The sequence below is a fragment of the Nycticebus coucang genome, chromosome 3, assembly GCF_027406575.1.
Source record: "Nycticebus coucang isolate mNycCou1 chromosome 3, mNycCou1.pri, whole genome shotgun sequence".
NCBI lineage: Eukaryota > Metazoa > Chordata > Mammalia > Primates > Lorisidae > Nycticebus > Nycticebus coucang.
Window position 1 is genome coordinate 87,812,893 of NC_069782.1, and position 61,483 is coordinate 87,874,375.

General features: G+C 40.4%; 3 protein-coding genes and 2 pseudogenes across 3 annotated transcripts in view; 2 read left to right on the forward strand and 3 right to left on the reverse strand.

Moving 5' to 3' along the window:
* The window catches only part of LOC128582227 (putative heat shock protein HSP 90-beta 2), a 1,965-nt gene extending 438 nt beyond the window's left edge, over positions 1–1,527 (forward strand). The window contains 2 exon segments of the mRNA XM_053585919.1: positions 112–522; positions 712–1,527. Of these exon segments, the coding sequence (XP_053441894.1) occupies positions 112–522; positions 712–1,475 (1,175 nt within the window). The 3' untranslated portion in view covers positions 1,476–1,527.
* A 12,657-nt stretch (positions 1,528–14,184) lies between these two features.
* LOC128581060 (small nuclear ribonucleoprotein E-like) lies at positions 14,185–14,446 on the forward strand. Its single transcript, XM_053583491.1, is given in 2 exon segments — positions 14,185–14,240; positions 14,242–14,446. Coding segments are annotated over 2 exon segments (261 nt in total).
* A 9,697-nt stretch (positions 14,447–24,143) lies between these two features.
* Positions 24,144–25,825, reverse strand: LOC128581061 (RNA-binding motif protein, X-linked 2-like; annotated as a pseudogene).
* Positions 25,826–34,825: 9,000 nt separating this feature from the next.
* On the reverse strand, positions 34,826–35,186 carry LOC128582228 (transcription initiation factor TFIID subunit 13-like; annotated as a pseudogene).
* A 172-nt stretch (positions 35,187–35,358) lies between these two features.
* Positions 35,359–60,605, reverse strand: LOC128581062 (ubiquitin-like protein 5). Its single transcript, XM_053583492.1, has 2 exons — positions 60,593–60,605; positions 35,359–35,645 (listed from the first exon to the last, which is right to left on the reverse strand). Exons 1-2 carry the CDS (start codon positions 60,603–60,605, stop codon positions 35,359–35,361), a joined length of 300 nt encoding a protein of 99 aa, XP_053439467.1.
* Positions 60,606–61,483: the final 878 nt, after the last annotated feature.

A 61,483-nucleotide genomic window follows, 5' to 3' on the forward strand; every position in this document is an offset into this window, starting at 1 on the left:
ACGACAATGAACAGTACGCCTGAGAATCTTCTTCTGGGGGTTCCTTCGCTGTGCGTGCTGATCATGGTGAGCCCATTGGCAGGGGCACCAAAGTGATCCTCCACCTTAAAGAAGACCAGACAGAGTATTTGGAAGAGAGGCGGGTGAAAGAAGTAGTGAAGAAGCACTCCCAGTTCATAGGCTATCCCATCACACTTTATTTGGAGAAGGAACCAGAGATGGAAATCAGCAATGATGAGGCAGAAGAAGAGAAAGGTGAGAAAGAAGAAGATAAAGATGATGAAGAGAAACCCAAGATCGAAGATGTGGGCTCAGATGAGGAGGATAACAGCAGTAAGGATAAGAAAAAGAAAACCAAGAAGATTAAGGAAAAATACATTGATCGGGAAGAATTAAACAAAACCAAGCCCATTTGGACCAGAAACCCTGATGACATCACCCAGGAGGAATATGGAGAATTCTACAAGAGCCTCACCAATGACTGGGAAGACCACTTGGCAGTCAAGCACTTTTCTGTAGAAGGTCAGTTGGAATTCAGGGCATTGCTCTTTTCTGAGTTGGCAGAAGACAAGGAGAACTATAAAAAATCCTATGAGGCATTCTCTAAAAATTTGAAGCTTGGAATACAACTAGGACTCCACTAACAGGGAACGCCTGTCTGAGCTGCTGCTCATACCTCCCAGTCTGGAGATGAGATAACCTTTCTGTCAAAGTATGTCTCTCGCATGAAGGAAACACAGAAGTCCATCTATTACATCACTGGTGAGAGCAAAGAGCAGGTGGTCAACTCTGCATTTGTGAAGCAAGTGTGGAAGTGGGGCTTTCAGGTGATATATATGACTGAGCCCATTGATAAGTACTGCATGCAGCAGCTCAAGGAGTTTGATGGGAAGACCCTGGTCTCAGTTACCAAGGAGAGCCTGGAGCTACCCGAGGATGAGAAAGAGAAGAAGAAAATGGAAGAGAGCAAGGCAAAGTTTGAGAACCTCTGCAAGCTTATGAAAGAAATCTTGGATAAGAAAGTCGAGAAGGTGACGATCTCCAATAAGCTTGTGTCTTCACCCTGCTGCATCGTGACCAGTACCTACGGCTGGACAGCCAACATGGAGCAGATCATGAAAGCCCAGACACTTCGGGACAACTCCACAAAGGGCTATATGATGGCAAAAAAACACCTGGAGATAAACCCTGACCACCCCATTGTGGAGATGCTGTGGCAGAAGGCTAAGGTGGACAAAAATGACAAGGCTGTCAAGGACCTGGTGGTGCTGCTGTTTGAAACTGCACTGCTCTCCTCTGGCTTCTCCCTTGAGGATCCCCAGACCCACTCCAACCGCATCTATCGCATGATCAAGCTAGGCCTAGGCATTGATGAAGATGAAGTGACAGCAGAGGAACCCAGTACTGCTGTTCCTGATGAAATCCCACCCCTTGAAGGTGATGAGGACGCATCTCGCATGGAAGAAGTAGATTAGGAGTTTATACTTAGAAACCTTTTGCCCTCTGTATGGTGTTACCCATGGTTCCCACAGCCTTCAAGTGGCCATATCCCACTTAGCTTCCTCTGCTGATGTCTAGTTTTTTCTTTAATTAACTGTCCTTGGGTGTAAGACAGGAAACTAGGGTCTCAAGCCCTGTTCCCTTCTGAGTTTGACCAAGTGGATGTTGTGTATTGCTTTTTTATTTTGGAATTAAAGTATGCCAGGCGGCACCTGTGGCTCAAGGAGTAGGGCGCCGGTCCCATATGCCGGAGGTGGCGGGTTCAAACCCAGCCCCAGCCAAAAACCACAAAAAATAAAAATAAAAAAAAAAAGGAATTAAAGTATGCAGAATAAAGAAGATGCAGTTTTATACAAAAAAAAAAAAGAAACTTATTGTTCAGATGACTATGGTTTCCCTTAAAATTAGTTTTGAGCCCGTTATTAAAATCCAAATTTTTAAAAATTATGAACTGCCACCTCTGTAATATTTCTATGGTTCACAGATTCAACTGTGAACTTATGTAGAGAGTATGGTCTGCAGGGTGCAGCCCACTTGTGCCTAAGATAAATTCTGAAAAAGAAGCAAAAAGTCAAATTTCTAATTTAACATGAGCCTGAAAATGGGATTGATCCCTGTCTAGCTCTAAATGAGAAAATTCTGTATCAATAGTATATTCCATAAACTGTCCCTCATTTGGAAAATGTAGTAGTTTAGTTTAAATTGCTTAAGAAACTGAATCTTTGTCAAAAAAAAATAGATTCTTGCCTTTTAAACTTTCTAATTGTTGGTCTGGCCAAGTAAATAATTAACTTCATAGTATACTGTGATCCTGTTTTGTAAAAAACGAGTTTTTGAAAGTGAAGGAAATTAAACAGAAAGAAAAATAAAAACTCATAAAAGAAAATTTGTAACACAATATACAGGTAATCCAGTTAACTATATATTGCCTTTAAAGTCTTTTAACTTGTAATGTTGTTTAAAATTTAAACCTTTGATATTTAACCAACCTTCTAAGATCAAAACTCTAAATTTAGTATTTTTAAAAAAACATATTAGGCTTATTTGGTATATTAAAAATGTATAGAAAACATTGTCAAATATGAAATGGTAGTTAATTTTATATAAACTATATATATTCCAATATTATAAAATATTGGACTGTCTTAGTATCTATTATCAGTAATAACTAACTGAGTCCAAAGTTTGCCCTTTAAAAAATATTAAGAGAAACTGAAGAAAATTTCTAGAACTTTAATTTATAAGTTAACATGTCCATGAGTATTGCTAACCTAACTTTAAACAAAACAGAAATCAGTGACATAAAACTGAATTCATTTGTTACAGCTTTTTATTGGAGATATTGCTGATTCTTTTTGTATTCTGTTTTCCAGAAATCAAGAAAACCATTTTCTATCTTGTAAGCTATGCGTAGCTTTTCAAGCAATGTATGCACTTACAGACAGAACTTGAAACATGTATTTTTTTCCTCTCTCCTTAATTTCTCCAGAATTTGAAAGCCATTGTAAGTATTCTTAATTTCTGACAATACAGTTATTTAGGGGAGGGAGACAAGATGGCGGACTGAAGCCAGCTTTCAACAAAGGCTCCCGTCCAGAAGGAGAGTTAAGGGACAGGAATTTAGTAAGTATCCTGGTGGACTTGAGCCTCACCAAGAGAGAAGGCTGAAGAACGCACATCAACACCGCTGAGGCAAGTTGTGATCACAAGGACGCAAACAAAAGGTACAAAATCCACCACCAAGCGGACGGGAGTCCCCCTCCCCCATGAGACCGGCTCTGGAGCCCCACAATTTAACAAGCGGGCAGAAATTAAAGGCCCTCCCACTACACTCCACGGGAAAGACCTTCTAAAAACTGGACCTACCTCCCCTACTGGGGTGCCGTGGCGTTCTCCTGCCGGACATAGGGCTGAATAAAACTTTGGGAATCCTTTGCCGGCAACCCTGAATCCCCGGCGCTCCCCTCCCGCCCACTGAGGTCTGGAGGCCTGTCCCCCAGGACTTCGGATCCTTGGGTGATTTCTCAAGGGGAGTGGACAGTCCCCGAGTTGCGACTGGTAGCATTGACTCTGAGGCCCGCGAGTAAGGAGAGGGCACCGGGCTGAGGGGGAGTCACGCCTCGCGGCACTTCCCTGCGGTGCAGTGCACCAACTCTCCCCGGGCATACGGGGCCCAAGACTGAATAAGACTCTGGCCTCCCCGCTGAGAGCTGAGAACCTCTACTCTCACTCGGGGTCTGAGGGCCTATCCCCCAGGAGTTCGGCTCCTTGGGTGATTTCTCGAGGGGAGTGCACAGTGCCTGAGCTGCGTCAGGTCAGCGCTGACTCTGGGATACGTGAGCGAGGAGAGGGCACTCCGCTGAGGGGAAATCAAGCCTTGGCGGCACTTCCCTGCGGTGCAGTGCAGGAGCCCTCCCCGGGCACAAGACTGAATAAGACTCTGGCCTCCCCGCTGAGAGCTGAGAGCCCCTACTCTCACTCGGGGTCTGAGGGCCTATCCCCCAGGAGTTCGGCTCCTTGGGTGATTTCTCAAGGGGAGTGCACAGTGCCTGAGCTGCGTCAGGTCAGCGCTGACTCTGGGATACGTGAGCGAGGAGAGGGCACTCTGCTGAGGGGAAATCAAGCCTTGGCGGCACTTCCCTGCGGTGCAGTGCAGGAGCCCTCCCCGGGCACAAGACTGAATAAGACTCTGGCCTCCCCGCTGAGAGCTGAGAGCCCCTACTCTCACTCGGGGTCTGAGGGCCTATCCCTCCGGAGTTCGGCTCCTTGGGTGATTTCTCGAGGGGAGTGCACAGTGCCTGAGCTGCGTCAGGTCAGCGCTGACTCTGGGACACGTGAGCAAGGAGAGGGCACTCCGCTGAGGGGAAATCAAGCCTTGGTGGCACTTCCCTGCGGTGCAGTGCAGGAGCCCTCCCCGGACCGTAGTATTGCGTGAAACTGAATGAAACTCTAGCTTCCCCCCGCCCCACTCCCAATCCGGGTCTGGGGGCCCATCCCCCAAGAGTTCTGATTCTTGGGGGATCTCTTAAGGGGTGTGGACCCAGCACAAACTGCAGCCGCTCAGTGCTGACTCTGGTGCGCGGGACAGAGGAGAAAAGGGTCGCCTGAGTGCCCACACCAGAGCAGCAGTTCCCTGGAGGTAGATCAACAGCCGTTTTTTCTTTAACGGCAGAACGCTCACTTCTGGATATTCTGAGGCCACACCCCCTGTCTCCCTGGGCAACCAGAGGAGGCCACCGGTGTCACGGCTCACAAACCCAGAAGCCTCCAGGGCGGGGCCGACCCAGAGAGGTGTTCAGACGCAATTCTCCAGCAGCAAAGACGTTTGAACTCAAAACAGCCCGTCTCCTGTAGGCGATGACAGGAACAGAGACAGAACCTCACAAAGTTGTCTGTTCTGTTCTGTTCTGTTAGCAGCATCCATCAGGGACGGGGCTAAGCCTGAGTGAACACCTCCTTCCCAACACCTGCATCAAACACTCAAAGATGTCAGGCCCCATCTCCTCCTGCTAGATAGCGGCAGTCTGCGGGGGCCTGGCAGACTTCCTCGCGATTCAGGCAGGTGCAAACCCCTGGAGTGTCTGTTCACTGCAGGCAACTGGGTTAGCCATCTGCAGAGATACCAGTGACTGGGTCCGACGGAGGGGCAAAGTGGGGAAGGAGACGTCAACCTTCCCAGACTGCTCTGTTTGCGGGGTGGCTCCTCCTGACTCCACGCTGCACTGGGGTGAGCTGTCTCAGAGGAGTCACCAGGCCCCTGTGATCCAGTTCCCAGAGACCTCTTGAACCCTTCCACCTGAGACAAGTGCCGATTGAGACAGTTGATTCGGACCTTTTGAACTGGGCTAATAGACTGAGGACTTTTCAGGTGGTGCCCTGGGTGTGCGATTGTAGGAAGGTTTGATTCTCCTTTTCCAACTGGGGCCAGAGGTGGGCAGGCGGGGTGACTTAATTGCTGATTTTTTCACACAGCTGAGACTTCAAGCCAGAGTAGAAGTTGCAATAGGATCGAACAGAAACCAGCTGAAAACAAGACAGAACCACTTTGCTCCACCACACCAGACAGGGCCCCAGTTTCTCAGGCCACAACACTGTACGGGCCCTCGATAAAACCCCAGGGGAAAAACCAAAGGGAGTAAACCATGGGGCGGAATCAGCGGAAAAACTCTGGTAACATGAATAACCAGAATAGATCAACCCCCCCAAGAAAAGATACGGCAGATGTGATTGAAGATCCCATTCATAAACAACTGGCTGAGATGTCAGAAGTCGAATTCAGAATTTGGTTTGCAGACAAGATTAATAAAATGGAATTAGGAATTCGAGGAGAAATTCAAAAGTTGTCTCAAGAATTTAACGAATTTAAAGACAAAACCACCAAAGACTTAGACACACTGAAACAAGAACTTACAGCCCTCAAAGATATGAAAAATACAGTAGAATCCCTCAGTAACAGAATGGAGCAAGCAGAAGAAAGGATTTCTGACATTGAAGATAAAGTCTTCGAACGCTCCCAATCTCTCAAAGAGGAAGAGAAATGGAGAGCAAAAACGGATCACTCACTCAGAGAGCTCTCAGATAATTCGAAAAAACATAACATAAGGGTTATAGGAATTTCGGAGGCTGATGATGTGGCAGCCAAGGGCACAGAGGCCCTTCTACATGAAATTATGAAAGAAAATTTTCCAGACATGCCTAGAGAATCTGAAATTCAGATAGCAGACAGCTTCAGAACCCCAGCACGATTCAACCCCAAAAAGCCATCTCCCAGACATATCATAATTAGCTTCACTAAAGTTAACATGAAAGAGAAGATTCTCAAAGCAGCCCGGCGAAAGAAAACTATAACGTACAAAGGTAAGAATATTAGAATAACTGCAGATCTCTCTGCTGAAACTTTTCAAGCAAGAAGAGGCTGGTCATCAACTTTTAATCTCCTAAAGCAAAAAAACTTTCAACCCAGGATCTTGTATCCAGCTAAACTGAGTTTCATCTATGATGGAGAAATTAAATACTTCAATGACATTCATATGTTGAAAAAATTTGCCATAAGTAAACCAGCTCTTCAGGATGTTCTCAGACCTATCCTCCACAATGACCAACCCAATCCTATACCACAAAAGTAAACTCACTCAGAAACTTCGGATCAAACTCCAACTTCCACACTGGCGAAAGGATTAAAAATGTCCACTGGACCTTTGAAAAACTCGATACCCAAAATTCCACCAGACTTATCCTTACTCTCCATCAATGTGAATGGCTTAAACTGTCCTCTAAAGAGGCATAGGTTAGCTGACTGGATACAAAAACTTAAGCCAGATATTTGTTGCATACAAGAGTCACATCTCAACTTAAAAGACAAATACAGACTCAGGGTGAAAGGATGGTCATCCATATTTCAGGCAAATGGTAATCAGAAAAAAGCAGGTGTTGCAATTTTATTTGCAGATACAGTAGGCTTTAAACCATCAAAAGTAAGGAAGGACAAGAATGGTCACTTCATATTTGTTAAGGGTAATACTCAATATGACGAGATCTCAATTATTAATATCTATGCACCCAACCAGAATGCACCTCAATTTATAAGAGAAACTCTAACAGACATGAGTAACTTGATTTCCTCCAGCTCCATAATCGTTGGAGATTTCAACACTCCCTTGGCAGTGTTGGATCGATCCTCCAGAAAGAAGCTGAGCAAAGAAATCTTAGATTTAAACCTAACCATCCAGTATTTAGATTTAGCAGACATCTACAGAACATTTCATCCCAACAAAACTGAATACACATACTTCTCATCAGCCCACGGAACTTACTCCAAAATTGATCACATTTTAGGTCACAAGTCTAACCTCAGTAAATTTAAAGGAATAGAAATTATTCCATGCATCTTCTCGGACCATCATGGAATAAAACTTGAATTGAGTAACAACAGGAATCTGCATACCCATACAAAAACGTGGAAGTTAAATAACCTTATGCTGAATGATAGCTGGGTCAGAGATGAGATTAAGAAAGAAATCACCAATTTTTTGGAACAAAATGACAATGAAGACACAAGCTATCAGAACCTCTGGGACACTGCAAAGGCAGTTCTAAGAGGGAAATTTATAGCACTGCAAGCCTTCCTCAAGAGAACGGAAAGAGAGGAAGTTAACAACTTAATGGGACATCTCACGCAACTGGAAAAGGAAGAACATTCCAACCCCAAACCCAGTAGAAGAAAAGAAATAACCAAAATTAGAGCAGAATTAAATGAAATTGAAAACAAAAGAATAATACAACAGATCAATAAATCAAAAAGCTGGTTTTTTGAAAAGGTCAATAAAATAGATAAACCTCTGGCCAACCTAATCAGGAAAAAAAGAGTAAAATCTCTAATATCATCAATCAGAAACAACAAAGACAAAATAACCACAGACTCATCAGAAATCCAAAAAATCCTTAATGAATATTACAAGAAACTTTATTCTCAGAAATATGAAAATCTGAAGGAAATAGACCGATACTTGGAAGCACGCCACCTTCCAAGACTTAACCAGAATCAAGTGGAAATGTTGAACAGACCCATAACAAGTTCAGAAATAGCATCAACTATACAAAACCTCCCTAAAAAGAAAAGCCCGGGACCAGATGGTTTCACGTCAGAATTCTACCAAACCTTTAAAGAGGAATTAGTACCTATATTACTCAACCTGTTCCAAAATGTAGAAAAAGAAGGAAGACTACCCAACACGTTCTACGAAGCAAATATCACCCTGATCCCCAAACCAGGAAAAGACCCAACAAGAAAAGAAAATTATAGACCAATATCACTAATGAATATAGATGCAAAAATATTCAACAAGATCCTAACAAACAGAATCCAGCAACACATCAAACAAATTATACATCATGACCAAGTTGGTTTTATCCCAGGGTCTCAAGGCTGGTTCAATATACGTAAATCTATAAATGTAATTCAGCACATAAACAAATTAAAAAACAAAGACCATATGATTCTCTCAATTGATGCAGAAAAAGCTTTTGATAATATCCAGCATCCCTTCATGATCAGAACACTCAAGAAAATTGGTCTAGAAGGGACTTTTCTTAAACTGATAGAGGCTATCTACAGCAAACCCACAGCCAATATCATATTGAATGGAGTTAAATTGGAATCATTTCCACTCAGATCAGGAACCAGACAAGGCTGCCCATTGTCTCCATTGCTTTTCAACATTGTAATGGAAGTTTTAGCCACCGCAATTAGGGAAGAAAAGGCGATCAAGGGTATCCATATAGGGTCAGAAGAGATCAAACTCTCGCTCTTCGCAGATGATATGATTGTGTATCTGGAAAACACTAGGGACTCTACTACAAAACTCCTAGAAGTGATCAAGGAATACAGCAGCGTCTCAGGTTACAAAATCAACATTCATAAATCGGTAGCCTTTATATACACCAACAACAGTCAAATTGAAAAAGCAGTTAAGGACTCTATCCCATTCACAGTAGTGCCAAAGAAGATGAAATATTTGGGAATTTACCTAACAAAAGACGTGAAAGATCTCTATAAAGAGAACTATGAAACTCTAAGAAAAGAAATAGCTGAAAATGTTAACAAATGGAAAAACATACCATGCTCATGGCTAGGAAGAATCAACATTATCAAAATGTCCATACTACCCAAAGCAATATATACTTTCAATGCACTCCCTATTAAAGCTCCACTGTCATATTTTAAAGATCTTGAAAAAACATTACTTCGTTTTATATGGAATCAGAAAAAACCTCGAATAGCCAAGACATTACTCAGAAATAAAAACAAAACAGGAGGAATCACACTACCAGACCTCAGACTTTACTACAAATCGATAGTGATCAAAACAGCATGGTATTGGCACAAAAACAGAGAAGTAGATATCTGGAATAGAATAGAGAACCAAGAGATGAATCCAGCTACTTACCGCTATTTGATTTTTGACAAGCCAATTAAAAACATTCAGTGGGGAAAAGATTCCCTATTTAACAAATGGTGCTGGGTGAACTGGCTGGCAACCTGCAGAAGACTGAAATTAGACCCACACCTTTCACCATTAACTAAGATAGACTCTCATTGGATTAAAGATTTAAACTTAAGACATGAAACTCTAAAAATACTAGAGGAGAATGCAGGGAAAACCCTTGAAGAAATTGGTCTGGGTGAGTATTTCATGAGGAGAACCCCCCGGGCAATTGAAGCAGCTTCAAAAATACACTACTGGGACTTGATCAAACTAAAAAGCTTCTGCACAGCTAAGAACACAGTAAGCAGAGCAAGCAGACAGCCCTCAGAATGGGAGAAAATATTTGCAGGGTATAACTCTGACAAAGGTTTAATAACCAGAATCCACAGAGAACTCAAACGCATCAGCAAGAAAAAAACAAGGGATCCCATCGCAGGCTGGGCAAGGGATTTGAAGAGAAACTTCTCTGAAGAAGACAGGCGCATGGCCTTCAGACATATGAAAAAATGCTCATCATCTTTAATCATCAGAGAAATGCAAATCAAAACTACTTTGAGATATCATCTAACTCCAATGAGACTAGCCTATATCACAAAATCTCAAGACCAGAGATGTTGGCGTGGATGCGGAGAAAAGGGAACACTTCTGCACTGCTGGTGGGAATGCAAATTAATACATTCCTTTTGGAGGGATATATGGAGAACACTCAGAGATCTAAAAATAGATCTGCCATTCAATCCTGTAATTCCTCTGCTGGGCATATACCCAGAAGACCAAAAATCACAACATAACAAAGATATTTGTACCAGAATGTTTATTGCAGCCCAATTCATAATTGCTAAGTCATGGAAAAAGCCGAAGTGCCCATCGATCCACGAATGGATTAATAAATTGTGGTATATGTTTACCATGGAATACTATGCAGCCTTAAAGAAAGATGGAGACTTTACCTCTTTCATGTTTACATGGATGGAGCTGGAACATATTCTTCTTAGTAAAGTATCCCAAGAATGGAAGAAAAAATATCCAATGTACACAGCCCTACTATGAAACTAATTTGGGACTCTCACATGAAAGCTATAACCCAACTACAACTTAACAATAGGGGGAAGTGGGAAAGGGGGGGGTGGGTAGAGGGAGGGGAATCTGTGGGATCACACCTGTGGTGCATATTACAGGGGTATTTGCGAAACTTGGTAAATGTAGAATATAAATGTTTTGGCACAGTAACTGAGATAACGCCGGAAAGGCTATGTTAACCACTGGGATAAAAATGTGTCAAATGGTTTATGAAGTGAGTGTATGATGCCCCATAATCATATCATTGTATACACTTATGATTTAATAAAAAAAAAAAAAAAAAAAAAAAAAAAAAAATACAGTTATTTACATAAGTTCAATAACGATCTGTTTTGTTCTATAAAACATAATGAAAACATTGGTTATTTTACCAAGACTTTAGCTAGAATAGCATTTACAAAAGTGTAAGACTACTTTAAAAAATTAAGATTGACTTTATAAAAAGCCCTTTGGAAAAACTTGCCAGATACCCATAGGTAACATTTCCTGATCTATAGTAAGTAATAAAGGTCACTTTCTAACAGGTCCAGGAACCAAAATGTGCTTGGGACCTCAAGAGAAGAAGAATTTATCCAATGCATACAGGTATCTAAAGGCACAGGTGAAACCTGAGCTGGTGAAAGGCCTCCAAGTCTAACCTATGATTCCTTATTTTAAAAGGTACCAGCAAAGCCAATTTTAAAGGAAAGAAAAAAAATCCTACATAACTAATAATTATTCTTACTGCACTTTATGGAAATAATCAGACCCAGTATACTAAAAGTTCAGCTTATTTTAACAACTAAATTAGTTCTAATTATAATTTATCTTTAATAAAGAGAAAACTTGGAGAGAGAAAAACAGTTCAAAGAGAAAACAGGCTGTGTCCCACCTGTATCAAGTCCCAGCCTTATTTGTAATGTCAGCTCCTAAAATAAAACATAACTCTTTTACTGAACTGATTTATTAAATGGAATTAAGAAACTGGCCAAGGAGTATAGAATGGTATATAGTAGTCACATTTGTTCTGAAATCCAAGAACTCAACAAAAATTACCTGTTAACCACACTAAAAAATTTCTACATTATTAAATGTTATCAAGTCTGTAGAAACTCTTAAAACTATGTATTATCTTAAAAACTGTGCTAAGTTTATAAATAAGAATCCTAATGTTCTCATTATGTTAACCTTAGCCTCGAAATTCAGAACTTGTAAATGTTTATAAATAACTGCTAAATAGTTTGATACTTTTGAAACAGCCAACAAGCCCTGCTCCAGCCACATACTGAAAGCTGGCTGGCCCATGGACAGCTAAAGCCTGAGGAAACTCTTCACTGAATTTATCTTAATTAAACTTTAAACTTCAGGGCAGCGCCTGTGGCTATGAGGAGTAGGGCACCAGCCAAATATGCCAGAGGTGGCAGGTTCAAACCCAGCCTTGGCCAAAAACGGTAAAAGGAAAAAAAAGAAAAAGAAAAAACTTTAAACTTTGGGAAAAGAGGGAAAAAATATAATCTATGTATCCACACCACTCCTTCTTCTCCTCCTCCTCCTGGCAGTAGGCCTCTGCATTTTGAATCACTTACTGCTTATGTTAAAAAGTGAATAAGCGCTGTCAAACATATAACAATTAAGAATCAAAATAACCCTGTACCCAACCTTATACCCACCACTGGGTCAATGATTTGATCCCCAAGAGAGAAGATGGAGGACTTTTTAGGCCTAGAATAAAGTAGAAAAATACCATTTAACTCCTGTCAATTTCCTGGGATGCAAGCCCTAAACAAAATGGAGTAAGTCTGGTTCACTCCCAAGATAGATGGCAAAGTACTCACTAACTTCTTGCTTGACTAACTCCTGGGCCTGGGAAAGGAATAGACTGTCCTAGGACTGACCTTTAGACAATACCAGGCAGAGAGAATACTGAGACAAAGATATGTGGAGGAAAAGAACTGAAACTAAGATGTATGGGAAAATATTAAAACAAAGATGTATGATGTAAGGCTAACTAACTGCAAAATTTTGGTTCTGTACAAAGCTTGCTTGCTATCCCCACCTGAATGTACCTGGACAGCCTGCATGCCAACCAGGAGGCAGATCAAGCTTTAAAAGTCCAACTCCTTGGTAGTGCCTGTGGCTCACTGGGTAGGGTGCTGGCCCCATATACTGAGGGTGGCAGATTCGAACACTGCCCTGGCCAATCTGCAACAAGAAGCACCTGGGCGTGTAGTGGGCACCTGTAGTCCCAGCTACTCGGGAGTCTGAGGAAAGAGAATCGCCTAATCCCAAGAGCTGAAGGTTGCTGTGAGAGGTAAGACCACAGCACTCTACCAAGGGTGACAAAGTGAGACTCCGTCTCTAAAAAAAAAAAATTCCAACTCCTTAAGCACTCGGGGCTGCTCTGAAAAACCCCATGTTGGGAAACAGAGGCAGTCGCCAGTCGGCTATTCAATAAAAGGACTCTGCTATAAATTTGACTTGCTTGGCAGTGTGGTCTTTGTGGAACTGCTGGGCACAACACTATGATACCATGGCACAGATGACCTGTGTGAAATCTTGATTCTCCTTCCAGCTTCTCCATCCAAGGGTTCTGACTTGTATTATGTTCCTAGTGGTTGTGACAAAGGTCCCAATGGACATGAAGAAGGTATGGAGTCAGGCAATTGTTCTCCTGCAGCAGAGCAAAAGAGTTTATTACAGTGGAAAGACCTCCCTGAGCATCATCCAGCCTGGGACCCAGAGCCCTTTTGGCTGGGTCCAGATCCCAGCCCATCTCTGGCCTCCAGGCTGGGAGAATTCAGTCTGAATTCAAAGAGGCTGAAGAGGGGAGGGAAAGCTACAACACACTGCAACTAGGGCTCCAGCTGCAAGTCAGTGTGAAAGAAAATAAATCATGTCAAAGCCGAAAAAGATAAAATGGAGATTGCTCATAATTTTTATTTCATGCTACCATCTGTCTGGATAAAAAGCAGGTTCTTGCTATTTGATCTCATCTGACGTTTTTGAGAAAAAGTGGTTGGTAAAGTATCTCGGCATAACAATTCACAACAGATAAAGAAGCAGACAACTTGTAAGTGCTGGATGAGGCACTGTAGTTTTATGGCCTGGTCAATGCATTAAAATGCAAACTGCTTCAGTTTGTCTTAACCTCTTAAAAGTCAAAAGTCTTAAGGGGTTCAGGCGTGGTAGCTCATTCCTGTAATCCCAGCACTCTGGGAGACTGAGGCGGGTGGATTGCCTGACTTTAGGAGTTCTAGACGAGCCTGAGCAACAACAAGAACACATCTCTAAAAAAAAAAAATAGCCAGGTGTTATGGTGGGGCCTGTAGTCCCAGCTACTCAGAGGCTAAGGCAATAAGATCACTTGAGCTGAAGAGTTTGAGGTTGCTGTGAGCTGTGATGCCACCACATTTAACTAAGGATAACAAAGTGACACTCTGTCTCAAAAAGAAAAGAAAAAGAGAGCCTTAAGGATATTATGTAGGCATTCTTTTCCTGAGTGCTTTTACATATTCTTGTATATTCTTCAAATCAGTTTTATTTATAACATATTTGTTTGTTCATCATTTCATTTATGAATTAAAACAAAGTTTCTTTATAAAGTGACATAGGGGTAGCGTGGTCTTTCTGAGATTCCCCCATGGTGTACTGTGGCCAGGGCCAGAAAGTGCAGAAGGTGATGGTGCAGCCCATCATAGAACCACTCACTGTGGTTCTAGGAGGAAGTGGAAGTGCGGACGGAGGGCTGTATCATTGGTGTTGATGAGTACATGAACCTGGTCTTAGATGATGCTGAAGAGATTCATTCTAAAACAAAGTCAAGAAGACAACTGGGTCAGATCATGCTAAAAGCAGATAATATCACTCTGCTACAAAATGTCTCCAACAGAAATGATCAATGAAGTGAGAAATTGTTGAGAAGGCAATACAGGATTTGGGGGTATACTTTCTTGGGAGTATGTTTCTAAAATATTTGTGCGTATGGTTATGATTACTCTTATGCTATTTCAAAATGATAATAAATGCTGTGGGATTGTTTTTACTAAAGAAATTAATTAAACCAATCCTAGGCTCACTATGTTTGTTGACGAATTTGCTGTTGAGCTTTAGACATTGTATAACTGGTCTAATTTGTTTCTCATAACAATCCTGTGACAGAGGTGATTACTATTTCCATTTTGCATATGAGGAGACTCAGAGAGATTAAGAAGCTTGACAAGTTTTACTGACCCAGCATGTGGCAGAGCTAGGATTAGATGTGCGGCTACCTGACAGTGAAAGACTGAGTTAGACCAAAGTATTCTCTTCTAGCTGGTTTTCTGCCCTGGGTGTGGACCAGCCAGCCCTTCTTCTACCTGTCTGCCCAGCCTCTCTCTCCCCACGTGCAAGAGGACTTCCCCCTCAGACCCTTCCCTCTGCCCCACCTCACCAGACATGCCTCAGGGCCTGCAGTGCTGGTGGTGTCTTCCTGGTGTGAGCAAACCTTCAAGAAAGGATAATTGTCCACTATCTGGGAAAGAATAATTCCTCTAAGACTTCCTTTCAGTCTTAGGAGCTTTGACCTTCTCATGTGATCTAAAGAACTGCTGAATCTGCCAGCAGGGTATTCTGGGAATTTCCAGAAATGAATAGTCCACCTGTGGTCTACTGCCGATCTGAAGGGGTCCCAACAATTGCCAGTGGTACCAACTGAAGAAAAACACTCTTGGTGTGGGTTACCTAGAACATAGACATAAAAGACTTTACACAGGGGCGGCGCCTGTGGCTCAGTCGGTAGTGCGCCGGCCCCATGTTCTGAGGGTGGTGGGTTCCGGCCCAGCCCCAAACAAACTGCAACAAAGGATAGCCGGGCATTATGGCAGGCACCTGTGGTCCCAGCTGCTCGGGAGGCTGAGGCAAGAGAATCTCCTGAGCCCGGGAGTTGGAGGTTGCTGTGAGCGGTGTGACGCCACGGCACTCTACCGAGGGCAAGAAAGTGAGACTCTTTCTCTACAAAAAAAAAAAAAGACTTTGCACATTGCCAGTGGTGCAGCAAAGTATGTCAACCATGCCCCCTTACTCTGCACCCTAACTCCTGTTTGAATCAGACTTGGGGTCTATACTGTTGGACTGGAGACTCTGTAATAACTGTTCCCTGACTGAAGTCGCATGCGCTTTCCTGGCTTGTGTGTCTTTCATGGCCGTGCTATACTAATGAAGACCGAACCCCGCAGATGGGCTGTGCTCTCGGGGAATTTTGGATCCTCAAGTGCTTGTGCACAGTGATTCTAAACCAAAAGGGCTCCACGTCTGACACTGCAGCTGCCTAAGACTCTGCAAGAAGATAAGCGACAGTTGGTTCCATTCTGCCGTCCGTGTCCTCACACCTGGCACAAGCATATGTCCTGGGAAAATGGCATCCAACTTGTCATCGACTGTGTGGGAGAGGACTAATGCTGCCACCCCGGCCCTTCAGGGCCAACAGTATCCACTGAGCTCACCAGCCAAGGTGGAGATGAGTGGCTAGTGGAGCAGCCCCTGACCACCTACTGGCAGAACAGGCTAGCATTTGGTGATTCCCGACACCTCTGGCTGTACCTTGAGGATTGTAGAGATACAGTGGAAGAGATCTGGGAACAGGCCACCTCATTGGCAGCACACAGTGGGGCCATCTGAGGGACCCTTCTTTGACCACTTTAGCAACTTCTGGAGGCTGGAATGTAGGACCAGGTCACTGCCCAAGACAGCCTGGCCCCCTGCTGTGCTAATGGTCCTCCTGTACCCAGTGAAATGTGTCCTGACCTGACTCTACAGTGCAACCCGGAGGTTGCGTCAATCAATTTTTCCGTGAGTCTCAGGGACTGACTTTTGCAGCCACATACAGGTCAGTAGGTGTGTGAAGCCAACTGGCCCAACTAAGGGGGTATCTGAGTCTGAGGGATGGGCTGAAGGACAGGGTATGCCATGGCCTTGGCTGGCCCAGCACTGCCAGTGAGCCCTGGGGCATAAAACTAAGGGCAGGGTGCTTTTTGGGTTCTCAGCATCAGTAAGACATGGGGTGTGTATGAGGAGACTCTCCTCTATAGGCAGCTTTCCTGAACCTTGGGAGACCAGCCTGCCATGAACGCCAAGCATCTTCTGACCCCTGCTGCCTCTCTGTGAGCAGCAAAGTTGCTTTTCTTAAACCTATGCGTTGTCTCACTGGGCTCACACGACTGATAGAGGGACGAGGCATGGTGGGCCAGCTTCACAGGTGTGTTTACCCGCCAGCCCACCTTCCCAGCTGTTCACAGATGCCCAGTTCAGGAAGCCTGCTGGAGACACAGTGAGGGAACAACACAGCAATGACGAACTCTCCCTTCCTAAAAAACCCTAGGTCTGTCTTGAAAATAAGTCCTTTGTTCCAGTGATGAGGTTCTTATCCCAAAACAAGTTAGGAAGAGGTCTTCCTTCCTGCCTCCTTGGCCTGGTTCCATCCAGGACACAGAAGATCCAGAGGTTGATGCTCCATTTGCAGAAATCCAGGAGCTGGGAATTCACAATTCCATTGCATCTCCAGCACTGTGGCCTCCACCCTCTCCCTACCAGGAGCAAGTCCCCTCCCAGACTGGATGCTCAGGAAGGGTAGGGGCTGCCTCCCTTCACCTGCACACACTGTAATGTTTGCTGGTGAAGGAACCCAGGCCTCCTCTGTCCTGACAGCTCAGAGACTAGAGCGAGCTGTGGCTTCAGCAATGAACTCCTTCCACAATTCTGGGCCAGAATCTTCTAAAGTGACTTCACTATCTTTTTCTCTCTCCTCAAACATCTTTGACCTCATTTCCTCCCTGAGATGTCTGCTTCACAGAAGGTATCTTGACGAGGGATGGGCACTCATATAAACCGAGTCTGTCCCCAGAGCCAGGTTCTCAGCTAACCTGGAGGGTACAGTCCGGCTTGGAGGGCTACCACCCTGCCCCATCTGGTCAATATTCCCGACGTACACTGGTGAGATCCTCCCCACTTCTTGGGTATGACTAAGAGAGTCATTCTGACTGTCATGGATACTTTTTGGTAGGTAACTTCATGAATTTTGTTATAATTTCAGTTTGATAGAAATACAAACTTACAGAAAAGTTGCAAGGAAAGTTCTAGAAACTCCCATATACCTTTAACCCAGATTTACCAATTTATACCAAGATTTGCATTATAAACTTTTAAGTTTATCTTAATAGACTTTTTTCCAGGATGCTTACATTTTTGTCATTCAGTTAAATACTCTTGAAATTTTGTGTTTTATGGTACCTATTTATTTCTAGTTGAGTTTTAAAGAATTAGAATTGGTATGTTTTTACTTCTAAGGTGTCCCAAAAATTGCCATACATAGAACTGGGAGATTGTAGCTAAATGTACTTTTATTTACAAAATATTCTGTATGCATTGCCAACTCTTTCTATACACGTGAATTCTTCTCTCCTGCTTATGAAGAACCAATTCCAAGACATGTTAGTTTGCAGATTTCCCTGTAGTTAAAAATTTCAAATGTTCTCTTCCCCACCATTGTCCCAGAACATGAATTTTACAGAGGGAGTAGTGAAAGTGAATTTGTATCAACTCAACTCAAAATTTATTGAAAAGTTTGCTTCTGGTTGTGCTTACTTTTGATACATACTGACTTCAGATGCAGCAGTACTTTTTTGTTTTTAATTTACAGACTGGTGGTGGGGTGTAGTTTTCGGTTTATGGAAAAACTGAGCAAAAAGTACAGAATTCCCAGATATTCCTCCATTCCCAGTTCCCTCATTATTAACATCCTGTGTTAATGTGGCACATTAGTTATACTTGATGAGCCAATATTGACAATTATTATCAACAAACCCTGTGGTCTGCATCAGAGCTCACCCTTGGTGAAGCACATGCCATGGGTCTTGACAATGTGCAGGAACAGTGACCTGCATCCAGCACTGAAGTCACTCAGAGTGTTTACATACAGCCTTTGAAATCCCCCGCCTTGCTGCCCTGAGCGTCAGCCCTCCTGCACAGTCCAGTCCTAGGGGAGCTCCTGTTGAGTGAGGAGGGAAGGATTAGCCCCAGGGATGGTCAGGAACTGTTCTTGACACTTGCTGTGTTTTGACTTCCTGGCCCCCCACACCCTTGTTAGATAGGCACAGGTTGAGAGGCCATGCTTGCTGGGGTGAGAAGAGCTTCCTTCAGAGGGAAAAGGGTTAATTAAGAATTGACTTTGTGCAAAAAAAAAAATTGACTTTGTTAACAGAAAAAATCAAGGTTTGATATAAGATCATCTACATTTACTGAAAATTGTGTTTTTACAAAAGTATGAGCAGGTATTATTTTTTATAATGAAAAATGTCTCATGTTAAGAAAAGAAAATCACAATAATGGCAAAGGTTTAGAAGACAAATTTGAGTTGGACACTTAGAAAATAACAGAATTTTATGTGTATACATGAGTGTACATATCACCTCTGACTTATCTGTCCATCCATTGGTGATGACTGACGTTGAATCTCTATCCTGACTACCGTGAACGGTGCTGCAGTAAACATGGTGTGCAGCTGTCTCTTTGATATGATTTCTTTTCTTTTGGATATATACCCAGAGGTTTGAGGACCTCTTTACTAGCTTTCATAGTGGCTGCACTAATTTACATTCTCACCATCAGTTGTACTAGAATTCCCTTTCTCTGTATCCTTGCCAGCATCTGTTTTTTGTTTAGTTTTCTTTGTTTTGTGGGAGTTTTTTTTTTGAGGGGGGGTCATTTTGATAAGAAACATTCTAACTATGGTGAGATGAGATCTCACCATGGTTTTGATTTGTATTTCTCTGATGGTTAGTGATGTTGAGCATTTTTTTCATATGCTGCTTGGCCTTATGTATGTCTTCTTTTCAGAAATGCCTATTGAGATCATTTGCCTGTTTAAATCTGGCGTATTTGTTTATTTGCTACTGAGTTGTTTTAACTCCTTATATATTTTATTAATCCTTTGTCAGGAGAATAGTTTGCATGTATTTTCTCCGATTTTTGTATGTTGTTTGTTCACTCCATGATTGTTTCCCTTTCTGTATAGAAGTTTTTTATTGATATAATCCCATTTGTCTTTTTCTGTTTTTGTTACCTGTGTTTTTGATACCTTACCCCCCAAAAAACGTTGCTCAGATCAATGCCTGGAAGCATTTCCCTGATGTTTTCTTCTAGTAGTTTCATTGTTTCAGGGTTCCATTTGGAGTTGATCCTTGTATGGGGAAAGCTGTGAGGATCTATTTTATTTTTCTACATCTGGATATCCAGTTTTCCCAGCACTAGACTTTATAGCAAAGTCTATCCCTTTGTAAAGTATGTTCTTGGCTCTTTTGTCAAGTTGACTATAAATGCCTGGATTTATTTCTGGGTTTTCTATTCTGTTCCCTTGGTGTATGTGTCTATTTTTATGCCAGGATCATGTTGTCTTAATTAGTATAGGTTTATGTTATATTTTGAAGTCAGACGATGAGGTGCTTCCAGCTTTGTTTCACTTGGAATTGCTTTGGCTATTTGAGGTCTTCAGTGATTCCACGTGAATTTTAGAGTTGTTTCAATTTCTGTGAAGTGTGTCATTAGTATTGTCATAGGGCAGGGGTCCTCAAACTTTTTAAACAGGGGGCCAGTTCACTGTCCCTCAGACCATTGGAGGGCTGGACTATAGTTTAAAAAAAAAAACTATGAACAAATTCCTATCACACTGCACATATCTTATTTTGAAGTAAAAAAAAAAAAAAAAAAAAACAGGAACAAATGCAATATTTAAAATGAAGAACAAGTAAAGTTAAATCAACAAACTTACCAGTATTTCAATGGGAATATGGGCCTGCTTTTGGCTAATGAGATGGTCAATGTCCAGTTCCATATTTGTCACTGCTAGTCACAACAAGTGATGCAAGTGTGCATCAGTTAGTCTAGAACTGGTTGGAGATTTCAGATGTTTCATTCTGGAAAAAGTCTGTTCACACACGTAAGTGCTGCCAAAGATGGTTGCCATTTTGAGTGCATGGTTCTTGAGATTAGGGTATGTCTCAGAGGGGAGGGAGATGCATAGAAATTAGGAAGGCTGCTTGACTTGAATGCATCTTTTAGAGAGTCACAATTCTGCAGTTCAGCCAGTTCCATTTGGTAAATCATATGCACATTTTCAATGTCAATAGAAAATGGGTTACGGAAAAGCTATATGTCCTGTTCATGAAGATTAAGCTCTTTAAATCTAAATTGGAACTCCTTTTGCAGCTTTTCCATTGAATCCACACGTTTTGTTTGGGAATGCAACCAATGGTTTTTTTCGCTAACAGATTTTGAATTATGGGGAATGACAGAAATTTTCCTCCTTCACTTGTTTGATGAGGAGGCCTAATTTTACTTCAAATGCTTTGTGATTGCATATCACAGATGAGCTTCCCCTTTCCTTGAAGTTGCACACCGAAACTGTTGAGTAGCTCTGTTACCTCTGTCAGAAAGACAAGATGCCATTTCCATTCTGCATCATTGAGCTCTGCTATTTCTGTTTTTTGAAAGCAGAAAAGCTGTAATCCGCAGAAAAAAAAGCTTACTTCCACAGAAGTAAGTCACAGAAATGTTTCAAAACTCTCCCTCAACTCAGCCAACGGACTCGTGTGTGGTACCGAACATCTTCATAGGCAACATTTAGCTCAGACAGAAATTCCTGGAATTGTCTGTGGTTTAGTGCATTAGCTCTAATGAAGTTAACACAAGATACCACAGTTTTCATAACAGAGTCCCACTTCAGTGATTTACTACACAGTGCTTGTTGGTGAATGACGCAGTGTATGGCTATTGGATGAGAATGGTTATGTTTGTCCATTTCTTGCTTAATGCAAGCAATTACTCCTTTCTTAGACCCCACCATGCTAGAAGCACCATCAGTTGTCACACTGGCTAGTTTAGCCCAGTCCAGCTCCAAACCATTCACAGTTTGGCAAACCTTTTCAGAGATATCCTGTCCTGTAGTTGTTCCTTTGATGCTTTGCAGTGCAGCAAGCTCTTCTGTGACTTCAAAATAAAATTGAATAAAAATGAAGAAAAATTAGAAGTCTTCTCACCCATGCGATCAGATTCCACTGTAGGAAAAAAGAAAGCACATATGCCTTTTTTCTTCAGAATCTAATGCAAGTTCAGCCATACAAGCATATAGCTGAACTCGCACTGCTCAGAGATCACAACAGTGTGAACCAGGGCTTACACAGCACACAACATACATCATACACAAGTGAATACCAATCAGAATATAAATGCAGGGGTGTTGGAGAGTTTGGCTCACATTCCACATATGCGCACTGCGGGCCTGGAATGAGTCGGCTGCTAAGCAGGACAGGCAGCGGCAGCAAAAACACCCAGCGGGCTGATAATTGTCCTTGGCAGGCCACACGTGGCCCACGGACCATAGTTTGAGAACCCCTGTCATAGGGATTGCACTGCATCTGATGGTTGCTTTTGACAGCATGGTCATTTTCATAATATCAATTCTTGCCATCTATGAACATGGGATGCATTTCCATTTTTGTGACTACTCATTGGTGCTTTATAATTTTTCTTGTAGAGATCCTTTATCTCCTTGATTAAATTTATTTTTGTTTTTGGTGTATAGAAACACTAGTAGTTTTTCTCTATTACTTTTGTATTCTAAACCATTACTGAATTTGTTCATCACTTCTAAGATTTTCTTGGTGGAGCTTGTAGGATTTTCTGTATGTAAGATCATGTCATCTGCAAACAGGGACAATTTGACTTCCTAAAGAATGAAATGTGTTATTCGAAGCAGCATGGATGGAGCTGGAGGTCACTATGTTAAGTGAAATAAGCCAGAAAGACAAACATCACAGGTTCTCAGTCTCCCTGGTATGTGGGAGCTAAAAAAGATGATCTCAAGGAGGTGAAGAGTAGGATGATAGTTTCCAGAGGCTGAAAGAGGTAGACAGGGGCAAGAAATAAACAGAGGTTGGTTAATGGGCACAAAAATACAGTTACATAGAAGGATTAAGTCCTAATGTTCAAGAGCAGAGTAGGGTGACTCGAGTTAACACTAATATATTATATATTTCAAAATAGCAAGGAGAGAAGATTTGAAATATTCCCAAGACAAATAAAGAAATGATAGATGTTTGAGGTGATGAATAAATTTTCATCAAACTATCCAAACTCAGCACACATTTCTCACTGTATAGTTCTATCTGCCAATTGGAAAGGTCCTATGATGCTGGTTCTTCAAAACCTAGCATGAAGACTAGAATTCTAGAATTGTCTAGTATTTTTCCTTTCCTCACAATCACATCTTGAATTGGAGTTTATGGGTTCAAGACCCATATCAATGAACCAAAATTTAGGACACAGACCCTGGTAAGTAGCAAGTATGTTGATTCTGAGGGACAGTGAATTCTGCTAAAATATCCAGGATATGTGGCTGCTGAAACAACCCTCTCAAGGACTCTAATATTCAAAGAATTCAAATCATTCGGCTCAGGGGTTTATATACAAAAAATAGTCACACATAACTGAATTTCACTGCATTTAAAAAACAGTTCATTGCCAAATTTACCAAGCACCTGAAAAGGCCTCAATGACACCTGTGGTCACTGGGATTTCAGAAGTCCCACTCCCGGGAGTGCCAGGCCCTTTCATGCCTATGGAATCTGTCTCGGCTCCTTCTGCTTCCATGACTCTGTCCTTCAGAGTCCCTATCCCTATCACCCCATGCCTATCCCTGTTCTGTTCTTCTCTGGCCTCCCTCCTGCTGAGGACTTGTGCTCATGCTTGGGTTTCTCCTGCAGCTCCTTCTCTAGGTCCTCTGCTCCACCAAGGCGGGTGGTCCTGACCTCAGGGGAGCCTGTGCAGCGTTTCCATCCCTCCCCGGACTCTAGTGGCAGCCTGGGGCTCCACAACCATTGCCAGGAACTGCAATGAAGCAACTGACATGAGAAAAAAAACTCAGACTTGGTTCCCTCAGGCAAGTTGACCGATGTGAGCCTGTGAGCATCTCAAGTGTAGCACCAGACCATTCTCCGAGAGGTCTCTTCAATCAAAAATCATAAATCATGTTCACAACATAATACATAAACTTAATTCGAGGCATTCAAAGTAACTCGCCCCAGGTAATCATTAACAGTCAGAAGAAGAGAAACCAAGGAATGTCACACAGTCACCCCATATGAGATTACAAGATAGACTTTACAAATTGAGGATATACGTGCCCCATTCACTTCAGTGATTTCTACCTGTGCCTGGGCAGGACTCAGGGGATGGTCATCTTCGTTTGCTAGCCATACTGTTCTCAGTCACCAGTTAACAATCAAGCCTCTGTGGCACTAAAAGGGGGCACAGGATCCTAGACTCTGCTCAACAAGACAGCAGGACACAGAATTTGAGCCTTAAGCCTGTCAGGTGCAAGACCATCCTGTGTAGACCACCAGGCTATTGTTAGCCATGAGGACTTTGAGGAACTTGGACTCTGGGCAACAAGCCCTCCAGAAATGCCTGGCCCAAACTACACTGCAAACCTGACTCCCACAGACTCTGGCTTCTGAACTCTCTGGGAGCTCTTCCTGCTCTGCTTCTTAGGGCCGGGGTCATCCTTTTCCTTCATTGCCTTGCGTCTGGGCCCTGAAGAGGACAACTACTCTGCCTGTGCTCCCCAGGCTGTTCGCTCCAGTCTATTCTCCTTTTCTTTCTCTTCTTTCCATTTTTTTCTTTTCTGTGCTTATCTGTGGGTTTGCCATCTTCAGAGTCCTCAGAAGAACTTGGTGAGGGGGTGTGAGCCCCACAACCCTTTTCCTGGTGCTCTCTGGTCACCTCATCCACATCCTCTAAGTCCTTAGGAGCCCGATAGTGAGACACTTGATCCACTTGGATAGTCCAACCTTTGATCTTGATTCCACTGAAATTGTCAACAGCCAAAATTGTGCTCCTGTAGGCTTCTTAGTAGAGGAAACAGATCCTTTGAATTTGCCAGTTTTCTTGTCTCACATGAAATTAATGCTAAAAATCTCCCCAAATTATGAGAACACACGGATGATGTCCATGTCAGTCAGTTCATAGGAAGCCCTCCCAAGAAAATCCGGGCCTGTCCTTGTACTCAGATTGCCAGATCACCTTATCCACCACCCAAGCTGGACCTCTCACTTATTCAGCTCATTGATCAGTTTCAGCTTAAAGGACTCACCCTTGTGGGTTTGCAATCCTGGGAGATTTTATTTATAAAGGCTCTAGAATAAAACATGAGTTATTAAAAAATAAAGTTAAAATTCCTCAGAGCCTCTAGGCAAAATATGAAGATTTATAATGGTAAGGGAATCCGATTGGAGATCAAAAAGGCAAATTAAATGTTCCAGCATTGCCTGGAAGGAACGTTTAAAAAATGTAAGAAAACAATGTGACCTAAAGATGTTCTATTGAACAAACTTGTCCATGAAGAATCAAAACATGTTTCAATGTATATTGAGACAATGCTACTTCTCTGCCCACATCCTAAAGGATGAGCTTCTTCTGATCAAAGATTACTAAATATGTCAAAGAGACTGAAAGTGAGCACTTGATGTGTTTAAATTGCTTGGCTAAGATTAAAATGATTGGGTTAGGCCACAGGTTTTGTTGTTAAGAGTTTTTAAAGACAAAGTCTCACTCTGCTGCCCCAGGCTGCAGTGTCAGGGGATCAGCCTAGCTCACAGCATCCTCAAAGTCCTGAGTTCAAGTGATCCTCCTACCTCAGCCTGGCCCGTAATTGAGACCACAGGCTCCTGCCACCATGCCCTGCCTAGATAATTTTTTTCTACTTTTTTTAGACTTGAATTTATTTATTTTTGCAGTTTTTGGCCAGGTCTGGGCTTGAACCCGCCACCTATGGCATATGGGGCCGGTGCCCTACCCCTTTGAGCCACAGGTGCCGCCCTTAGACTTAATTTTTATTAAATCGTAACTGTATACATTTATGGGGTACAATGTGACGATTTGATGTACAATGTGTAATGTTTAAATCAAACTAACATAACCAGCGCCTCACTTATTTTTGTGGTAAGACATTTATAATATACTTAGTTGTTTCAAAATGTGCCCTAGCATTCTGTACATTAGGTAAGATCCCACCAAATACTCACCCTCCCACCCTCCTCTCCTGTCCTTCTCCTCTTTCCCCAAGCACATGTTATTTGGTCTTTGATAAGCCTAACAGAAACATACATCAGGGAAGGATTCCCTATTTAACAAATGGTGTTGGGTGAACTGGCTGGCAACCTGTCGAAGGCTGAACCTGGACCCGCACCTTTCATCACTAACAAAAATTGAGTCTCACTGGATAAAAGATTTAAACTGAAGACATGAAACTATAAAAATACTATAAGAGGCTGGGTGCAGTGGCTCACCCGTAATCCTAGCACTCTGGGAGGCCAAGGCAGGTGGATTGCTTGAGCTCACCAGTTCGAGACCAGCCTGAGCAAAAGCGAGACCCCCAGCCCTACTAAAAATAAATAAATAAATAACCTGAGGCAAGAGGACTGCTTGAGCCAGAGTTGGAAGTTGCTGTGAGCTATGATGCCATGGCACTCTACCCAGGACCAAAGCAGGAGACTGTCTCAAAAAAAAAAAAAAAAACTAAAAGTACAGGGAAAACGCTTGAAGATAGTGGGGTGGGAAGATATTTTATGAGGATCCTAGGCAATTGAAGCAACAACAAAATTATATTACTGGTACCTAATCAAGCTAAAAAGCTTCTGCACAGCTAAGGGCATTGTAAGTAAAGCAAACAGATAGCCTTCAGAATGGGAGAGTTTTTGCAGGTTATGTTTCTGACAAAGGTCTGATAAACTAAAATCCACAGAGAACTCAAACTCATTGATAACAAAAGAAAACTTCATTTCTTTGTGGGCAAAAGACCCGAACAGAAACTTCTCTAAGCACAAATATAGAAGAAACTAAAGGAGAAATGTTCATTGAGTTCTTTTTGCAGTATCTAAGTTTATACTGAGTATTTAATATTTTATACTTTATTCCTTAATCTTAACATATTAAGAACTAAAAATTTTCCCAAATGCTGATTTATAGTTAATACTATTAGGTGGCACACAAAAACAGTTTCACAAAGAGTAACATTCAGTGATCTATGTTAATGCAATTGTAATCCTTATTTCACCCTAAATGAAATAATAATTTGATAACATACATACAAAACCCATATATCCTGAACTATAGAAGTGGTTTCCATGGCACTGTAACTCAAATCCATCCCTCTAAATGCTAATTCGCTATTGGTAAAATTTTACCCAGTATTTTTCTTTTCACATTAACCTTTTCTGAGCCAATTAAACATATTTGTTTCATTTTGATTTATGCTGAATACAATGTAATGTAACGAGGTAAAAATAAACATTGTGGATGGAGAGAAGGGGGCGGAGCAAGATGGCAGCCGAGTAACAGCTTCCTTGCATCTGGGCACCGTGAGTTGGGGGAGATAGGACTCCAGGCATCTCTGGCTGGTGGGAACTGCCTATCATCACTCCTATGAGGATACAGGGAGTCAGCGAGAGTCTTCTGGACCCCAAGAGGAGGACTAAAACAGTGGAAAACCGGCAAGTGGTCGCGTGTGTTCAATCCGTCTAAACCGACCCACAACTGTAAGTTCAGTAGCAGTGAGACTGCAAACCAGAAAGGCCTTACCTGTGAACTGTTTTGATGTCCTTGGACTTGGCACTGAGTTGAACTGCCTTGGGGAAGGCCTGAGCGGGAGTGCGGAGAACTTTGGACGTTGTCTAGGGCCCCAGTCTGAGCCGCTGAGCCAGACGGAGCTAATAGTGTTTGGCGGTGGGTCACACAGAACCATTGTCAGAGATCTGCCCCGGCAAGCTCCGCCCTCAGGGTCGCAGAGCTAGAAATGGGTGGGAGCTGGTAACCCAGCAACCAAGTAGCCTAAGGGTGGGGTCTGAACCGCCTTGCAGCCCTAACCCTCAGGGGGAGAGTGAGACCGGTCTTGGCACACTGGGTAAGTGGATAGCCACTTCAGCAGTGATTCCAGCGAGAAAGCTGGGAAAGCTTCTGCTCAGCAAGTTTACAAGTTCAAAGTGCCTTTTAAGTGGGCTGAAGAGAGATTTAGGGTGTCTACCTGCTGGGGTTTGAGAAATCAGCAGCCTCCAGTCGTATCAGAACTGTGACTAACATCTCATACCCCAGAAGACCACGTGTTGCCCAGACAATATTCAATAACATATACAAACTGCTTTGTTTTTGGTTGTGTATTTTTTTCTTTTTTTTTGTTTGGTTGTTTTTTGGGGGGTTTTTTTTGTTTTGTTTTTTTTTTGTTTTTGTTTATTTTGACGTTGTTGATGTTCTTTTGTTTTTTAATTTCAATCTTTTCCATACAGATCCCTTTTTCTTTCTCAATTTTTCTAGTTTAATTATAATTTCCCATTGCTGCCTTTTTTAATAACTACAACTTCATTTTTGCTAGTGTTTCTACCGCTATCATTTGGTTTTTCACCCAATTGTATCCCCGTAAAGTTTTCTGTTTGCTTGTTTTGGTTTGATTTATAGCATTTTTGTCTTTCCTCTCTACTTGGTGGAGGTGGGGTACTGTGTCTGATCAGGTTAGCAAAGAGCTGCTGACCTGAAGGGAACCACCCAACTGGGCACCCCCAGAAGGTGGGGTTTTTTAAGGTTGTGTCAAAGTACCCTACCGTACACCTATATAGCCCTGTCTCCCTCTTTCTGTGCCTCTCTTCTTTTTGTCAATATTCCTTATACCCACCCCTTCTCCTTTCTCTATCTTTCTTTTTTTTCTTATCACTCGATCCTCCTTTCTTTCATCCCTTTTTTGCTCTTCAACCTTCTCACCCTTCTGGTCCTGTAACCCTTAGTCCAAAGGAACAAGAACTTAAAGAGCAAGAGGAAGTGAAAGGAAAATTAGGGCAAGGAAACAGATAAAAGAAATCACCCATGAGGAAGAATCAGCAGAAAACTCCAGGCAACATGAAGAACCAGTCCAGAACAACACCGCCAAGGGACCATGAGGTAGCTACTGCAGAGGATTCCACCTATACAGAAATGTTAGGAATGACAGAAAGGGAATTTAGAATACACATGTTGAAAACAATGAAAGAAATGATGGAAACAATGAAGGAAACTGCTAATAAAGTGGAAAATAACCAAAAGGAAATCCAAAAACAGAATCAAATCAGAGATCAACGATATGAAGAATATAAAAAGGATATAGCAGAGCTGAAGGAAATGAAACAGTCAATCAGGGAACTTAAAGATGCAATGGAAAGTATCAGCAACAGGTTAGACCATGCAGAAGAAAGAATTTCAGAGGTAGAAGACAAAGTTTTTGAGATAACTCAGATAGTAAAAGAGGCAGAAAAGAAGAGAGAGAAAGCAGAACGTTCACTGTCAGAATTATGGGACTTTATGAAGCGTTCCAACATACGAGTTATAGGAATTCCAGAAGGGGAAGAAGAATGCCCCAGAGGAATGGAAGCCATACTAGAGAATATTATAAAAGAAAATTTCCCAAACATCACTAAAGATTCTGACACACTGCTTTCAGGGGGATAACGGACCCCAGGTCGCCTCAACTCTAACCGAGCTTCTCCAAGACACATTGTGATGAACCTGTCCAAAGTCAAGACAAAAGAAAAGATTCTGCAAGCTGCCAGGAGTAAGCGCCAGTTGACCTACAGAGGCAAATCCATCAGAGTGACTGCAGACTTCTCTAATGAAACTTTCCAAGCAAGAAGACAATGGTCATCTACCTTTAATCTACTTAAACAGAACAATTTCCAGCCCAGAATTCTGTACCCTGCTAAGCTAAGCTTCAAAATTGATGGAGAAATCAAATCATTTACGGATATACAAACATTGAGGAAATTCGCCACAACAAGACCAGCTCTACAGGAAATACTTCAACCTGTTCTGCACACTGACCACCACAATGGATCAGCAGCAAAGTAAGAACTCAGAAATCAAAGGACAGAACCTAACCTCCACACTGATGCAAAAGATAAAACTAAGCAATGGACTCTCACCAAATAAGACGAATAGAATACTACCACACTTATCAATTATCTCAATAAATGTTAATGGCTTGAATTCCGCACTGAAGAGACATAGATTGGCTGACTGGATTAAAAAACACAAGCCATCCATTTGCTGTCTGCAAGAAACACACCTGGCTTCAAAAGACAAATTAAAGCTCCGAGTCAAGGGTTGGAAGACAATTTTTCAAGCAAATGGAATTCAGAAGAAAAGAGGACTTGCAATCTTATTTTCAGATACATGTGGATTTAAAGCAACTAAAGTCAAAAAAGACAAAGATGGTCACTTTATATTGGTCAAGGGAAAACTACAACAAGAAGACATTTCAATTCTAAATATTTATGCACCCAATTTAAATGCTCCCAGATTCTTGAAGCAGACCTTACTCAGTCTGAGCAATATGATATCTGATAATACCATCATAACAGGGGACTTTAACACACCTCTTACAGAGCTGGACAGATCCTCTAAACAGAAATTAAACAAAGATATAAGAGATTTAAATGAGACCCTAGAACAACTATGCTTGATAGACGCATATAGAACACTCCACCCCAAAGATAAAGAATATACATTCTTCTCATCACCCCATGGAACATTCTCCAAAATTGATCATATCCTGGGACACAAAACAAATATCAACAGAATCAAAAGAATTGAAATTTTACCTTGTATCTTCTCAGACCATAAGGCACTAAAGGTGGAACTCAACTCTAACAAAAATGCTCGACCCCACCCAAAGGCATGGAAATTAAACAATCTTCTGTTGAATAACAGATGGGTGCAGGAAGAAATAAAACAGGAAATCATTAACTTCCTTGAGCATAACAACAATGAAGACACAAGCTACCAAAACCTGTGGGATACTGCAAAAGCAGTTTTGAGAGGAAAATTCATCGCTTTAGATGCCTACATTCGAAAAACAGAACGAGAGCACATCAACAATCTCACAAGAGATCTTATGGAATTGGAAAAAGAAGAACAATCTTAGCCTAAACTCAGTAGAAGAAAAGAAATATCCAAAATCAAATCAGAGATCAATGAAATTGAAAACAAAAGAATCATTCAGAAAATTAATGAAACAAGGAGTTGGTTTTTTGAAAAAATAAATAAAATAGATAAACCATTGGCCAGACTAACTAGAAATAGAAAAGTAAAATCTCTAGTAACCTCAATCAGAAACGATAAAGGAGAAATAACAACTGATCCCACAGAGATACAAGAGATCATCTCTGAATACTACCAGAAACTCTATGCCCAGAAATTTGACAATGTGAAGGAAATGGATCAATATTTGGAATCACACCCTCTCCCTAGACTTAGCCAGGAAGAAATAGACCTCCTGAACAGACCAATTTCAAGCACTGAGATCAAAGAAACAATAAAAAAGCTTCCAACCAAAAAATGCCCTGGTCCAGATGGCTTCACACCAGAATTCTATCAAACCTTCAAGGAAGAGCTTATTCCTGTACTGCAGAAATTATTCCAAAAAACTAAGAAGGAATCTTCCCCAACACATTTATGAAACAAACATCACCCTGATACCAAAACCAGGAAAAGACCCAAACAAAAAGGAGAATTTCAGACCAATCTCACTCATGAATATAGACGCAAAAATTCTCAACAAAATCCTAGCCAATAGATTACAGCTTATCATCAAAAAAGTCATTCATCATGATCAAGTAGGCTTCATCCCAGGGATGCAAGGCTGGTTTAACATACGCAAGTCCATAAAGGTTATCCACCATATTAACAGAGGCAAAAATAAAGATCACATGATCCTCTCAATAGATGCAGAAAAAGCATTTGATAAAATCCAGCATCCTTTTCTAATTAGAACAATGAAGAGTATAGGCATAGGTGGCACATTCTAAAACTGATTGAAGCTATCTATGACAAACTTACTGAATGGAGTAAAACTGAAAGCTTTTCCTCTTAGAACTGGAACCAGACAAGATTGTCCTCTGTCACCTTTACTATTCAACATAGTGCTGGAAGTTCTAGCCAATACAATTAGGCAAGACAAGGAAATAAAGGGAATCCAAATGGGAGCAGAGGAGGTCAAACTCTCCCTCTTTGCTGATGATATGATCTTATACTTAGAGAACCCCAAAGACTCAACCACAAGACTCCTAGAAGTCATCAAAAAATACAGTAATATTTCAGGATATAAAATCAATGTCCACAAGTCAGTAGCCTTTGTATACACCAATAACAGTCAAGATGAGAAGCTAATTAAGGACACAACTCCCTTCACCATAGTCTCAAAGAAAATGAAATACCTAGGAATATACCTAACGAAGGAGGTGAAGGACCTCTATAAAGAAAACTATGAAATCCTCAGAAAGGAAATAGCAGAGGATATTAACAAATGGAAGAACATACCATGCTCATGGATGGGAAGAATCAACATTGTTAAAATGTCTATACTTCCCAAAGCTATCTACCTATTCAATGCCATTCCTATCAAAGTACCTACATCGTACTTTCAAGATTTGGAAAAAATGATTCTGCGTTTTGTATGGAACCGGAAAAAAACCCGTATAGCTAAGGCAGTTCTTAGTAACAAAAATAAAGCTGGGGGCATCAGCATACCAGATTTTAGTCTGTACTACAAAGCCATAGTGCTCAAGACAGCATGGTACTGGCACAAAAACAGAGACATAGACACTTGGAATCGAATTGAACACCAAGAAATGAAACTAACATCTTACAACCACCAAATCTTTGATAAACCAAACAAGAACTTACCTTGGGGGAAAGACTCCCTATTCAATAAATGGTGTTGGGAGAACTGGATGTCTACATGTAAAAGACTGAAACTGGACCCACACCTTTCCCCACTCACAAAAATTGATTCAAGATGGATAAAGGACTTAAATTTAAGGCATGAAACAATAAAAATCCTCCAAGAAAGCATAGGAAAAACACTGGAAGATATTGGCCTGGGGGAAGACTTCATGAAGAAGACTGCCATGGCAATTGCAACAACATCAAAAATAAACAAATGGGACTTCATTAAACTGAAAAGCTTCTGTACAGCTAAGGAGACAATAACCAAAGCAAAGAGACAACCCACACAATGGGAAAGGATATTTGCATATTTTCAATCAGACAAAAGCTTGATAACTAGGATCTATAGAGAACTCAAATTAATCCACATGAAAAAAGCCAACAATCCCATAGATCAATGGGCAAGAGACATGAATAGAACTTTCTCTAAAGATGACAGACGAATGGCTAACAAACACATGAAAAAAATGTTCATCGTCTCTATATATTAGAGAAATGCAAATCAAAACATCCCTGAGATATCATCTAACCCCAGTGAGAATGGCCCACATCACAAAATCTCAAAAATGCAGATGCTGGCGTGGATGTGGAGAGAAGGGAACACTTTTACACTGCTGGTGGGACTGCAAACTAGTACAACCTTTCTGGAAGGAAATATGGAGAAACCTCAAAGCACTCAACCTAGACCTCCCATTCGATCCTGCAATCCCATTACTGGGCATCTACCCAGAAGGAAAGAAATCCTTTTATCATAAGGACACTTGTACTAGACTGTTTATTGCAGCTCAATTTACAATCGCCAAAATGTGGAAACAGCCTAAATGCCCACCAACCCAGGAATGGATTAACAAGCTGTGGTATATGTATACCATGGAATACTATTCAGCCATTAAAAAAAATGGAGACTTTACATCCTTTGTATTAACCTGGATGGAAGTGGAAGACATTATTCTTAGTAAAGCATCACAAGAATGGAGAAGCATGAATCCTATGTACTCAATCTTGATATGAGGACAATTAATGACAATTAAGGTTATGGGGGGGGAAGCAGAAAGAGGGATGGAGGGAGGGGGGTGGGGCCTTAGTGTGTGTCACACTTTATGGGGGCAAGACATGATTGCAAGAGGGACTTTACCTAACAATTGTAATCATTGTAACTGGCTTATTGTACCCTCAATGAATCCCCAACAATTAAAAAAAAAAAAAAACATTGTGTAAGAAAACAAAAAATAACAGCAGCTTCCACAGACACGTGGTTTTCATCAAGTATATGTTTCCACAGGGAATAAGTACTTAGAAATATACAAATAAAACACTACCCTAAATGTTTATCTTGCCATCAATGCCATTCTTGGTACTGAAAATTTTTTTTAAAGCTTTAATCTGATCTGGGGAAATGAGTTCTCCCAAAACTTAAATAGTATGTTATAATCCCCAAAAGTCCTTAAATCAAAAAAGTTTCCAACATGGAAGATTCACATAAAACTGTTTCTCAAACAAGTTAAAATCATTCCTAATATCTGAAAAAAAGAAAATTAAAAGAAATTGAATTTTAAAACAGATAAATCTTTACCAAAAAAGGTATTTTCCTATATCATCTCTTAAATGAAATAAAAATGTTAACTACAATAATCTCTCAGACTTTCATATAAAAACTTCAGAATACATAAAGCACATATTTCAGCTTTCAAAGATGCCATTTAGATTGCACATATTAAACATCTACAGCATAGCTCACAATGGCACAGATATGCCTAACATATGAACACTATTAATATTTCATCCCTGGTTAACAGTCAGAACTGCATGGTTTGAAAGGTGCTTTAATTTATGTGTGGTCATTAAAACTCAATAAATTATTCAAGTATGGTAATCTAAAGGTAGGCAATCCAATATCACTGTAAAATCAAGGAGATGAAAATAAAGGCAGAAAACTTGGTTTCTCTACCTTTCATTCACATAGGTAGATAGCAGGACCTTACTGTAGAAAATATAACAATTCTGGGCGGTGCCTGTGGCTCAAGGAGTAGGGCACTGGTCCCATATGCCGGAGGTGGCAGGTTCAAACCCAGCCCCGGCCAAAAACCACAAAAAAAAAAAAGAAAAGAAAATATAACAATTCTTTTTTTTTTTATTTTTTGTAGAGACAGAGTCTCACTTTATGGCCCTCGGTAGAGTGCCGTGGCCCCACCCAGCTCACAGCAACCTCCAACTCCTGGGCCTAAGCGATTCTCTTGCCTCAGCCTCCCGAGTAGCTGGGACTACAGGCGCCCGCCACAACGTCCGGCTATTTTTTGGTTGCAGTTTGGCCGGGGCCAGGTTTGAACCCGCCACCCTCGGTATATGGGGCCGGCACCTTACCGACTGAGCCACAGGCGCCGCCCAGAAAATATAACAATTCTTAAATATGATTTCCCTAGAATACAATGAAGTTTCAGAAACTACAAAAGATGTCAAGACCCATAGTTGGCTTCTTCAAAAGCTTTTCTTGCCCATTTAAATTCTTCATTCATAGTAAGCAAGTCTTCAACCCTAGCAAACTTTCTGGGGACCTTTTGAATCAAGAAGATGGTATCTTCAACTCGTACTTGACCTTGTCTTCCAATAGACATGGCCTTGTGAGTCATTTCAGTGATGAACTCTATGACAAGGTCTTCAAGAATATCTACTGACTCAGTATAAGGATTCTGGTCATCTCCAAAGCCGTACATCTCAATTCTTCCGAAAAAAGTCTCTATCTTTTACCCTACCTTCTGCACTTCCTCCAATGTCATTTTCTTCCTCCAAAGCAGGGTCTTCCTCCCCATCTGCCATTGCCTCAGCCCACCAGCCTACAGCACCCAGCAGGCTCCCTCCCAGCAAGTTTCACTACTTCCAAAACCTCACTTCTGGTGATGCATTAATGTGAGTTTTTAAAAACAAGCATCCATACCAATGCAGGTAGTGTGGGAGGAAAGGAGAATAGGAAAGGAGAAGGAAGTCTGCTCTATTGGTAATAAAGCTCCAAGTTCATTCCATCATGGATTTCATAGTCCCGCAGAGACACATGGTCCTTTAAAATCACGTACCACTTCTTCAGGACAATCTTGTTCCAACAGGTGCCAGTTTGGGCTGCAATCAGCTTCCTAAGGTCCCCAATGGTGTCATCGATGTTGCATTTAACACTGACCTTCTTCCCCAGACGGTCATTGCAAACAACCTTGATCACCCTGGCTGAAGCTCCAAACTCAAACTTCCAACCTGCAGCTGCCACAACCTCCAGCCTCAAGCACTCTGATGGAGATTTTAAAAACCATGAGAGATTCTTAGGCAATCTTCATGCATTTGAAAACCTAGAGGAAAGGAAAATCATTTTTTAGGTGAATACAGTTACCAAAACTAACCAAGACATAGAAAGTATAAACAGACTGATTTTCATAGAACAGTAATTTATCAAGTAATTGCCTCACATAAGAACACCAGACCTAGGTGGTTTCACCTAGTTTGAATGTGTCCTCCTAAAATTCAATTGTTGGAAACGTAATCCGCAAATTCATGTTGGTGGCATTTGGAGGTGGGCCCTTTGGGAGATAATTAGGGTTAGATGAGATCATGATATTGGGGGCTCCTGTGATGGGATTCAAGGCTTTATAAGGAAAGGATGAGAAAACTACGCTGATAGACTGTAAGAACACCACCCCCTTAATTATTGGGTGTTCCAGACCCCCCAACCCAAAGCCCAGAGGCGGCAGCTAACTAGCTCTGAGAGAGAGAGAGACTGACCACAATGAAGCTTGGTCAGGCTATTTTCTGGCCCTTCTGGGCCTCTATTCATATCAGCTCAGGACCAGGTAAAAAAGGCCCAGGTACACCTAACCTAGTCAAAATAGCTCCTAATGGGCTCTGTACCTGTAGCACAGCGGTTATGCTGCCAGCCACATGCACCAAGATTGGCAGGTTCGAGCCTGGCTTGAGCCTGCTAAACAATAACAACTGCAAGAGGAAAATGGCCAGGTGTTGTGGTGGGCGCCTGTAGTCCCAGCTACTTGGGAGGTTGAGGCAAGAGAATCGCTTGGGCCTAGGAGTTTGAGGTTGCTATGAGCTGTGACATCATCACACCCTACCAAGGGCAACATAGTGAGACGCTATCTAAAAAAAAAAAAAAAAAAAGAATAGCTCCTAACCAACCAACGTAGATGAAGGAAAAAACTACAGAAAAATACAGCAAATAATCAGTCACCATCCCACCCACTCTTAGGAGTTAAATTTTAATACAAATTTCTATCTCTCACATCAACTGTCCCTAAAACACAGGTACACTGAATTCTGACTTATGGCCCAAAGGACAATTTCTTGTGTTGAAAAATGAGAATTTCGAGAGCCCTGTCCAGTCATTTCCCCTTTCCTGCTTTATACTACAACCACATGCCCAGGCCCAAGAGCCCCACTGTCATGCCCATCCTTTTTGAGAGAAGAGTGAATATGAGTGTCCTGCCAACTTTTCTGAAGAGTGTTCTACGGTTGGGATTTTGCCCATCACCTGTTAAGAAGACCAAAATTTGGGGTCACATACTAATGTATAGTTTGTTAACACTATTTTCATTGTTTTAAGGTGTTTACTATATTTCTTTAAAAGCTGAGGATGCTGAATGATCTTAAGTGAAATGTTAATATCTTTTGTTTTGATGTATTAGAATTTAGGGTTATAAAATCATAATAGCTGTTATAAAATCATAAAAGAAGAAATATACCTGTGTTTCTGTCGCCACTTCCAAAATAGGAATGTTTCCATAGAATGCTTCATAGTCATCATGTTTGTGACAGAAGCCCTACTTCCAATTTCTTTCTTATAGAGTGGTTCTGTATATTCCACTTACCTAGATGCTCTTTGGAGATTGTTGATACAATTTAAGGAAGATGGCTAGATATCTGCTTTTGGAATCAGAAAAAACAGGAATATTTATCATATTTGTGTATCTGTATGTATTTTTATACTATCTTTGATATCTTACACATTGTTTTCACAATTTACGTTGCCATCACCCTGAAGAAATAAAAGCACTTCCAAAAGGCAGGTTTTTAAAAACAAAATTCTGAGAACAAATTTTAACTTTGTAAGATAGTCAGAAATTGAACCCTCAGTAATAACCAACATTGGGAATATTGATATATTAGTTGATAATGTTGCTTCTTCATTTGCATGGAAGTTGATCGTCAGGTACATAAAGTTGTTTTTTGCTGTTCAAAATAAGTTATGTGAAAAGATGTCATTTTATTTTCAAATGTATGCATTGTAACCCTCAGTTTCAAGCTGTATAAAAAATTAAATTGAAATTATTGAAAAGTAAAAAAAAAAAAGAAAAATGAGAATTTACTTAACCACAACAATGAGCTCTAGAGGATGTATTTGTGTCTTATCCTTGGCCAGAAGAAGCTGGTGAGAGGAGTTTTCTAGCACTGTGGGATACAGAGGCCAGTGGATTGACTGAGCTCAGGAGTTGAAGACTACCATCTTTACTTTAAAAAAAAAAAAAAAAAAAAATTAGATTACCTAGATATTGTAGCACCACATGCCTGTAGTCCCAGCCACTTGGAGGCTAAGGCAAGAGGATCTCAAGGCCCAGGAGTTTGAGGTTACTGTGAGCTAGGACACCATGGCCCTCTAGCCTAGGTCAACAAGTGAGAAGGTCTACAGAAAAAGAAAAAAAAAACAAAAACAAAAACAAAAAAACAATGTTTTAATTTTTTTTGAGACAGTCTCACTCTGGCACCCTATGAGGCATGGCATCATAGTTCACAGCAACCTCAAAATTTTGGGCTTGAGCAATCCATGGCCAATCTTCACTCAACAACCCACCATCATTATTGCAGATATGTTATTTCACCTGAAAATACTCCCATATGTATCTCTAAATAAGAAACATCTGGGCAGTGCCTGTGGCTCAAGCAGTAGGGCATCGGTCCCATTTACAAGGGGTAGCGGGTTCAAGCCCGGCCCCGGCCAAAACTAAAAACAAACAAATTAGTTTCATAGTAGGGACTGTGATAAAAATGTGTCAAATGGTGTATGAAGTGAGTGTATGATGCCCCATAATCATATCATTGTATACAGTTATGATTTAATAAAAAAATTTAAAAAAAAATAAAAAATAAATAAAAAATAAAAACAAACAAAAAAAAACATCCTTTAATGCAACCACATGTTAAGACTGGAGTCGCTACTATTCCCAAGTTCCACTGTAAAGCAACTATAGAAAATTCTTTTGGTTACATGAGCTGGCCCCAGCCTGTAAGCTTGAACTTTTTTTTTTTTTTTTGCCATTTTTGGCTGTGGCCAGGTTTGAACCCGCCACCTCTGATATTTGGAGCCGGCACCCTACTCCTTTGAGCCATAGGCACCTCCCCAGTTTGAAATTTTATTTTATTATTTTTATTTTATGTTTGCACTTTTAAAAAGTGAAAGCTCAAAAAGCCAGAACAATGGGGGGAGCACCTGTAATCTCAATTACAAGGGAAGTCTGAGAGGGGAGGATCACTAAAGCCCAGGAGTTGGGAGACCACACTAGGCAGCAGAGAAAACCTTACCTCAGGGGAAAAAAAAAAATGAACACTCGAACCCCTCCAAAACACCAGAACCTCTGCCCGACAGCTTCCCACAAAAGAAACTTTGGTCACCACAAAACGCATTCACACACCAATAGAAGGCACGGCCAACCTCTACTTCAGCCTTTCAGAGAAACCCAACACTGCTCAGAGCAGCATTACTTAAATACAACCCTGAGAAGCCCACCCTGCATACACCCTCAGCCCCACCCTAGCCACACCTCTTTGTGATTTGACACAAACCACCTTTTCAAATCTGACTTCATTAATTCCTTGAGCACTACTGCAAGCTGTTTTACATTAACCATCTGCAGTCAGAGGAATTCATATGTTCCTTTATTTAAAGAATGGCTTTTTCCATAAGTTATTTTATTTACATCTCTTAGAGGCCTTAGGGGCTATGTGTTATTCTATTATATAGATGAGTACTGAAGCACAGAGAAAATAGCTCGTTTACCTAAGGTCAAACTCTAAGAAGAGGAAAAAACAAGAGGGGGACTTAACACAGGTGAAAATAAGGTTTATAATTGGGCAAGGTAATGGTCAATGTGGAGGAGCAAAGAGCCCCAGATAAATTCGCTTTCTCACTTAATTCCAGGATAGATCATACCTGGGCAAACAAAATGAAGAAAAAACACAAGGAATAGACCTGGGCACATGGAAGGTCAAGTTCATACTGAGCCATGAATGGAGAGGTCTACTCGAGGACCTCAGCCTAATCCTTTCAGGAAGGACTGGGTGCTTTGGTGCAATTGAGGGAATATTTTGGGAGCTGGAAGTGTTGGAGGACGTTGGAGACTGAGAAAGAAGAGCAAACCAAAATTAGGTTGGACCTAAACTGATTTCTTTGGCGTGTGTGTGTGTGTGTGTGTGTGTGTGTGTGTTTTCCTCCCAGTAATTCAAAGTTCAGAGCACGTTTGTTTGTTTGTTTATTTTTCAGTAACTTGAATTATTACCCGGTCCTGCCTCCAAGCTACTTCCAAAAAACCATTTTTACCAAATCATTTCACTTTCTTGCTTTTCATTTTTTTCTCAACTCCAGTCTCTGTTCTCACTCCATTATTTAGACATTGCTGGCAAAGGTCAATAAATCGGGCCCCAAATTGCCCTACCTTATGATTAACATTCCTCTCTAAAGTCAAATATTGTTGGCCAATTATCTTTTCCCTTGAAAACTCTCTGACTTCGGATTCTTTGTATTAACTTAGACTAAAATGGATGTTCCCTGAGTCCATCATCCTTTTTAAAAAATACCACATAACACTAAAAGCTCAACTTATACTGTCCTGTGCAGTCAGGCAGGGGATGCAGCTGTGAAAAGCACAAATGCACTGGAGTGAACTTGGAAGAACTCCCAATTAGCACCTGCAAGACCTTACTAGATTACCTAAGAGCAGGTTTCATGGCTGAAATGCCCTTCAGCTTCGCCTTTGAGACCCTTTTACCTCCTACAAACTCTTTTCTAACCAGGCTTATTCATTTCCAGGTACTGAGATACTCTCTGTCCTCCTGGGCTCATTCATCTGCTTCAGCTACACAGGGGAGTTTCAGGTGACTTTGGAAGAAAATACCGCAACTAAAAGGAAGTTATCGACGTGGAAATTTGATTAAAACCATCATCTGGTTACCAAGAAAAAGGCACCATTAACAACGGGCTAGATTAAGATTTGCAAGCTCTGCAGAGTGGTTTTGTTTCTTTGTTTTTCTCTGGCAAGTTTTTCCCAGAGTTATGGGACATTTTCTCTACTTTTTGGGTCCAGTGACTTTTGGTTTATTTTCCCCATTGCTTTTGTGATGTTAACAGTTTGTTTAACTTGAATGAAAACATAATTAGTCCCTGGTTTGCATACTTCAAAAATGCAGCATTTTCCTTCTCCATGACCAAAAGCGAACTTATTCAATACAACTATTTAACATTTTTATTGAAGTACACCACAACCCATAAATTTGGTGAATTTGGCAGGCTGGTGATTCAGCAAATTGGCTTTTAACACATTGAGTTTTTTAAAACATCATTAAGAAAGTACTTTATAATTCTAGATCACCGGGGAACATTGAATTGTATTAAGATGATTTTATACCATTGTCTGTTCAATGAATTTAAATTTTCTCAAACTGAATTTTAGCTACTTTCTTCCCTCTTTTGCCCACATCACTGAACTACAATAACAGTAAGAACAATAACTAACATTTTTTGAGTTTTTACTTTGTGCCATTTTTAAGCTACCCACTTTCTAAGTATATATTTAAAAAAAAAAGCAGGTGGCACCTGAGGCTCAGCGAGTAGGGCACTGGCCCCACATACCGAGGGTGGCAGGTTCAAACCCCGCCCTGGCCAAAGTGCAACAAAAAAAATAGCCTGGTGTTGTGGCGGGTGCCTGTAGTCCCAGCTATTTAGGAGGCTGAGGCAAGCGAATCGCCTAAGCCCAAGAGCTGGAGGTTGCTGTGAACTGTGACACCAGAGCACTCTACCCAGGGCAACAAAATGAGACTCTGTCTCTTAAAAAAAAAAAAGAGCAGTGTCCAATAGGTCGAATTTCTGCCAAAACCTAATTATCATTATTATCATTGTTTGAAGATATTTAGACAGGACAAACACACCCAAGTTCCCTCTCTTCCACCACCCACTGAGTCTCACCACCACTCCCTGTCCCTTTCTCTCATTAATTCAATGCCCTGAGCACGTTTCTGTTGCAACCCTTGAATACAGAATCTCCTGTCATAAGTGCAAGATAGACACTTGCATTAAAACATTTCTATGCTGCCTCTATAGTAAATTCCTATTGATTATTGATTTGCCTGTCATCTGAACTACACCATGTCCATCTAACCTGAGAGACTGTGTCTTGTTCACTATAGGTGCCCACCGTGATGCTCAGTGAATTTTTCTATTTTTAGTAGATCTCTAATTCCTGAGGCTCAATGTATCCTCCTACCTTGGCTTTGCAAAGTGTTAGGATTACAGGCATGAATTGTCACCATACCCAGCCAAGACACTATTTTATCTTTTTTTTTTTTTTTTTTGTAGAGACAGAGTTTCACTTTATCATCCTCAGTAGAGTGCCGTGGCGTCACACTGCTCACAGCAACCTCCAACTCCTGGGCTTATGAGATTCTCTTGCCTCAGCCTCCCGAATAGCTAGGACTACAGGCACCCGCCACAATGCCCAGCTATTTTTTTGTTGCAGTTTGGCCGGGGCTGGGTTTGAACCCGCCACCCTCCGTACATGGGGCCAGCACCCTGCCCACTGAGCCACAGGTGCCACCCAACACTATTTTATAATAAATGTTCCTTTTTTGTTGAGGCTAAATTAAGAGGCTTTCTGTAACTTTTGTGGGTCATTATGAAAGTTTTGAGATACATAAAAATATAGAAATGTAAAATCCACATAGGCTTTTACAGGAGGGAAACAAATAAAGCCCTCCCAACAACACTGATAAGCTCAGTGAGTTAAAACTTACACAGGTGAATCAGAAAGAACCACGTCAACTGTGTTTCTGACACAATTGAGAAATGGACCAGAACCTGGTCTGTCTCAAAACTTTCTAGTGACCTGCATACTAATTCGCTGCTGAGTGTTGGCTAATATTTAAATGTATTGTAAAACATTGGAAAGTAGGGCGGCACCTGTGGCTCGAGGAGTAGGGTGCCAGTCCCACATGGCGGAGGTGGCGGGTTCAAACCCAGCCCCTGCCAAAAACCACACACACACACACACACACAAAAAAAAAACCATTGGAAAGTACTACTAGATCAGTTGAATTTTCTCTGGGCAAACATCTAAGAATTTATAGGAGGTATCACATCTTATAATGCTTTAATAAAATTCTCCTTTGTGGTGCAAGACCAAATATAAAAAATACATTTTGAACATGTTTTCAAGTCCATGCATACAAATTTAAACTATATTTTAAATAGCAGCATAAGACCTTTTAAACAAGATTCCTATTGCAGGTCATTCATTTTGTTTCAGGTTTTGCAACCATGAAAAGCACAATAAACTTCTCTGTCCTATACCTTTTCTATGTATGTATGTAGGTAGGTATCTAGCTATCTCTCTGTGATCAATCTATGAATCTATCTACCAATCTGTCACCTACCTATCATTATTTTTGGTGTCTTTGGTTCGATGAAAAAGATTTCCAAGTTAGGATGCTGGAGTGAAAAGTATACAGTTTCATTTTAGTAAATGTTGACGGAAGCTTTAAAAACCTAAGAGTATCTATTTCAATCAGGAGTATCTGAGTACTTTTCAGATTAATTAGTGGCATCCATGCTAATTATAAAGCATTATTACTTTCTAATTTTTGCTAAATGATGAGTAAGGATTGATGTCTTATTGCTGCTTCAGTTTGCATTTTCATGATTCTTAGTAAAATTAAATATCCTGTCTTATATTTCTGACCATTTAAATTTCCCCTTCTCTAAAATAGGGTTTATATATCATCTCCTTTGTCCAGGTTCTATTAAGTTGTCTTTTTCTAGTGTATTTTATTATATACTGTGAACTTGTGCACAAATTACCTGTCATAGATGCTGTAAATATTTTTCATTCTCTGGTTTACTTTTTTAGCTATTTTGCAAATTCTAATTTTTACTTCATAGACCTAGGAGTTTTTTGTTTAAAAATCATTCCTGGGGCAGCGCCTATGGCTCAGTGAGTAGGGCGCCGGTCCCATATGCCGGAGGTGGCGGGTTCAAACCCAGCCCCGGCCAAAAACCACAAAAAAAAAAAAAAAAAAAAAATTGTATATAAAAAAAAACAGCACACTGTACCCCATAATTGCATTAATGTACACAGCTATGATTTAATAAAAAAATAGTAAAGGCCATTGTTTCAAATAAACTTTCTAAAAAAAAAAAATTCCTGGTTCCAAGATTATGCATATACACATATTCTAAATTTTATAATATGAATATATTACATTATATTGATATGTGTATATAAATCTTTAACAAGTGAGGGGAGCTATACATCTGAGAGGAGTTTTGAAATTTCTACATATAATGGTGGACTTGTCTGCTTCTCCTTTCAGTTCTAGAGTTTTTGCTTTCTGTATTTTGAAGCTTTGTTGTTAGGTTTATATCCACTTAGGATTTTGATATGCCTTTTTAGTTAATTTACTGTTTCATTGGTATGTATTCTCTCTCATGATGCCTGGTAAGTCTCAATTCTTCTGATTAGTATTTGCATGAACTTTTCCATCCTTTTACTTGTACTCTGTCTTCATCATTATGTTTAAAGGGGATTTCTTATCAGTAATATTTTTTAAAAAATTAAACTAGCAATCTCCTTTCATTGGTGTGTTTATCCCAGGGATTGGCAAACTTCCTGTGAAGTGCCAAATAGTAAATATTTTAAGGTTTATGGACCACACACATATTCTTCTTTGATTATCTTATGAAACCTTTAAACATGTAAAACCATGGGGTCAATTTGGCTGATGGGGTACAGCTTGATGACTGCTGATTTAGACCATTAGCATTTAGTGCAATTATCGATAGCTTTGAATGTAGGTTTATAATTTTATTATTAGTTTTCTTTTTTTCCCCTGACTTTTCACTGCTTGGTTTCCCCTGTCATGCATGTACTTGTATATTTTGAATATTTTAGCATTTCATTTTAATTTCTATGTAGTTTCATTGTTGCTGCTGCTCTAGGGATATATATATTTACATATATGTATGTGTGTATATATCTTTGTATAATATACTTCAAGTTAATATCTACCACTTCAAGTAACATGTAGAAACCTTAAAACCATTAAATCTACATATGTGCAAATTCTTATACCTTTTTATTTTTATAATCATACATATTTTGAAGAACTTAAAGAGGTGAAAAATATTTTGTAATATTTGCCCAGATATTTACCATTTCTGTTACTCTTTATTCCTGAAGCTCCAGATTTCCCCAGATTTTTATCTTTTACTTTCTTCCCAAGACCTTCCTCTGGCATTTCAATTTAAAGCATATCTGCTGGCCAGCCAACATGGTTTATACTTATAATCTTAGCACTCTGGGAGACCAAAGCAGGCAGATTGCTTGAGCTCAGGAGTTAAGAGACCAGCCTGAGCAAAAGCAAGACCCCATCTCTACTAAAAATACAAAAATAAGCCAGGCATTGTTTGGCATCTGTAGTCCCAGCTACTAGGGAGGCTGAGACAAGAGGATTGCTCAAGCCCAAGAGTTTGAGGTTGCTGTGAACTATGACACCAGGACACTCTACCCAGGGTGACAGAGTGAGGCTCTGTCTCAAAAAAATAATAAATAAAAATAAAGCATATCTACTGATAACCAATTCTCTTATTTTACTCCATTAGCTAGTGTCTTTATTTGATTTTGTTCCTAAAGAGAGTTCTTCTGCCTTTTATCTTTTCCTAATATTTTTTATTTTTAATAATTATAGGTTATAATTATAACAATTATTCCATAGTAGTTGTATATATTTATAGGGTACATGTTTTCATACAGGCACACAATGTGAATTGTGTATTAATCAAATCAGTGTAACTAGGGTTACTGATGGGGTTACATTTATCTTTTCTCTATATTAGGAACATTCCTTTTCCACTCTTTCAGTTATTTTAAAGTATATCCTAATTTATTGTCACTTTGTACTATCAAATATTGTTAGTCATCTCTCACTTTTTTTTTTTGCAGTTTTTGGCCGGGGCTGGGTTTGAAACCGCCACCTTCAGCACATGGGGCCAGCACCTTATTCCTTTGAGCCACAGGAGCCGCCCTCTCATTACATTTTTGTACCCATTAACCCCACTTTATCTCCACCTCCTCATTACCCTTCTCCAACTTCTGGTATCCTCATTCTTTTCTCTGTCTCCAGCAGATCAGTTGTTTTTAATATTTAGCTACTACATATGACTGAAAACGTGAGGTTTCTCTCTCTATGCTTGGCTTATTTCATTTAACATAATGTTTTCCAGTTGCATCCATATTGTTCCAAATGGCAAGATTTCTTTCCTTTCTACAGCTGTATAATATTCCATTGTGTATATGTACCACAATTTCTTTATACATTCATCTACTGATGGACACTTAGATTGATTCCTACTCTTAACAATTGTAAATAGTGCTGCAATAAACATGGGAGTGCAGGTATCTTTGATATACTGAATTCCCTTCTTTTAGTTATATACCTAGCCACGAGATTGCTAAGTCATATGGTAATTCTATTTTTAGCTTTTTAAGGCACTTCCATATTGTTCTCTATAGTGATTCCACTAATTTCTATACACACCAATGAAGTAGGAGTGGTTCCCTTTCTTTACATTCTCTCTAGCATTTGTTATTGCTTGTCTTTTTTTCTTTTTTGAGATAGAGTCTCATTTTGTCACCCTCAGTAGAGTGCTGTGGCATCACAGCTCACAGCAACCTCGAACTCTTGGACTCAAGCGATTCTCTTAACTCAGCCTCCCAAGTAGCTGGGACTACAGGTGCCTACCACAATGCCCAGCTATTCTTTTTTTATGGTTGTCGTTGTTTAGCTGGCCCAGGCTGGGTTCAAACCCGCCAGCCTCAGTGCATGTGGCTGGCGCCATAACCACTGTGCTACAAGTACTGAGCCTATTGTTGACATCTTACATTACTGTGGTACATTTGTCACAATAAAGCAATATTGGTACATTATTAGTAACCAAAATCTATATTTTATTCAGATTTCTTCAGTTTTTCCCTAATGTCCTTTTTCATTCTGTTCCAGGATCTCATTCAAGATACGCAATTATATTTAGTAGTTATGCCTCCATAGGGTCTTCTTGGTTGTGACAGCATCTCAGATTCTTCCTGTTTTTGATAACTTTAACAGTGTTGAGAATTACTTGTGGTTATTTTATAGCATGTCCCTCAACTGAAATTAATCTGACATTTGAGTACAGTACTAAGAATAATGTGTTCTATATCCATTTGGGTTAATACGAAAAATGTAAAGTCTCCATCTTTCTTAGTGGCTGAATAGTATTCCATGGTATACATATACCATAGCTTGTTAATCCATTCCTGTGTTGGTGGGCATTTTGGCTGTTTCCACATTTTGGTGATTGTAAATTGAGCTGCAATAAACTGTCCAGTCCAAGTGTCCCTGTGGTAAAAGGATTTTTTTTCTTCTGGGTAGACGCCTAGCAATGAGATTGCAGGATCAAATAGGAGATCCAACTTGAGTTCTTTGATGGTTCTCCAAACTGCCTTCCAAAAAGGTTGTATTAGTTTGCAGTCCCACCAGCAGTGTAAAAGTGTTCCCTTCTGTCCACATCTGTAGTTATGAGACAAGCATCTGCAGTTTTGAGACAAGCTGGGTGCTGATCACCAGTGACAGCAAAATAGTGTCTATGGAGACAACTGTTTCTAGCTGGTGAAGTTTTGCTCTTTTTATGGCCTTTGAGAATTTTGCTGAGGGCTAATAAATAGTACATGATCATGCCCCTATCTGGTTGGATGTAGTCTCTCGACAGCTTGTCCCTGTTGGCATGATGCTTTTTGAAATGGGAGATGAGTGTTTGTCTAAGATGGAGGTTCTTAACATCAAGGGTGTTCCAAACACCCCACTTGGCTGCTTGTCTCCCATTATTTTAATCTGGCCATCTCTGTCAGCTACAGAAATTCCATCTTATCTGGAGAGCTTGAGGTCTTATCTGTAGTTTTATTTCTTTTGTTTTGTTTTGAGACAAAGTTTCACTCTGTCGCCCTGGAGTTGAGTGCTGTGACATCATAGCTCACAGTAACATCAAAATCTTGGGCTCAAGCAATCCTCTTGTCTCAGTCTGCCAAGATCTGGGACATGCCTGCCACAATGCCTGGCTAATTTTTCTATTTTGTAGAGATGGGGTCTTGCTTTGCTCAAGCTGATCTCCAACTCCTAAGCTCAGGCAATCTATTCACCTCTGCCTCCCAGAGTGCTAGGATTACAGACATGAACTACCTCACCGGGCCATCTGTAGTTCCATTTCCCAGTCCCACTTGCACTAAGGCTCGGTTGCCCCTGCCAGGGAATTGAGTCCCAACACTCTTGCCAGAACAAGCTCAGACAGTCATCTCCAGAGGCAAACTTCGACCTCATTCTCCCCTTACAGGTACTAATTCACCACTTTCGGCTCCACAAACAGTACTGTCATCTAAATGCCTAGGATTCGGGCACATTAGAACTTGATCCTGGAGGAGCAGCTTCTCTTGATGACATCCCCCATTATTCTGTTGTCCTTGAAATGATGAGTAATGACAGTGGGGCTTTGTCTCCCCCTGCTGCACAGGACAGGGCAGAAGGAGAGGTTTGCAGGCTGGCCTTCCTTGTCTGAGGCCTGCTCCTCTCAGATCAACACACAGAAGGTGGAGGAGCATGAAGAATGGTTTCTGATCCATAACTAGGAGAAGGTTCCCTTCTTGTTTCACTTTCATCTTCAACAGCACGGCTTGATTTCATTGCTGGAGCTACCAGAATCACTCCAGCCATCCAGATCACTGGGAACCCTCTGTGTCTCCAGAGAAGAACAGGCAGCTCTACCCATGAGGGCGCAAGAGGAGGCCTGCTCCGTGTTGTGGTTGGGAGACTCCACCTGGTATTCTTGGAGGCTTCTAAGTGGGTGACTTTGGACAAGAAACCCATTCTGTTTCCAGGCAGCAAACATTCTCTGTCTCTCTCTCAGTGGCAATTTTGATCTTTTGTTTTGAAACCAGTTCTAAGAAGAAAGAGAAAAAAAAGAAAAATCAAATCCTCTTTTTCAGGTAGATTATATAGATATTTCCACAATATAAGAGAATTTTATAGTTAAGCTTAGTGTGAGCATTATTACTGACTTGATTCTTGACTTTGAATCAAACGTACATAATGAAGGCAAGCCTATCTGGGGCTGCCCATTATGGAGGTCATGAATTGTGCACAGTGTCAAAATCAACTGCTTTCAGTCTTCAGTAGCCCTTCTGTACATAGGAACCTAGGCCTTTCAAAATATCCCAGCTGTTTGTCACCCTCTGCATTGACAACATACCTTCAGCCATTCTCTAAACACATTCCCACAACTTCTTTACTTCACTCAAGCTGCCCCATTGGAATGCATTTATCATTTAGAATACACTGAATCATAGTCTTAAATTCACTGTATTCAAGGGTTAAACATAGAACAAATAGGAGTTTATAAAAACTTGCACAGTATTTTGTATGCAGCCTAAAGCATTTAGCACCTCCAGGCTTCATTTTTTCTTTTCCATAGAATAATATGGATAATTATACATGTAAACCATAATCCCCAGGGTTGGGGGGAAGTGTGGATGATAAATGCTGTCTTAGCATTAAATAAGCTCCAGTTGTGATAGGGCAGTTAGAGTCATATAGCACAGGCAGGAGTGTCTGATGTTTCCTCATTCCAGGAAGCCCTCTGGAGTGGGTACAGAAAATAAAAGATAAATAAAAAACAGTTTGACGTTGAGCAATGCAAGTCACATATTTGTATTTCCCTTGAAATGTTTGCAGTTCATAAAAAACTCCATTAATTAACATAGCATTTGCCTGTACTTTTATTCTCCAAAGCTACTCTTTCTTATTCCACTAAGACAATTCTCTCCTACTGTCAATCACAGATCAATGGATAATTAAAGAGGTAAGAAAATCTTAAGTGTATATAAAACAGTATAAATTCTAATATAGGAAAGTTTTGTGTAGCTCTAAAAATTTATAAAGAAAAATTATCTCAGTGATTCCCCAAACAAAATATTGGTTCACACAACAAGTGGTTATGAAGAAACTACTGATACAGTGAGGTATTATGCCGTATCTGAGGACACTGTCAAGCCAAGTTCTCTCTCTTATACTTCAGACTGGTATATCTAACTTTTTACTTGCACTCTTTCCTTGCAGGTTGAATGGCTGAATGGATATACCAAGTTTAATGTAGCCAGAGCAAAACTGCAAAGGTCTGACAGAAAACTACTCTTCTCCCGAGCCTTCCTATATAAGAGAGGGGCAACTCCTTTATCTCAAACTATTAGCAGTTCCACCTTAAAGGTTTAAGTCTTTCCAGTTCTCTATAACTCTATAGCCAGCACCTCAATCAAAACCATCACCATCCCTATCCCAGATAATTACAAAAGCTTCTTAAACTCACAAAACTCTGCTTCCCAAACTCACAAAAGTCTATTTTTCCATAAGATGTACATGTAATGTATTCACACGCATGCTGAAATGAACAACTGACAAAAGCCCACCTTGTCCTAGGAGATGAAATGCTATTAAACTTTTTCATAACTCCGGCCAGGCACAGTGGCTCATACCTATAATCTCAGCACTTGGGAGGCCCAGGCAGGTGGATTGCCTGAGCTCGGTTTCAAGACCATCCTAAGCCAAAACAGACCTGGTCTCTAAAAATAGTCAGGCGTTGTGGTGGGCACTTATAGTCCCAGCTGCTTGGGAGGCTGAGGCAAAAGGATCACTTGAACCCAAGAGTTTGAGGTTGCTGTGAACTAAGACATCACAGTATTCTACCAAGGGTGAACAAGTGAGACTCTGTCTCAAAAAAAAAAAAAAAAAAAAACTCTTTCATAACTCCTTATATTTTCTATATCATCTACAAAAGCTACATTGATGGAAAGCATTGAATATTTAACTTACATTAATTACACAAATAAGGCAATGGACTCGATTGGCCAATTCTTCCCTTGTTGAATAGTCAGGGTAAGGATTTTGTTCAAATGCCTGTTGAAGTATCTTCAGGTCATCTGGAGTAAATTTATGTCGTGATCTTATTTTTCCTCTGCTCCCTTTTATTCTTATTTCTTCATGACTGTCCTTATTTAGAGATCCTGTAAAATGTACAAACAGAAAGAGAATATTGGGGAATGTTAGTAATACTGAGATGGGGGTAAAAAAAAAACATTCATTGCCAGGTGGCACCTGTGGCTCAAAGGAGTAGGGCCTCAGCCCCATATACTGGAGGTGGAGGGTTCAAACCTGCTTCTGGCCAAAAACCACAAAAAAAGAAAAAAATTCATTAGCTAACCATTCATAAAAATAAGGGGTTTTTTTTTAAGTGAAGCCCAACCTCATACCTATTCATGATAATAAAATCACTAATGGATTAAAATCCTATCTTTAAAATTATGAGGAAAAAAATGAAATTATGACATCCAGGGTAGTGAAGTCTCCTTAGTTTAACCAAAATCATACACTAAAAGAACAGACTGACGAGAAAATGCTCAACCCCATTAGTAATTAAGAAGATATAAACCAACTCATCCCAATCTGACAATTTAAATGTGTAGGGATGAGAAGGATTAAAAGCAAATAGGAAGTCAGCATCAAGGCTACTGCAAGCATTAATTGTTAGAACCACTTTGGTTTTGGCTGTGTCTTGATTACATATGGCAATCAAAGGTCGCTTGAAGGTTTTGTAGCAAATGCAGACATCCTTTCTCCATCCATCTCCAGTGGGTGGCAGTATTGAGGCAACAGTGGTCCTAAGTAGCAGTAATGGTCCTAAAGTGGCGGCAGCCTGTCTTCCTAATACTGTGTGATTATTTCCCTGGATCAGGAGAAGCAGAGCAGAACTTCTTCATAAATTTTTGTGTAGGTATGTTCTAATCTGTCTAGAGATTACCAGAAGTAGTAGTTCTGACACAAGGAATCCTTTATTTATTTATTTATTTATTTTTTCTAACTCACTTCAGATGGAAAAAGCTTGAGAATACTATAAACCAACTTAGGGCATTCCAAAAACAATGTATACTTTAAAAAGCCATATACATGCCCAGAGCAAGAAGCATAATCAGAAAAAGACCTGAGAATACCCCATGCTTTCATGTGAGCTGACTGCTACACACAGTAAAAATCTGCCTAAAAGTTGGAAAAGGGCCCAGATATATAAACAATTTGCAAAGACTGAAACAAACCATGGGATTCAAGGAAATATCTGTCAACATAAGCTGAACACAGAAAAAATAAGAGACACCACTGACCACACAGAAAAGGAATACAGTATTTGCAACAATACTTTGGGAAAGTAACAAACTACTAAGCCTTCAACAATCATAAAAACAGTGAATCGTATAGTAGGGGAAGAATCTGATTTCCAATGTTGCCATATATTGTCTGGTTTCCTGCCAAAAAATAGTTGAAGAAATAGAAAAGTATGATTCAAAAGAATGAAAAGATTGACAGTTATCCCTGAGGAAGGCCAGACAGCAGACTTATTAGACAAAGACTAAAAAAAAAACTATCTTAAATATGTATTCTAGGAACTAAAGGAAAACATGAACAAAATCCAATGAGAAAACAGGAAAATGATATGAATGAAATGAGAACAAAGAGATTGAAATTATATAAAGAACCAAACAGAAAGACTGGAGCCCTAAAATGCAACAACCAAAACAAAAAAAAAATTCAATAGAAGGATTAAATGATAGATTTGAGCAAACAAAGAATCAGCACACTTTAATATAGAAAAACGGAGAGTGTGAGAAACAAAAAAGAATTAAGAAAAATGAACAAAGCCTAAAGGACCTGTGGAAAACAAGAAGATCAATACACACATTATGGGATTTCTAGAAGGAAAAAGGGGGGGAAGAATATTTGAACACATTGTAGATAAAAACTTTCCAATTTTGATGAAATACATGAAGCTACAAATCCAAGATGTTCAATAAGCGTGAAGTAGGAAAAACTTAAACGACATCCAAACCAAGAAACATGATCAAACTGTCAAAAAGACTAAGGATCTTGAACATACCAAGATGTACATGGTAGCATCACACACAAGGGAGCATCAGTGATGTCAGGTTGAGTTTTCATCAGAAACTGGAGGCCAGAAAGAGTAAAATAGCACATTTAAAGTACTAAAAGAAAAAAAAGAAAACTGACAACCAAGAACTCTACATCTAGCAAAACTGTCCTTCAAAAAAATGAGGGAGGAACTAAAACATTTCCAGATAAATAAAAGCTGAAAGAATATTACCACTAGACTAGATCTACAAGAGATACTAAAGGGAATTAATTAGTTATTCAAGTGGAAATGAAAAAAATCATATGAAAATAAAAGGTTTTCCAGTCTCATTCAATACATCAACAAATGTAACAACCAGTATTATTGTAATTTTTGTGTGTAGAATTTTGATGAAAAAACTAAGACTATGTTACTGGGTATACAATATATAAAGATGCAATTCATAATATCACACAGAGTAGAGGTGGAACATTAAAGGAGTTTATATGGTTGAAGTTAAATTGGTGTTAAGATCAAAATAAAATGCTATAACTTTAAGATATCTTTTTAACTACCATAGCAATTACTTAAAACATCACAGAATACACAAAACCAAAGTGAGAAGGGGGGAGGAAACAATAAAAAAATCCACAAATCAGGCGGAGCCTGTGGCTCAAAGGAGTAGGGTGCTGGCCCCATATACCAGAGGTGGCGGGTTCAAACCCAGCCCTGGCCAAAAACTACAAAAAAAAAAAAACAGGAAAAAAAAAAATCCACAAATGAAGGCAATAAGACAAGAAAGGAGGGACAAAAAGCTACAAGACATACAGAACAATTTACAAAACAGCAATAGTTTAAGTTCTTTCTCATTGGTAATTAAAATAAACAGATTGAACTTTCCAATAAAGAGAGATTGGCTGGACTAAAAAACAAAAACAAGATTCAACTATATACTATCTACAGAGGACTCATTTTAAATCTATAGACGTAGACTGAGAGTTAAAGGACAGAAAAAAGTATTCCATGAAATTGTTGGAGTAGCTAGCTAAACTAATATCAGACAAAGCAAACTTTAAATTAAAAACTTTCCCAAGCAGCAAAAAAGGAAATTACGAGGAAAAAAAGGGTCAATTAACTAATGTAACGATTATAAATATTGATGCAAAACTCAAAGATCCTAAATATATGAAGTAAACATTGGCAGAATTAAAAGGAAACAGCCACACAAGAATAGTAGGAAACTTTAATGTTACACTTTCAATAAAAGAACAAAACAGAAAGTGAGGAAATAAGACTTGAGCAATACTGTACACTAATTGAACCCAATGGACATACATCCAGTCAAGAGCAGAATACATATGTGTACGTGGAACATTATATAGGATGAACTATATGTTAGGGCACCACACAGGGATTAAACTGAAAAAGACTGAAATCATAAAGCATCTTTTCTAACCATACTGGAATAAAACTAGAAGTCAGTAGCAGGAAGAAAAAATAGAAATTAATAAGTAAGTAAAAACAAAACATACAATTAATGAGGCAAAGAAGTCTAACAAAAAGCTTGGGGGGTGGGAAGAAAAAGAAAAAACAGATTAGAGTGAAACCATGAATTGACCTTTTTTTCTGGACAGAGTCTCACTTTTTCACCCTGAGTAGAGTGCTGTGGCATCACAACTCACAGTAACCTTAAACTCTTGGGCTCAAGAGATTGTCTTGCCTCAGCCTTCAAGTAATACAGGCACCAGCTACAAAGTCTGGCTGGGAATACAGGCATCAGCTACAAAGTCTGGCTATTTTTAGAGATAGGATCTCGCTGTTGTTCAGTCTGGTCTTGAACTCCTGAGCTCAGGCAATCCACTCACCTCTACCTCCCACAGTCCTAGGATTACAGGTGTGAGCCATTGCACCCAGCCAATGAATGACTTTTGGAAAGATAAAAACGAGCCAGGAGCAGTGGTTCATGCCTGTAATCCCAGCACTCTGAGAGGCCGAGGTGGGTGGATTCCCTCAGCTCACTGGTTCCAGAACAGCCTGATCAAGAGCGAGAGGCCCAGCCTGGTCTCTAGAAAGAGCCAGGCATTGTGGCGGGTGCTTGTAGCCCCAGCTATCTGGGAGGCTGAGGCAAGAGAATCTTGAGCCCAAGAGCTGGAGGTTGCTGTGAGCTATGACATCAAGCACTCTACCGAGGGCAACAAAGTGAGACTCTGTCACACACACACATAAAAAAAAAGAAAGAAAATCTAAACAGATCTGTAATTAAGAATTGACTTGGTCATCAAAAACCTCCCAATGATAAAAAGCTCAGGGCTAGATGGAGATTTCTAACATCTTAAGAATGACATCAGGGGAATGAGCAAGTGGGGAGAGGGGAGGAGGTGGGGGATGGGGGTCACAGTGTATATGGCACACTTTTGGGGGTGGGACACAATTATAAGAGGGACTTTATCTAACAAATGCAATCAGTGTAACCTAATTCTTTAATCCAAAGGTTAAATTGGATTAACCCTCAATTAATCCAAAAGTTAATCGGATTAACCCTCAATTAATCCAAAACAATTTTTAAAAATGACATCATTCCTTCTTAAACTCTTCCAAAAAACTGAAGAGGAAAAAATACATACAAACTCATTTTAGGAGACCAGAACTATCCTGTAAAGAAGGCGATATAAAGACCCCAGTTAGTATCACACTCAGGGAAAGGAAGGAAGCTTTTTCTAAGAACAGGAACAAGACAATAATGCTCACTCTGGCCAATTCTATTTAACACACTAGTGGAAGTTCTAACCAGAGCAATTAGTCAGGAAAAAATAAAAGGCACCCAAACCAGAAAGAAGAATTAAAATTATTTCTGTTAGCAGATAGAAGATTTTATCAACACAGAACTAATGAATTCTGCAAAACTGCAAGATCAAAAAAAAAAAAGATCAATGTACAAATCAGTTCTCGTTAGTTACAAGGAACAATCTAAGAAAAAGAAAATAATCCCAATTATGACAGCACCAAAAAGAATAAAATATTTAGGTATAAACCTAACCACAGAGGTGAAAAATGAATACACTGAAACTATAAAAACATTGGTAAAAGAAATTGAAGACATAAATGAAAGATATCCTGTGTTCATGTATGGGAAGAATACTAAGATGTTGATATTATCCAAAATGATGTATACCTGCAAGATAATCTCTATTTAAAAATTACCCAGGCTCGGCACCCGTGGCTCAAGCAGCTAAGGCGCCAGCCACATACACCTGAATCCAGCCCGGGCCTGCCAAACGACGACAGCTGCAACCAAAAAATAGCCCGGCGTTGTGGCTGGCGCCTGTAGTCCCAGCTACTTGGGAGGCAGAGGCAAGAGAATCGCTTGAGCCCAGGAGTTGGAGGTTGCTGTGAGCTGTGATGCCACGGCACACTACCCAGGGTGAGAGCTTGAGGCTCTGTCTCAAAATAAATTAAAAAATAAATTACCCAATGGGTGCCCATTGCTCAGTGGTTAGAGTGTCAGCCTCATACCGTGGGTGGTGGGTTTAAACTTGACCTGCGCCCGCTAAACAATAATACCAAAAAAAATCCCAATGGCATATTTTGCAGCAATAGACAACTTCATCCTAAAATTTGCATGGAATCTCAAGGTACCCTGACTAGCCCAAACAATCTTAAAAATAGAACACAGTTGAAGGTCTCACATTTCTGCTTTCAAAACTTACTACCAGGCACGGTAGCTCATGCCTGTGATCCTAGCACTCTGGGAGGCCAAGGCAAGTGGATTGCCAGCTCAGTTTGGAGACCAGCCTGAGCCAGAGCGAGACCTCATCTCTAAAAATAGCCCAGCGTGTGGTGGGCGCCTGTAGTCCCAGCTACTTGGGAGGCTGAGACAAGAGAATTGCTTGAGCCAAGAGTTTGAGGTTGCTGTGAGCTAGGACCCAAGGACAATCTACCAAGGGCAACAAAATGAAACTCTATCTCCAAAAATTAAAAAAAGCTACAGTAAAACAGTGTAGTACCAGCATAAAGACATAAGTAGATCACTAGGATAGAGAGCTCAGAAATAAATCCTCACATACATGGTCAAATGATTTTTTTTTTTTTCACAAGGATATCATGGCCATTCAATGGAGGAAAAAAAGACAGTCTTTTCAACAAATAAGGCTGGAAAAACTGGATATCCATGTGCCAAAGAAACAACTTGGACCCTAACCTTATACCGTACACAAAAGTTAAGTCAAAATGGTCCAAAGACTTAAATGCAAAAGCTAAAAATATAAACCTGTAGTCAGCACCTGTGGCTCAAAGGAGTAGGGTGCTGGCCCCATATGCCAGAGGTGGCGGGTTCAAACCCAGCCCCAGCCAAAAACTGCAAAAAAAAAAAATAATAATAATAAATAAATAAAAATAATAAACCTGTTAGAAGAAAGCATAGTGGGGAAAGCTACATGGCACTGGATTTGTCAATGATGTCTTGGATACGATGTCCAAAGCACAAACAATACATAGGACTATATGAAAATTTAAAACTTCTGTGCAATTCACAGCAGTGTGAAAAGGCAACCTATGGAATGACAATAAATATTTGCAACTCATATTTGATAAAGGGTTAATATCAAGATGTAGAAAGAACTACAACTCTACAACAACAAAAACATAGAAATTAATTTTAGTATGGGCAAAGAAAGGAATTGGACGTTTCTCCAAAGAAGATAGGCAAATGGCCATGAAGCACATAAAGAAATATTCAACATCACTGAGCCTTAGGAAAAAAAATAATCAGATCCACAATGACATATAATCTCACATCTGTTAGGATGGCTACTGTCAAAAAAACAGAAAACACTTGTTGCCTAAGACGTGGAGAAATTGAAACACTTGTGCACCATTGGTAGGAATGTAAAAATGTTTGGACAACTGTATGGAGATTTCTCAAAACATTCACAATTACTATATAATCCAGAAATTGCACTTTTGAGTAGATACCTAAATAACTAAAAGCAGGGACTAGAACAGAAATTTGTACGCCTATATTCCTAGCAGCATTATTCACAGTAACCAATAGATGGAAATAACCCAAGCGTCCATTAACAGATGAATGGATAAACAAAGTGTGGTATAAACATATATACAATGTGCTATTATTCAGCCTTCAAAAGGAAGGAAATTCTGGCATATGCTATATCATGATTGTACTTGGAGGATATTATGCCAACTGAAAGAAGCCAATTACCAAAAGCAAATACTAACTATATGATTCCACTTATATGAGATACCTAGCTGCGTCAAATTCATAGAGACAGAAAGTAAAATGGTGGTTGACAAGGGCTGAGGAGAGAGAGGAATGGGCTGTTATTGTTTAATGGGTACAAAGTTTCAGATTTTCAAAATGAGTTCTATGGAGAGATGGTGGTGATGTTCCCAAAACGATGTAAATGTACTTGGTAAATTTATACCCACAGAACACTGAAAATTAAGGTTTAAAAAAAAAAAGGTCATAATGTTATGTTGCATCTTACCAAATTTAAAAAAAAAAAAATTAGTTCCAGAAACAGAAGACCTGAATCTACGTAGCTACTGAGTCCACAAAATACTGGAGAAAATTGACTCAGAATGATTAACTCTAAGACATGTTATAGCAAAACTATTAGACTTGAAAGTTAAAATTCTGAGCTAGGTGCAGTGGCTCACGCCTATAATCCTAGCACTCTGGGAGACCGAGGCAGTGGATTGCCTGAGCTCATGGTTCCAGACCAGCCTAAGCCAGAGCGAGCCAGGCGTTGTGGCAGGTGCCTGTAGTCCTAGCTACTCAGGAGGCTGAGGCAAGAAATCACTTGAGTCCAGAAGTTTGAGGGTTACTGTGAGGTGTGATAATAGGGCAGTTTGTGGAGGGCAACAAGTGAGACTCTGTCTCAAAAAAAAAAAAAAAGAAAAGAAAAGAAAAGAAATTAAAATTCCAAACTCAGAGCTCTTTGATCGTTGGTTGGAAGAGTGTCTTTTCTTTGCTGGGAGACTCAGGCTTCTCACTGGGTAGCAGAAGCAAGGGGGGTTGCGGGGTGGGAGGGGGTGGTCTGAATCAGCCTAAGACTGTGGCCTTGGGCAAAAGCAAACTCAACTCTGCTTGCAAATCCACTGGTGGGAACCACCCCATTGCAGACGGCCACCAAAAACTGCCAGGAAAAGTTCCCCCTCTTCCAAAGGGGTAAAGAAACCTCATCGCTACAGGCCCAGCACCATGGCTCACTTGGAGATTAGCAGAAATGGACTGTGCTTCTCACCCCCAGCTGCCTTTCCAGAGATTAGTGTGGGAGATCACCCAGGATCTCAAAACCAGATTGAGGTTTCAGAATAGGCCATTGGTATGCTCCAGGAGGCTGGTGAAGCAGGCCATGGTGGGTTTCTTTGAAGGTACTGATCTGTGTGCCATCCACAATCAGAGTCACCATCATGCCCAAAGACACCCAGTTGGGCTTGCCAGGTACTGGGAGAGGTTGAGAAGTTTTTGTGGCCTTTTGTAGTAAATTCTGCAAAATACATCGGTTTAATTTGTGACTTTTATGTTTACTGTATGCTACATTTTTACTGAAGTCATTCCATCTTTCACTGAGGATGTATGAGAAAAGTGTCTGTTCACAGACCTCAGTGATTAAGCACTTGTCTCTCAGGAGTGACAAGCTGCTAATATACAGAAGGGATGCCTGATATTCCTCGCTCCTCATGATGCATGTTTCTGCACATTTGAATAAGAATTTCTACCCCTCACAACAACCGTCCCTGAAACACAGGCATATTGAATTCTGTCTTATGGCCCAAAGGACAATTTCTTTCATGGAAAAATGAGCATTTACTTAATCACCACAATGAGCTCAGACGATATATTCAAGTCTTATCCTTGCCCAGAGAGGCTACTGATAAACATTATCTAGCAGTCTGGGAGGCTGAGGCAGGTGGATTGCATGAGCTCAGGAGTTTGAGACCAGCCTGAGCAAGAGGATCCCTCGAATCCAGGAGTTTGAGGTTGCTGTGAGCTATGACCCTACAACACTGTAGACTAGGGCAACAGAGTGAGACTGTCTGGGGACAATGTTTTATTTATTTATTTATTTTGAGACAGTCTTACTCTGTCACCCTGGGTAGAGTGTCATGGCATCACAGCTCACAGCAACATCAAAATCTTGGGCTTATGCAGTCTTCTTGCCTCAGCCCCACCAGTAGCTAGGATTACAGGCATGTGCCACTACACCTGGTTAATTTTTTGATTTTTAGTCTCACTCTTGCTCAGGCTGGTCTCAAACTCCTGAGCTCAAGCAATACACCCGCCTCAGCCTCCCAGGGTACTAGGATTACAGGAGTGAGCTACCATGCCTGGCAGGAGCAATACTTTAAAATAACTATACCCAGTAGAAAATGCCCCCCTCCTCACTCCTAGTACAGCTCTTTTGCTTAGGGGCAGTTTTGGGGTATGGAGGGCTTGTGGGGTTTGTTTTTTAATTTTTATCCCGTTAATGTTTAAAGGTAAAGGAAAATAGAAGAGTGACATTCCTATCATTCAACGTTCATATATACCAGTACATGGCCAATCTTAGTTCTTCAACATCCCAAGCTCATTATTTTGAGGTGAATTTCAGACATGTTATTTCACATGAAAATACTCCCATGTGTATGTCTAAAATATAAGAAACTTCATTTAATGTAACCACAGGTTAATTCTTAAGATCAGAGTCTCTACTATGCCCCAGTTCCACTGTAAAGCAACCATAGACAATTATATTGATGACATGAGCTGGCCCCGGCCTAGATGTTTGCACTTTTATTTCATTATTTTTAAGTTTGCACTTTAAAAAGTGAAGGGGAGGGAGATGAACATTCAAACCACTCCAAAACACCAGAACATCAGGCAGACAGCCTCCTACCAAAGAAACTTTGGTAACCAGGAAATGCGCTTACTCACCATTGGAAGCCATGTCCAATCTCTCCTCCAGCCTTTCCCAGCAACACAACACTGCTCTGAGAAGCATCAGTTAAATAGTGTCCTGAGAAACCCACCCTGGTTACACCCTACTCAGCCCTGCCCTAGCCACACCTCTTAGTGGCTTTACTCAAGGCATCTTTTCAAATCTTATTTATTTATTTATTTATTTTTAATTACTTTTTATTTTTTTTGAGACCGAGTCTCACTGTGTCTCCCTCAGTAGCGTGCTGTAGCATCACAATTCACAGCAACCTCAAACTCTTGGGCTAAAGTGATTCTCTTGCCTCAGCCTCCCAAGTAGCTGGGACTACAGGCACCCACAACAACACCCAGCTATTTCTAGAGATGGTCTCCCTCTTGCTCAGGCGGGTCTTAAACCCGTGAGCTCAGATAATCCACCCACCTTGGCCTCCCAGAGTGTTCAAATCTTATTTAATTCATTGAGCATCACTGCAAGCAATTTTCTTATTTAATCCCTATGATGAAGTATGGATTATTTTATTTCCATTTAGACTTGAGGATACTGCAGGCAAAGATGTTTAGGCCACAAAGCCAGCATCTGACCCTGACAGTTTGACCTTGAACCTCATGCTTGTCATCCTCCTCCTTATGTGAGGACAGAAGCTTTGTGAGCTCACAGATGATCCACATGACTAAATAAATCATTGATTAAGGAATTCTGAAATTGGAGGCAGGAGTGAGAGGAGATCAACATGCAATAAAGACATTATAAGACAAAAGACTAATGTTTTATGGACATTAGATCATCTGCTAATTCATTTGCAATTAATCTGATACATGTTGACTTTCGTTTCTTTTTCTTTCAGAACAAATGCCCTGAGGTAGAGGAGTTGGTCTTCAGCCATTTTT